Raw genomic sequence first — 72089 nt, forward strand, 5'->3', positions numbered from 1 at the left:
TTAAGTGGCTTGACTCGTCAGCATTCCCTCCCGCCTCAAGAATTGCCTATTTTGACCAACAAGTGCAAAGGGCATCTACCTGCGGTTTCAATGCAACAAACGCAACTCCGTGGGAATTATAAGAGCGACTCGGCTCGCTAAGCAGCCTTTAATTTATATATAAAAAAAAAGGCTTTAACCGTGTCGATCACAGCCACTGGAAGCTTGGATGCTCAAGCATGGTGAAAATCTTTCTACTCATTTGTTCAAAAAGTGTGGCCGGCGGCCACCTCTCTCTCTCTCTCTCCCCCTGTTGCCAGAGATGCAGGGCCACACTGTCGGATAAAGCAAATTGCGACACGTGGCACTGGAAAACGAGTCTCCTTAATATCGATCACAGCCATCGGAAGCTTGGATGCTCAAGCATGGTGAAAATCTTTCTACTCATTTGTTCAAAAAGTGTGGCCGGCGGCTACCTCTCTCTCTCTCTCTCTCTCTCTCCCGCTATTGCCGGAGATGCAGGGCCACACTGCCAGATAAAGCAAATTGCGACACGTGGCACTGGAAGAAAACGAGTCTCCTTAATATATAGCATAGATATAGATATAGATAGTATAGATAGGTGCTTATGGTTTAGGGTTTCCGTTGCAGAACAATCCCAGAAGCATTCTTTGTCCGAAGGTTCCTGCATGAATGCTGTGTTGTACATTATGTTGCGACATTAAGCAGTGCTGAGTACGCGTGGAGGAATTCCGAGCTTGGCCCAGTATAACAATATTAGTGCATTGAGAAGGTGGTGCAACATGAAATTGAGCGCAGCTTGTGAATTGCTGGGTGGTGAGCTTAAGCGTTACTGTACCCATGATGGTTACAGGTGTGTTTGCACAGTGATGCAAGGTGCTGGGTTGCTGGTTCCACCGTGATCACTACGGAGCTTGCAGACATGGCTTTGACCTACGCTGTAGATGTATTTACCTGTTGGGTTTCACACATGTTAAGCGATTGTGGGTATTGTGTCAATTGATTATGGACGTTTGGATGATGAAGTATCGATCGTCCATGGCAGAAAATTTAAAGATTCCAAGCCTTACCCAGGTGTACTTGTTCTTCTCAAATCTACGACAAACTGAACCTATCCAGAGCTAGCTGCTGTAAATGAATGGGGTTCACACAGGTGGGGAAGCGAGAGAAGGTCTATATTTTTGCGGGACAGAAGTGTTGGTATGCCTTTCAAACTAGTGCGAGTCGATGAATGACACCAGCCGGCGCGCTCATGGCTTGGGGGGACGTTCTTCTATAATGCAGGCCTGGAGCCACTTGCCCCACATGGGCCCTTGGAAAGTTACAGGTCCACAAATTGCGCTTTGGGCAATCATGGGCTTGGGCAGATCTGACTTCACAGATGCATTCCCCCAGATGTCCTTGACACGGTGGCTTCACTCATGCCCAATGGAAAGTCGTCCCCCTTCTGCAGATCTGCAAAAGCATCTATCAGATTTTCAACAAATCCAGACGTTTGCCAAAATGTTGCAAAATGCAAAATGCTTCGCAACAGGAAGCGTTGTGCACCACATGATCCTTCATGCTGGCTACACAGGTGAGAGATTCTTGTGCAATCTTCTCATTAGTGTGTATGGCAAGTACAATGCCCTTCAAGATGCTTTGTATGTCTTTCATAATTTTCAAAGAAAGAATGTGTTCACTTGGAATATTCTTTTCTCCTCTCTTGTCCAGCTTGAACAAGCCGTTCTAGCTCATCAGCTCTTCAATCAGATGCTTGCAGAGGGTCTCCTGCCTGATAAGTTTACCTACAGCACGATGGTTGATGCATGCGCCCTGCTAATTACTCTTTATACAGGTATGTTAATTCATTGCATGCTTGCTTATGATGGGTTTCAATGTAATGTTGTCGTTGCAACTGCACTTATCAATATGTACAGCAATCATGGCCAACTTCCACGTGCAATGCTTGTTTTTGATCATGTGACGGAACACGACACTGTCTCATTGAGCGCCATGATAGAGGCTTATGCTAAACATGGGTACGAGAAAATGTCCGTCCACCTTTTTCAACAAATGCAGGCAAAGTCAGTCAAACCTGATCCTGTCGCTCTCAGTGCTGTTCTTGGTGCTTGTGCCACCTTCTTGACATTAGCATGGGGAAAAATATGTCACTCTTCAACCATCGAGAGTGCCCTTGAAACTGATCTATTGGTAGAGAATGCGCTAGTTAATATGTATGTGAAGTGCGGGAAATTAGATGATGGTTTGTGTGTGTTTAAGAATATGCAAACTCGTGATGTAATATCATGGACGACAATAATTTCTGCGTACAATCAAGCCGGACTTGCGCGCCAAGCGTTGCAGCTCTTTGCAGAGATGCAGGCGGATGGGTTAAAGCCAAATGCCATTACGTATGTCAACATTTTGTCTGCATGCAGCCAGGAGGGCTTGATGGAAGAAGGCATACTTTACTTCTTTTTGTTATGCAATGATTCGTGTGTTTTACCGACCTTTCAGCATTACAGCTGCCTGATTGCCCTTTTAGGAAAGGCGGGGCAGTTGGCGGAAGGAGAGCTTTTGATAAACAATACAGAAGTTCGCGAAAGTGCCGGGGTGTGGCAGGCATTGCTCGGTGCATGCAAAGCTCATAATGATGTGGACCGTGGTAGAAGAGTTGCTGAGCGTATCATACAATTGGATCCTCTGGTATGTGCAGCTTATGTGGCTTTGTCAGATTTCCTTTAATGACAGCAACACAGCGCGTGGACTGCCAGTGCATGCTTGCCTCACTGTGCGTGTTTGTGTTTGCGTTTGTACATGGGGCTTGATGCAAGGATTGTAATGAATTGAAATATTAAATTACACACGACAACAAAAGTTGTTTGAATGGATAATCGGAAGGCGAATACGGCATGAATTGCCATTTGTTGTTACAGATACTCACGTCTAATCTAAAACATGAAATGTGGATTCAGAATGGGAAACAGGAACGGGAACAGGGAACGGAATCTTGAAAATGGCCATTCCCTGTAAATATGACGCAAGCTTCGTTAGCATGCCACCTCACGAAGAACAAATGCATTGACCTTGCCACCTTGCTTGCCACCTGGGGACATGTGGAGGCATGCCCCCCTCCACCTCATCCAAAAGAAAATTGCCACGCATGACATAAGTTGACATGGGATGTATAGATTATCCACCATAGCTCTCTGTTGTGCTTAAAGTGCATAGTGAAGGTTTCTTTTATGCCTCCCTAGGGGCTGCCTGATTAAGATGCCCCCGTCTCCAAAATCATCGCATGCACTTGCGTCAAAAAGATCATGGTAGCAATAATGTTACCCATTAGGAACCATGAAAACCTTCATTCAGGTAGAGAGAATACATTTTCTAAGGGCGAGAAGCTGTTGCAACGATCATGGACATGGTGGGGAAGAGAAGCATTGTGTGCAAGTCACCAAGGCTCAAGGAAGTTATATGGTGGGACATATATTTACCAACTTACTTTATCATGTGAGGATCTTTGAGCAAATATTGATCGGTAACATTTGTGATTGTCAAGTTGCATGTGTGGTGTCATTTATTGGGAACCCCATTTGGCTTGGCATTGGTAAAGTCTTGGTTTAGCAACAGAGAACTCTTTCTTCTCTTTTTTGAGGTAAAAAGCCAACAAATAGAAATTTTGAAACCTTAAACGAAGCAAAATGTTTATTCAATGCTTATTATGCTAAGAGATCTATTGTAAGTACAAAGGTTCTCTATGAATTGATAACAATATTGGGAAATCTACCAGTCTTATGAGATGATAGATCATAGGTTGCCATATTTTTGTAGTATTCTTTTTTATTCCAACTTTCTAGAATAGCAATTAAGGTTTGAAAAGTTTCAATAATATATAGTTGAAGCTTAAAAGGCCCTAATGTAGTTTCAATAATATGTGGTTGAAGCTTAAAAGCCCCTTATGAGAACCAAGAATCTCTCTCTCTCTCTCTCTTTTTAAGGTCTCTTGGGATAGTTTCCTATGACGTTAAAACTCTCTTCTTCTTCTTCTTCTTCTCTCTCTCTCTCTGGATGGACTAGAGAGGATGTGTTTGCAGGTGCAATTTCAGGAACCGCGAACAAAGCTCTGCCTTTTTGACACTCTGGTGACTCCAGCTATGCTCTATGGAGTTCAGGTGTGGGGACACTCAGTAGACCACCATGGGAGATCTAGCAACACAGATGGATGGAGATGTATGGAGAGGCCTCTGGTCTCTATGATCGCTCGGATTGTCACAATGTGGTGATGTGGCTGCCCTTGGTACACACAGATTTGGCTGGCTGGCTGGCTGCTGCAGACTGCCGGGAATGCTGACGTGGCTGGTTGTACGGCAGCCTGCGAATTGCGGCGCGAGTTGCGGGAAAAGCTGACACGTGGCTTGCTGTATGGATTTCCGTGTTTTTGTGGCAGCAGGAAAAAGCAGCGCTGATTTTGCTTTTGCTTTATTTTAGGGCTCAAGAGAGCTTGAGAGAGAGAAACTCCTGCTTTATTTATACAAGCAAGAGAGAGAAAGAGCCTTTGCTTTATTTCTAAAGGCTTTTGATTTTCAGCTTTTGGGCTCTGCTTTCAGTATCCCTTTGTAACTTTTAAATACGCGGGTTGGCCTCTCACAACTTAGAGCATTTGGATGCAGAGTCTGAGTGTGAGCGCCTGCCCGCACTCTTGTACTTTGAACACAGATTAATACAAAAAGAAATACCGAAAGGGGCGCCAGTCTTTGGGGCCAATATCTCTAGGCACGAAACTCCGCCGTGCCAGTGTCGAATCAATTGTAAACTGTGAACTGTTTGAAGTGATTATTTGTGCTGTCGTGGTAGATTCTCGACTTGGAGTGTCCAAGTCTGTTACATTGGTATCAGAGCACGGCCGATTTCTCTTCTACGGGAAATCCGATCCCCTTTTTTTCCGCAGCACTTATGGCTTCAAGCAAAGAACAGTCGACTCCCTCTGCATCCGGAGATGTGGGAAGGGATCACAACGAAGATTCACGCGAGGAGTATGGCCCGCCTCGGCCTACTTAGGCGGAGCGTCGATAGTTGATCGGCGATGCAACAAAGATGATGCTCAATTTTGCCAAGGACCCGAAATTGGCAAAATATATGAGCAAGACTTTTTTCGAGAGGTGCACACGCAATGGCAGAAGACCACAAAACCACCCCGAAAACCCGCTCTCAAGAAACCTCCTACTCCCAAGAAGTATACAGAAAAGAATTAGAAGAGGTGGTGATGCACGAATTGCTCAGCTTTTTGACTCGCAAAACAAAGCTAAAAAGCACGACAAAAAGAAGAAGAAAGGCACAGACTTCCCGGGTTATTTGGGTCGTAAGTCTACATTTGAAAAGGCAAAGAAACAGAAGAAGCGTGCTCGATTTGAAGGAGTACCCAGTTCTTCTTCTTCTTCTTCGCATAGTTCTTCTAGCTCATTTGACTCGAGCGAAGAAGATAGAAAAGGCAAAAAGCGAAGCAAAAAGCAACGCTTCGGAAAGGGCAAGAAAAAGGCAAAGAAGTCTATATCTCACTCCGTGGTTGACAGTTCTACTGAGGACTCATCTACAGATAGTTCGGACTTTGATGATAGCAGCTTTTAGAAGAATTTTTATAAAGCCAACTAGTATGACTTTCTGGAAGACAAAAGGAAGAAAGTCCGAGAGTTTAAGGAAGGTGGACAGTCAATTAAATTTGACACGTTTTTTCGTTATAGAGATGCTTTGAAGGTTTTGTCTTTTGTACAACAGTTTGACATCGCTTTCGCGGGAGGGCGTTACTGAGAGCACTCTAAGATTCGGAGAGCTGCCTCTTACTTTAAGGGGAATGCTCGAACTTGGTGGTCCACGCTTCTATTAAACAAGACTCCGCCAGTTAAATGTCTGAAATTTAAGAGGCTTTTTATTTCTTCTTGGTTGACTCGAGAGTATGAACGCGATATATTCGGATGACCAAGAAGGATACAGTGGACACTTATTGTGAGAGATTTTGGAGCTCTTTTCCACCCGCCTCTTCATTTAAGAAGATCTCGTTCAAGGAAGAAATTGAGCGGTTTACCTTGGGTCTTCCTACAGAGATCCGAGATCACTGCTTAGAACAAAAGTCAGCTTCCATTCAGGAGCTGATGAGTCATGCGAAACGGGGTTTTGCCATTCACTCAGGCAGTTTGACCTACCCCACAGATGAGATCATGACGTAGAGAACTGAACAGACTTCGGGAAATAAAAGTAGAAAGAAGAAGAGCACCCAGAAACGACAGAAAAGGATGCACGACCTCAGCTCACTCGTCGAGAGAGGATCAGCTATATCAAAGAGGGGAAGTGTTTTGAATGCGGGGAAATTGGGCATATCTCCGCGAAGTGCCCTCACAAGGCACCGAATGAACAGGACGACGAAAGGCCTGAGAGTTCGAGAGCAGCTGAGGAATGTGGAAGAACAGGCAAGATGAAAACAGAACTGGTACCACATTGTGTGGGGCCTGAACCGAATCAAAGGAATGAAAGTACAACCTTTGCCGCTTTTAGGGCAAAGTGAAGGATCAAGAAGCCCTCTTTTTCTTTGATGAAGGAGCCAAGGCCAACTTCTTCTCACTTGGAATTGGTGGCTCGATTTGGAATTACGCTCGACAGGCTGAGGCCACAGGCGGAGGTAGTTTGAGTGGCACCCGGACGAGATGTTGCCATTACACCGATCATTGGCAAACTTCGTTTGCAATGACAGGGGTGTTTAGGCATGAGGATTTCTACGTAATTTCCTTGGGAGATTGTGACATCCTACTCGAAATCCCTTGGTACCACAAGAACAACGCCGTGGTTGACTACCGGGCCAAGAAAACGACTTTCACAAAAGAAGGGCTCAGAGATTGTACTTGATGAACTTCAGTTTTTTTTTTCACTTTTTGGGAAGAGAACTGAACGATGAATGAAGGTCGAATATGTTTTGACCTGAACAAAGAACGCCAAGATTTTTCTGCACACTCCTGCTGATTGCTTGTCCGAGGGCCTGCCAGGCGAGTTGCCACCAGCTTGTCTTAAGGATCATACCATTGATTTGATACTTGGAACCGAACCAGCCACCTTATCGTGTGAGCCGAGCCCAGAACGAAGAGATTATGAACCAAGTGAAAGACCTCTTGAAAAAGGGTCTTTTCCAGCCTAGTACTTCACCGTATTGCTCTCCAATGTTGTTGGTTTTGAAGAAAGACGGATCTTGGAGAATGTGCATCGATTATAGAGCTCTCAACAAAATCACCATCAAGAACAGATTTTCGATTCCTAGAATCGATGATATACTTGATCGACTTCAGGGATCCCCGTGCTTTAGCAGGATCGACTTGAAAAGTGGATATCATCAGATCCGAATTGCGCCGGGAGATGTCTACAAGACAGCCTTTCGGACGACTTTTGGGTTATTTGAGTTTTGGTGATGCCTTTTGGCTTAACCAATGCTCCTGCGACATTTAACCGGATGATGGACAGAATTTTTCGAGAGTATCGACTTTTTGTTGGCACTTTCTTGGACGATATTATTGTTTTCTCCAAGGATGAGGCAGAACATAGAGAACATCTGCTTCAAGTCTTTCAGGCATTACGAGATCACAAGTTAGTGATTAATGCAAAGAAAAGCGAATTTTTCCTACTTTAGATACACTTTTTGGGACACATTGTCTCAGCAGAGGAAGTGCAGATGGATCCGGCCAAGATAGAGACTATCCGTGATTGGCCCGATTTGCAGAGGTTGCTTCCCCTTTGCACATCTTGACACAGAAAGGAGTCCCTTTCTCGTGGGGACCCACAGAGGTGACTGTCTTTCAGACTTTGAAAGAGAAATTGACTACGGGACCAGTTTTGACTTTGCCGGACTTGGAGAAGTCATTTGAAGTATATTGTGATGCTCGTGGTCGTAGTCTGGGTGCGGTCTTAATGCAAGGACATGTCATTGCTTACGAGAGCCTTTGTTCTCAAGGCCAGAATTGACAGCACAAATTTATGAGAAAGAGCTTTTGGCGGTTATCCATGCTCTTACTCAATGGCGGCACTACCTACTCGGAGCGGACTTTACTGTCTTTACAGACCATCAGAGTTTACGCTACTTGTCACAGAAGCAGCTATCGGAAAAGCAGATGCGGTGGGCGAACATCTTGTCACAGTTTCACTTCCAAATTGTCCATGTGCAGGGATATAAGAATTTGGTGGCAGATGCTTTGTCTCGGAAGCCGTTGGTTCTGGCTATTTCCGTGATACATCATAGGAGCTTTGAGGGTATGGTCGACCAGTATGTTACGGATACGGATTTTGCAAACATTTTCACACGGATATGGGATCGGGAGACAATAGCGGGATATTCCATTCGGGATGGCTACTTGGATGAGGAAAACCATGTTGTGCGTTACACAGCCGTTGAGGGAAAAGATTATGACTGAATGCCACTGTCCACCGTTTACGTTTACGGGTCACCGTGGCATTGCAACCACCTTGAAAGGGGTAGAGAAATACTTTTTCTGGCCAAGACTCAGAAAGGATGTGGATGAGTTTGTGTGCAGTTGCTTCGTATGCCAGAAGGTCAAGTTTGACAGGCATAAAGCACAGGGATTGTTACAGCCTTTGCCCATACCCACCCGCCTCTAGGAAAGTATTGCAATGGATTTCATTTTTGATCTCCCTACAACACAGAGTAGTCACGGTATCTGGACTGTTATTGACAGATTTAGCAAGCAGGCTCATTTCATTCTAGTGAAGAAAATAGTCAAGCCGGATCATTTAGCGAGACTGTTTGTGGCCAGATTTTTAGATTACATGGCATACCTGAGACGATTGTCTCTGACAGGGACCCCAAATTTGCGAGTTTGTTTTGGAAGGCAATTTGGGAGAACATTGGCACGTGGTTACAGTTCTCGTCATCTTTCCAGCGGTAGACTAACGGGCAATCTGAGATTGCCAATTCAGTGGTTTTAGATTTATTGAAGTCTTATATCTTGGATCAGAAGACTCAATGGGAAAAGTATTTACCTGTGGTGGAATTTGCCTACAACAACACGATACACTCTTCGACGGGGAAGGCACCATTTGAGATTATTGGAGGTGCTGCGAAGGTTCCACCCTTCCTAAGCTCGAAAGGTAAGATTTTTGAAGCTGATGAGTATACGCGATTTGAAATTGAAGGAGGATGATTGGGTGCTCTTACATTTTGAGAAGGCACGCCTGAGAAAGAAGGGAAAGGAGAGGCTTTCTCCAAAGTTTAGTATGTGATACTACGGACCTTTCGAGATCTCCGAAAAGATCAGTGATGTCGCCTTGCGACTGAAACTACCTGACACTTGGAGGATTCACAATGCATTTCATGTGAGTCTCTTGAAACCCTTTAAAGGTGATGTACTCGAAGACGGGGAGCCTGATGAGCAACCCGAAGTGGAAGAAAACGAGGAGATCCTTGTTCCTCAACAGATTGTGACACATAAGGATAGTAAGAATAAGGGTAAAGTAAGAAGGTGGTTCTTGGTTAAATTCAAGAACTATCATGCATTGGATGCGAAGTGTATGGAGGAGGAGGACCTAGCAGATACTCCTCAGATTTGGAACTGAAGCTTTTGGTTTAGCATAGTCTACTCCAAATGGAACCCCGAATTCAGCTTGGCCGGAGATTTGGTGCAGTGGGTTTGCACAAGAGAGGAGTTACTCCTCTCCTTTGTCAACAGATGCCTCGATTTTTTGCTTTCAAGAGGGGGGTATGTCACAATTTGGTGACGTGGCTGTCCGTGGTACACACACATTTGGCTGGTTGGCTGCTGCAGACTGTCGGGAATGCTGACATGGCTGGCTGTACGGCAGCCCACGAATTGCGGCACCAATTGCGGGAAAAGCTAACACGTGGCCTACTGTACGGATTTCCGCGTTTGCGGCAGCAGGAAAAAGCAGCGTTGATTTTGCTTTTGCTTTATTTTAGGGCTCAAAAGAGCTTGAGAGAGAGAAAATCCTTCTGCTTTATTTTTACAAACAAGAGAGAGAAAGAGCCTTTGCTTTATTTCTAAAGGCTTTTGATTTTTAGCTTTTGGGCTTTGCTTTTAGCTTTTAGCATCCCTTTGTAACTTTTAAATACGCGGGTTGGCCTCTCACAATTCAAAGCATCTGGACATAGAGTCTGAGTGTGAGTGCCTGCCCGCACTCTTGTACTTTGAACACAGATTAATACAAAAAGAAATACCGAAAGGGGTGCCAGTCTTTGGGGCCAATATCTCTAGACACGGAACTCCGCCGGGCAAGTGTCGAATTAATTGTGAACTGTGAACTGTTTGAAGTGATTATGTAAGGTGCAGTGGAATGAATGTTTGAACTTTGCTCAAGATGAGTGCTCCATCATAGTTGACACGTACGGTCACGTACGATGGTTACACGTACGAAGACGTGCGGTACTAATCGAACTAAAAAAAATTAGACGTACGTTGACGTAACGTACGATGCAAAAAAATAAATCATATATTTTTCAGAGCTTTTACTCTATTATGAGTAACTACTTAGTATTAAGTACATACAACTCAAAGGAGATGTCTTACAAGTAAGAACATTAAAGATTTGGCCATGGACATTGGAAACGGCAATGTTCGAAAAAAGATGATCATGATTGCATTTGATTTCATAATTCATTACATAAGTAGAGAGTCGAGGCTCGAGAGATACAAGTGACAAAAAGTAGTACAAAAAAGTAGTGACACAACTCATAGTCTCATGGCCCATGGGTACAAACTTTAAAGCATAAAGAGAGAGTTCTAAGTGCTCATATCGCTCTCATCACCGGAGTTGTGGTCCGAGCTTGAGCTAGAGCTTGAGCTAGAGGTAGCTGCATCATCCTCATCACTACTTGCATCAGATGCACTAGATGCAAGACCATAATCTCCCTCACTAAGGATGTTGCCCTCATCATCAAACTCTGGCTCTCTAGGATCCGCAGGTCTAGAAATGGACACATTCTCCAAAGTGGTGTCCGCCATAGTAGATCCGCTACCTGAGCCTCGCCGCACATAGGTCCTGGGTGTCCGTGCCGACGCTCTTCCACTCCCACGAGGAACCGAAGTGGAAGCTCCTCCACCTGTAGTTGCCAAAGCTCGCACAACCACCTTCTTGCGGGACCGTGTGTGAGAGACACGGCGATCAATCTCCTCCAACTCCAAGTAGAGGTCTCGAAATATTTGCTCCTCCTCTGGATCGCGAGCTTTGTTGAGACTCTTAAGAGTCTCAATGGAGAGCTTGCATTCATCTACATTCACCTATTTGTCATTTACAACATGCAAGAAGATTAATGGAGTTAGCAATTTGGTATGCCAAAAATATGAGCACATGATACATCATACATATTACATCATACATGTGAAAGCATAAATAAAGAGTATGATGTAGCCAACTCAATTACCTGCCTAGCCATTGGCATCTCGTGCATGGACCTCAACATGCGTAAATTGGAGCGACAATAGATAAGCCACTCCAATTGCTTCGTAGAAAGCTTGTTGCGGATCTTGGTGTGTATAAGAGAATACGCCGACCAATTCCGCTCACATGCACCCGATGAGCAATCCTAGAGCACATAGATGATAGAAGAGAGGCATGAGATTTGAATTGTGGGAATTTTCAATTGAGAGGTGACTTATGTGACATGTCACATGAATGATGAATGTCAAATGATGACATGATTGAGATTATAAATTTATAATTTATGGTATGGTATTATGTATAATCATTAATATATATGATATACCTGTCCAAGAACCCTCAATGCCACCCTTTGAAGGTGAGGCAATTGATAGCCAAAACATTCCCACCAAAAAAGAGGCTTCACTAACGAATCCCTCTTCCAACACACCGAGGAAGCGAATGCCGTGCCTCTTTGGTCTCCATAGTTGATGAGCTCTTGGAGAAACTCTCCATGGTGTTCTTCATTGAGTATCTTTGGAAGGTACTTGTCGCGCTCCTCTTGAAGTGCTTGATCCGCAAAGATTGATGGCTTTTTGAAAGCCGGATGCAAGAGGGCGGCAAAGCCATGGATTGGTCGCCTCATCCAATCCCACCGCTTTTTAACAAGGAAGAGAATGTCATCTCTCTTTGGAGAGTCCTCCAACACATCACTACAAAGAGAGAGAGAAAGATAGTCAAGCATGGAAGGGTAGAACCGTAGATAGAAAAAAACAACTTACAATGTACATAAATCATAAGGTGATATGTTTACCGTGAACCATCGGGTGCTCCATCAAGAATGGTGGATCTCTCAATCTCCTTGTAAGCCTCCTCCATGAAGTGGTAAAGGAGACCTATGGTAGACCCTTCCATGTCGGTCATCCGAAGCACCTTATACAATGGCAATACCACCATGACAAGACCCTTGACCTCTTGCCAAAACTCCTCCTTCAAGCAAAGCCGTTGGATGGCCTTTGCATCTTGTTGGGATGATTGGGTCTCTTCTTCAATCCATGCTTTGAACTCATCCGAGACCATTGTCTTTTGCAAGTTGGTTTGCACATCATAGAGGCGCTCAAGGAGGAGCCACATAGCGGCAAAGCGTGTTGCGGAAGGCTTCTTCAACACCAAGCCGGAGTAAGTGCGATATATCGCAAGTACTCTCACCTTTTTGTTGATGAAGTTGACGATGGAGAGGGCTTGGGATAGAATGTCCTTTACCCAAGGTAGGTCGCCAATGTCCTCCAAGAGGAGGTCAATGCAATGTGATGCACATGGAGTCCATACTATGTGTGGATACTCCGCCTCTAGCTTTTTGGCCATGGAAGCACAATTGGAGGCATTGTCAGTGATTACTTGAATGACGTTGCTTGGACCGATCTACATATGGAGAAAGAAGGGAAAGTGAGAAGAGCCAAGGCAAAAGACAAAATTGAAAACAGTAGATACTTGAGAGTGGAATAAATTTTTTTACCTCTTTTATGGCTTGACGAATGTGGCGGTAAATGAAGGCACCCGTGACCTTTTTCCCCCTTGCTCCCGCATCAACTGCTCGCAAGAAGTAGGTGCCAAGAGGGCATGAGACAAGGATATTAATGATTCCTCTCTTCTTGCGGTCACTCCATCCATCAGTGAGAATAGAGCAACCATACTTTACCCATCCGGCACGCACGGGGTCAAGAGACTTGTCGATTCGTGCCCTCTCTTCATCAAGCTTTTTGGTGCGCATGTCATGGTATGACACTCCCGTCCACCCTTCACATGGACCAACCGCGGCAATAGCCTTCACCATGCGTTTCCAACGATCCGTGCGAAGAATATGAAAAGAGAGATTGCACTCAATGATGGTGCGTGCAATCTCTATCTCCGCTTGTCGTTGCCTCTCTTCGAGGAAAGACAATGGACCGGAAGTTCCACCCACCGTTTGTGCAAGAGTAGCTTGCTTTGGAGGCCACCCACCATGACTTCTTTTGCTCTTCTTTGAGACGCTACCACCCTTGGTGGAGGCCATGGTAGCGCCGCCGGATGCAACGGACATTGATGGAGAAGCATCCTCTCTACAACGAGGTTAGCTTCGCTAGAAAAAGCATCCACTAACTCATCATCCTTGTGAACAATCACATCATCTTCATGCAATTCATCATGCTTGTGAGAAATCACATCTTGATCATGCAAATCATCATGCTTGTCATTGTCATCCAAATCATCATTGTCATCATGCAAATCATTGTCATTCAAATCATCATGCAAATCCTGTGTATCATGCTTTGAGAAGAAGAGACTGAGAGAGTCTCCTTTCCCCAAATCTCTTGCATCTGTGCCTGAACTTGAGAAAAGAGTCGCCAGAACTCTTTGTTGTGTCGGTCACTCTGTTCTTGGAATGCTTTGGCTTCCTTTCTTTTTGCTTCTCTTTCGGCTCTTCTTTCTGCGTGTCTGCGTTTCATTTCTGCCATTCTTTCTGCATGTCTGCGATCCATTTCTGCTTTCTTTCTGCATTTCTTGCTTTGCGTTCTAAATTTATTTCCATAAACATCTGATCCAAAGCCTCCATAGAAGTTAATGCACTCCTTGACGTAGATGGGGAAGGGTCAGAAAAACCTCCTGGTGGGGAAAATTCTTCTTCGCCTCTCTCATGCTCATCACCTCCAAGCGAAGTATCCATTCCGCTTCGAGTGACGACCATTCTGAAGTCGTGGGTTCTTGTGGGTTCTTAAGTTCACGAGAAACTTGGGTTCATGCGGGTCTTGGGTTCTTGGGTTCTTGAGGGTCTTGAGGTTCTTGAGGTTTTCTTTTGCTTGCAAACCGCGTCTGAGAAGGATCTTCTTTTCACCCGAGTTCTACTCCTTTCCGCGGACGCACCCCTTGGTGGCCTTGCGCTCACACCAAGGTTGCTTTTTCCCACCTCACGTCGATTGGCCGGCCGCTAAGTGCACGGTCCGCTCTCAATGAGTGAAAAGAGACACAAGGGGAGGCTGGACAAGCCCTTCTTTCTTGGGTTTCCTGTCACTCTTCAAAAACATGATTAAGAATCGACACGCCCAAGCGAATTTGGATTCGTGCGACCGCGACAAGCAAAACAAATTCTTGTGGTTCTTTCCTTGAGTGATACAGAACACTGCCAAAGCTCTGATACCAATGTTAGGAGCAGCGGAATGAATGTTTGCGCTTTGCTCAAGATGAGTGCTCCGAACTGTGCTCAAGGTTCCTTTTGTTCTTATGGAAGGGAGAGCCTTTTGTTCTTAATGAGAGAATGCTATGATCACAACAAAGTGAATGGACACTGTGCGTGCAAGTGTATGAGACTGAGAGATAGAGAGAGAAGAGAGATACGACACCATAGACGTTGTAAAACCCTCCTCCGAAGGCCCCACTCTCATCGGCGAGAGTGGTCTACTTATGATTGCACAATCTGGTATAATGGGAATGCATGTGGTTGATGCAAGTCTAAGCTATGTCGACGGCGACGACGGAGATGACGACACGGACCTAAGAGCTGAAATCTGCAATCTTTTATTTGCTGTCCAAAAATGCTATGGGCTGAAATCTGTGAATCTTTATCTGCTGAATTCTGACTCTATCTCGATGATGATGTCGATGGCGACGATGCGACGATGATGCGCTGAAAACGCAGATGCTGAAATCTGCGTTTTCCGGGCTGAAACTGTAAACGTTGCGGAAACTGACCATGCGGCGAGGATCTGCTGCGGGAAGGTGAGATCTACGAGGTTCGGGACTTGATCTGCGGTGTCTAAGGGCTGAAAACTGAAAACACTGATGCTTCTTGGTGTTCCGTCGCGGTGAATCTGCAAAACGCTGGGGCTGATCTGCAAATAAAAAACGCTAGGGCTGAAAATGGTTCTGTTGTCGTCGGATGTTCTGCAAATGCAAAACGCTAGGCTGATCTGCTGTGTCGTGATGACGCCGGGCTGATCTGCCGTGCAACAATCGCCAGGGATGACCTACTGATGCAAAAACGCTAGAGTAGCTGGTGTGAGGCAAAAACGCTATGGATCTTGCGGGTTCTGTTGAGAAGTTGCCTGTTGAGCGAGTGCTCCTGCTGCCTCTTCTGTCATTTAGTGCTAGTCTAGGTTTGCTTATATACAAACTTACTCAATTTTCCCTACCTACTTTCCAACAAAAGTCACTTAAAAATAATAAGTGAAAAATGTCAAAAATAGGTAAATTAGGCTAAATGCACTGGAAATTCCCCTGATGGAATTTGATGGGAATGCTTATGATCATGCTGTGTGCAACCAGAGGATATGCATCTACACTAAGTGACTGGGCATGCACGGTCTAGGAATAGACTCACAAAAGTGCCAGATCACTTCTAATCTAGAGCGACTGGACTGACTGAACCCTTGTCATGCTGTAGCTTGTCCACGGACACATAGGGTTGGATGTGTCACGTGACAATATGCATCTACACTAAGTGTCTGGACATGCACAGTCTGCGAACAGACTCACAAAAGTGCGAGAACACTTCTAATCTAGACTGACTGGACTGAACTGAACCCTGATCATGCTGTAGCTTGTCCACGGACACATAGGGTTGGATGTCACGTAACATCCTCTTCTTTTCAAAGTGAGGTACTAGTACCGAACTGTATGGCGTCGAGGGAGATCGCCAATAGCATCCGGAATCCTGGAAGGGACTCTTCGTCGGCCCACTCTGATGTGTGGGTCGTGCGGTACTTGAACTTCATAAAGGTCTGCAACGCTTGCTTCTTTGGGCCATGCCGAAAGCGACACAAAGTCTTCTGTGGCTCCTTCGATGCCTCAACTTCGTCTAGAGTCATGCTTCTTTCTTCTTCAAGAATCTCCATGGTTGAAAATTCCTGAAACCATTTTCAACACAAAACCATGAACATATCTATTCCATGTAAAGTGATTGGAAAAAATCTTGTTGTCAATAGACTATGCGTGCAATGTAGATGAACACGGAGTGCCAAACCGTTCACCACACACATGCAAACAATGAGATCGAATCTTTCGATTCTGATTTAAAGCAATCAACTATGGCAATTCACAACGGAAATGCCCATGCTTGGTGCTCATACTGTCATGTGCTGTTTCGGGTACTGTGTCATGCCAAGGAAGAGACATGGAATGTGACTTCCTTGAATGCATACTTTTCAGCTTTTTATGAAAAATCCGCATACATTTGTGCTCATTCATGAGTGAAACGTGCTCAAGGTACAATATGTCATGCCTAGGAAAAGGGATCACATAAAGACGTTGACTAAAATATAGGAAACGATCACGAATGAAACACTCGAACAATGCGTGCGTATGAATCATGCCAACACATAATACTTCCTGTGAGGGTTCTTTGGACCGAGGCTCGAGAGCCAAGATCGGTTCTTCGTGTTTGATCGAATCTGCAATGAGGTTAGCTTCACTAGAGAAAGTATCAACTATACCATCATCCTTGTGAACAATCACGTCTTGATCATACAAATCATCATGCTTGTGAGAAATCACATCTGGATCATGCAAATCATCATGCTTGTCCTTGTCATCCAAATCATCAGGCTCATCATTATCATCCAAATCATCATGCGAATCATCATGCAAATCATGTGTGTCATGCTTTGGAGAAGAAGAGACTGAGAGAGTCTCCTTCTCCTGAATCTCTTGCATCTGTGCTTGCACTTGAGAAAAGAGTCGCAAGAACTCTTTCACGTGTTGGTCGCTCTTCGCTTGTCTTGCTTTGTTCTCGTGGTCATATTCTGCTCGTCTTTCGTTGTTCTCGCGATCAAATTGTGCTTCTCTTTCCGTGTATTGACGCTCTATGGCTGCCATCTTTTCTTCGTGTTCACGCTCTATGGCTGCCATTTCTTCTTTGTAGGCCTTTCTGTCTGCTTCTCTTTCTGCAGACACCTAGACACCTTTGTAAAACCTAGAACAGAGCACCTTGGCTGGAAAAAAAAAGCCATAATGCATACACATTTGCAGATCTTTAGATCTGCTTTATCACCCTGGCATGCACCTGTAGACACCCTTAGCCCTGCTTGGCCCTCTTCATAGCAGTGACCCCTTTAGTTGAGCCAACAAGTTATGAAGCTCTTTGCATACAATCAAAGGATGACACCAATTGTGGGTTCTACGAGCATGAAGGCTCTTAGCCCCTTCAACTATCAGATGACAAAAGCGTTGAAGGTGTGGTTGGAGTGTAGAGGACTCCTTGAGTATACACTCCTTGATTGGGTATATGTATAGCCCCATCCCCACATTCTCTTGAGTTTGCAAAAGCTAGCAACAAAAGACAGCCAGGGTATTGTGCATGTCCATGGCAAACCCAAGCAATTGTCGGCACAATTAGTACAAGAAAAATGTCGCCTACCCTATACATGTGTGACTGCCTTGCAAAGAAGACAACCATGCAAGATATGGTAACGGCTTATGGAAACCCAAAAACTAATGATTTTTTATTGCACGGGTGTCCACATGTTGAAGTATGGGAGTGTCTTTGATGGGTGTTGAAAGGCGTATGGTTGATGACCAAAGTGTATAATATATCCTGCTACTCATGCCATGATTTATGCGACTAAAATGCAAGGTGGTGTCAACTGGGCTGAGGTACTCATCCAACAGTTTTTTACCTAAGCCAGAGGAGTAGTTGGCATGATGGATAGAGGGCAGGCAATGAATACTAAAGTAGGGCAAATCTTGCAGCTTCTTTTCTCGGGGCAAGGCTTCAAGGGCCCCACCTTTCGGGTTTATAACCCTACTATGACATATGTGCCCTTACTGCTCTTTGATGTGCTGGTGACCTCAATGATAATCACTTTTGGACAGGGTTAGTCTAGCTAACTAAGAGCAACTGGCATCACTTCTAGTTCTGGTTCTGTTGATGCTACCAATACTGCTTTTTCTGTGCCACTCAACAACCGTCGATGAAAAAATGAAAACAAGAAATGTTGGAGAGGAGGTTGCAAGCTTTATCAGCAACTCAATGTACTATTACAGGACCGATCAAACCATTGATATAGGTCAAACGATTTTTGTACTAGTTTCTTTGGCAGTATCTACTCCTTCAATGACTATACCTCTGCTATTGTGGTATCTACTCATCAACACCTAGAAAAACGGCAAGACGACAAGGAGGCACACAAGCCACTAGAGCGGCTACATTTTCTTTTAGAATTAAAAGAGTTTCCCTCAGGTTCTAGTAGCAGTTTAAAGTATACTTGGATGCACACCCAGGATACCAACTACAAGAACAACATGTTACTGACTATTTGCAATTTATGTATCAAGAAAATCGGCAGTGGCATGAGCAACGACAGTAGTTACAAGTTATTCTAGTCCAACAGCAAGCAAATTTCTGAGCTAACAACTTAGAATCAATCTTTAACGGAGAGACGTGCTGAACTAGAAGGGTGGTTGCATTGGGTGAAAATACGTGCATTTTCCACAAATTAGCGGGAAGAACAAGCTCAATGCCAAGTCTAAAAAGCAACAGCGGCAGCTATTACAACTAAAGAGTGGCAGGCGGAGTTTGATAAAAGTGTCTCCAAGGAGTTGGAACTTGGATCCACATCGGGCAGACTACTCACTAAAGACGGAATATCAAAAAGCAAGTTCTGATCTGCTGCCACTGATGGAGGATGATCTGGATGGAGTTATTTTTGAAAGAAGATATATACAAGCTCACTAGGAAGGGGAGATTCAAAAATGGCAAGCTACACTCAAGCCCTTGTCGGTGGTTTGATGTTACCTGCACTAGAGGGTCATTCGGGTGGGACATCCAGCTCGGCTGATTGGGGTATGAGAAAGGCTGATGAATATATCCCATTGTCCCATCCAACTATTTTTTCAAGCCTGTGATTGATGGTCTTGTGAACCCTAATAACTGGTTTTTATTGAATGTGGAGATGGCCCTCCGAGCGATGGACACAGAGCTAGATAGTCTCAAAACTCAATGGAGCAAGGAGGAGGAGGAGCAATTGCAGGAGGAAGTGGCCACACAGGAGCATAGCGCTACCAAGTATAAGAGCCTCTTCCAATGCACTGCCTTTTTCTTGAATCAGTGTGTGAACTCTCTTAACCTCTTCAATCCTTTGGCTCCTCCTTGGTGGATGGAGGTATCAACACTGCTTAAACGAAACTACCTAAGTTATCAACCATTTGCCCAGTTGCGGCCAGATGTAAATCCCAACCCACCTCCCCCTTTCATTCCTTCTACGGAGCCTTTTGAAAGCAACTGAATTTGTAGTAGTGTGGGATCAAGTCCTCCATGCATGCCAAATCTTAGGCCGGAGCAACCTTAGTTGAGTACCAAAAGGGTGTATGTGTCTGATCAACCCTAAGGCTAGTCTTTAAAAAAAAAAATCCTTCCAATCCCATCTAAAAAGCCCTAAGTTATGTTAGATGTACTTCCTACATGCTCTCTACTTTCCTTATGTGAAAGATTTTGCTTATTTGTGTACTTGCATAGGTAATACTGCACATAAGAAATTTGGTGACTTAGTTGCCTTTTGTAGTAGTAAACATGCTCCTCCTTTGGAAGATGGTGTTGAGGTAGAAATTGAAGCATTCAACTCATAATTGACATCTTTGCCTAGGCCAGTTGCCTTTACCATCTGTGAGTTCTCGAATGCAATAAGATTTCACTTTCTATTTGAGGGAAAATTCTTGTGCAAGTACAAAATGTACAAGAATAGAGAAGGTCCATTTTCAATATTTCTCAAGGATGACTTACTAGATAAAGAGTCCAAGCAAACCATCACCTTTGTTGTGTGATAGAACCTTACATCAACCAATTTGTTGAGTCTTTTGAATTTAATGACTTGTGCGCATTTAATGTGCATTAGTGTTGAGGAGGAGAAGAGTTCACACCGACAAATCCACAAATGTGTGGGCTTTGTATGATAATGCTACTACCTTAGTTGTCAAAGCGGAGCCCTTTGAGTGTTCTTTTGTTCTTTACCTAGAGCATAATATTAAGGACTTGATTGTTGGATCTTTAAGTGTGGAATTTGTGCCAAACATTGCCTTCTCATGATGAAGATTGATGACTCTAGAAAGAGTCATGGAGGGATTAGTCATTTGATTGACCATTGTTGATGGGACAGTCTCAAGCGATAGAGCAAGTGTAAGTGCTATTTTTTTCCCATTGAGTGCTTTTCTCTTTCATTTTTCTCTTGGAGAAAATAATATTTTATGGACTAAATTCATACCTTTCTTTGTCTTTTTAGCTCTTGTTTGTTCCCTCTAGGAGAGTGGATTATCATCTTATGGTCAATGAATTCAAGCAAATGGATCGTGCTCACATAATATTAAGCAACACTTTCTCAATTGTTGATGTCAAAATCCTTTTGTGACCTGCACAAGATATTGCATCCAACTTTTTGTGATTGTCTTGCAACAACTGAATTCTTGGTTTTGGAAAAAAAATAAGTTTGAAGTTTTGTTGTTTTTTTTCATGTAATGATTTTTTTTTTTGGTGTGATTATCTCACTTCTTGTGTTTCATGTAGGTCTTTGGCACACTAGAGGTGGTAAATGTTAATAGTCTTGAGGTCGAGTTTGTATTTGGTGATAGTTGTAGGGAGTTTGAGTGAGTCAACAAGCATCCAATCCTTTTTGCTACTCTTGTGACAAAGTCTCATCTATTGTCAGGGTGTCATCTTTGTAGGTGAGGGTGGCCATAAAACATGGAACCATCAACAATGTATCTTTGCATGGAAAGGTAGTTGATCATGGAAAGGTAGTTGATCAAGTGCTTTGTCTCTTTCTCCCTTTTCTTGAACTTTATGAAGACATCCTTGTTGGCTTGAAATCCTCTCTCATTAATCTCAAGAAAGTCACTTCCACAGTTGACAAAGAAGTCCATGTAACTAAGTGTAAGTATGGTTTCTCAAAGTAGTCCTTGTGGAATCTATGATTCCATCTACTATTGCTCTTGCATCTAGCTTCATAGCTCTAACCTTCACTTATATCTTCTTCTACTCTCTTCAATTGAGGCTTTTATCTATCAGTGAACATACATCGTATTTTATTTCTTGGACACACTCTTGTAGTCATGATTGAAAAATTGTTTAGCTTTCATGCAATGGCATGCATCTTGGAATATATGTATGTTTTTGGTCTAAATATCCAATGAATCAAGAAGGTTTGAGTTCTTTCTTGTCCACATTTGATAGTGTTATTTCATTGAACATGCTACTTGAAGAGATTTTTGATCTAGTTGTTCTTGACATTACTGCAAATAATGTTGAAACCATTAATGTGTGCTTGAAGGCATGGATTGTTCAAACTCAGCATGAATCCAATGGCTCTCTTGAAGTGAAGTTTTGTGCAAGCACTCTTGAAAACTCCACACACTTATAAGCTCTTGAGGGTGCATTTAAGTTTGGGTGTTTGTTGCATTTTAGGTCTCATTGCACAACATATTTTTCTTTGAGAATCTATGTTACAAAAAGACCGTTTCTTTTGGACATTTGGATGCACCTTCTATGTCCTAATTCTTTTTCTGGCAGCAACTCGTCTGGAAATTCTGGTGATAAGGGCAAAAAGAAGATGCGTTGCCATTATTGTAAAGCTAATGATCACTTGATCAAGAAGTGTCCTAAGTTGAAGACCAAAGAGGCTAAGAAGAAAGAGGGTGGTTCCATTGCAAATGCTGGTTCCATTACCAATGCAGCCATTGTTGAGTCTTCTGTGAAAGGAGATTGTGATGCTGATGTTGATGCAGAATGGGCTTTTAGTGCAGAGTGCACTTACAATCCTACTATCCATGATGCATGCATGTCGGTTGCTGCAGATTCACATGTGTGGTATTTTGACAGTGGTGCTACAAAGCACATTACCTCACATAGTGAATTGTTCACCTCTCTCGAGTATGTCCCTCATGGGAATTCATTCACTTGTGCCAACACTGCCTCTTATCATGTTCAAAGAGTTGGAAAGATTGTGCTTACTACTGCAAATGACAGCTCTTTCACACTTGTTGATGCACTTTATGTACCTGGGATCAAGAAGAATCTTTTGTCTGTATCTACACTTGCTAGACTTGAACTTGTAGTCAAATTTGTGGATGACAGATGTACAGTTCATGATCTCAGTTTTGGTGATGAAATTGTTGTATCTAGGCTTTTGTGCTGTGGGCTGTATAAGCTCACTTTGTATGACAAGTGTGGATAAAATTTTACAAATGCAGTTGCAGATTCAAGGGCTATTTCAGATGCAAAACTTTGGCATGCACGTTTTGATCATCTAAAGTTTGTCAGTTTGCTGCGTTTGCAGAAATCTGATATGGTTGCTTCTTTGCCGCCTCTTGAAGCACCTGTCAAACATGCTTGTGAAGGCTGTATTCTGGATAAAATGTAGCGTTCTATGTTTCCAAAGGATGGTTCAGTTAGGGACACATGCAGGTTGCACTGGCTTGTGTATAATATGTTTGTGGGCCCATACAAACTCCATCATTTCAGGCTAGTCATGGGATAAAACACCAATATACAGTGCCTTATACACCTCAGCAAAATGGTATTGCTGAGAGGAAACACAGGTCACTTACGGAAATGGCATGATGTATGGTCAAAAGCCAAGCTTTGCCGCATTCTTTTTGGCTTGAGGCCATCATGTGTGCCACTTATGTACTAAACAGGTGTTGTACGAAAGCTTTGTAGTCTATTACTCCATATGAAGCATGGCATGATAGAAAGCCTTCTATTGAGCACATACATGTTTTTGGCTGTTTGGCATACGCTTTGGTGCCACAAACACAGCGCAAAAAATTGGATGATAAGGCTGTCAAATGTATTTTTGTTGGTTATAGTGCTGAAAGTAAAGGTTACATGTTGTATCATCCGCAAACAAAGCGTACTTTGGTTTCACGAGATTAGTGTTTGTGGAAGATTCTATTCAGCCCTTGCTGTCATTTACTAGAGACAGTAATGTAAGCTTAGAGGACATTTATGACACTTTGTTGCCTCTTTTCAGTGGTGGAAGTTTGAATGTAAATTCCAATGAGGCAAATGTACAGCCTATGGGGGTTTCCAAAAATGTTACAGATCAGCCTACTACTGATGCAGATGTACATGATGTACTTGATGAGGAAAGGACTGAAAATGAACAGGCTAGAGGTTTGCCAAAATGGTTGGTGCATGCATTGCATGACAGTAAATTGGATGCACCTTTGTCTAGTTGTGCTCGTTCAGGCTCTCGCCATGCATCTTATGCATCAGATTGTTATGCTTTGGTTGTGTCTAGCTTACATGATGTTGAAGAACCTCCGTCTTTTGATGAAGCACATAATTCAAAAAACTGGATGGCTGCCATGCAATCAGAATATGATGCACTTATAGAAAATGATACATAGACTTGATGTGATTTGCCTCCTGGCAAAAAGGCCATTGGTACCAAGTGGGTTTACAAGTTAAAATGCAAACCGGATGGTGAGATCGATTGCCATAAGGGTAGACTTGTTGCAAAGGGTTATGCACAACAAAAAGACATAGATTATGAAGACACTTTTTCTCCCACTTGGTACTGTGCGTTTTCTACGTGCATTCGAAGCTCATTTTGGTTGGGATGTACGTCAATCAGACATTGTTACTGCTTTCTTGAATGGTGACATATTTGAGGAAGTTTATGTAACGCAGTCTCGCGGTTTTGTCAAGAAAGGACAAGAGGACAAAGTGTACAGATGTAAGAAGGCTTTGTATGGGTTGAAGCAATCTCCTCATGCTTGGTATGAGAAAGCTGACACTCATTTGGTCAAACAAGGCTTTCATAACAGTCCAACGGAAAGCACATTGTATGTAAAGTGTGAGGGTGATCTACTTCTCATTCTGGTTCTTTATGTCGATGATTTGCTGATCATTGGACCAAATGAGAGACATATTGCTGAATTTACGGCTGATTTGAATGCTACTTTCAAGATGAAAGATTTGGGGTTGTTGCATCATTACTTGGGTATACAGTTTAAGCAGTGTGATGGTGGTATTGCCTTGTGTCAAAAAAGTTACGTAGAGACATTGCTATGTAAGTTTGGACATGAGGATTGCAAACCTACTGCCATTCCCATGGAAACAGGTTTGAAGTTGAGTCTACATGATGCTGGTGATCCTGCTGATGTCACTCTTTACCAAACTGATGTTGGATGCCTCATTTATGTATGCAACACGAGGCCGGATATTCAGTTTGCAATCTCACAGGTCAACAGATTTATGCATAGCCCATGGTCTAAGCATTGGCAGGCTGTCAAGAGGATTTTTTGCTACCTTAGTGGCACTTTACATCTTGGCTTGTTTTATCCCAAGGGGATCATTGCCGCTAGAGTTACATGCTTTTTTAGACTCAGATTGGGTTGGTTGTTTTGACACGCGAGTGTCTACAAGTGGTTTTTCTTCATGCTTGGCAGTTCATGTATATCATGGTTGAGCAAGAATCAACCTACTGTGCCCACTTCGAGTTGTGAGGCTGAGTACATGGCAGTCTTCACAGCTACGGTTGAGTGTGTATGGCTCAGACGCCTTATGGCTGATTTGGGTGTTGGACAGGACATTGCCAACACTATTATACTGACAGTCAGAGTGCATTGGTAGTTGCGAGGAACCCAATTTTTCATGCTCGCACAAAGCACATTGAGGTGCATTACCACTATGTCAGGGAGAGGCTCTCAGCAGAAGAGATCAGCTTGGCTTATGTGCCAACACAGGACAATCTTGTGTATCCATCTCCCCAAAGTGAAAGAAGAGAGGTCTTTATATAGGCTCTCAAGGCCAAAAGCACTAGCTAAGAATAGAGTGAGGAAGGAGAGACAAATTCGCGCTTGTTTGTAGCTTTAGATTTTTTATTTCTTTTTTATTCTTTTTTTGAGGACACGGATTTTGATGCGTGATTTAAAGACTCCAAGAAGAAGTTTGGCCTCCAAGAAAAGAGTTCTAAACTAAGCTTCTCTTCTCTTTTCTTAAAAAGACTCTTTCTTTCCTAAAAACAAGCCTTCGCTTTTTGGCGGTCAACTCTCCCACTTACAATTCAATTTTTACATTAAATTTGACCATCCAAACAATATTTAACCAACTAATAAAAACCGTAGCTAAACTACGCCACACCGTAACATTCTGACATAATTATGACTTTCCAATACTGTCAATCAAAATTCAACGAAATAGATATTGGAAGTTATTTTTCTTATTTTTAGAAGAGACCCAAAAATTGGGAATCTGACATCCTCCCACACTTAAAAAATTCGAGGTGTCCTCACCTCGACATGAAGTCTAGATAATTTAGTCTCATTACATCGTCACGTTCCCAAGTGGCATCTTCCTGAGGATACGTTGGCCATTTAACAAGGTGTTCAATAATGGTCCGATAACATAGAGGCTTGATTCTGCTCTGAAGTATTTCTTTGGGATATACTTCAAAAGTTCCATCAGTGGATGTAGATAATAGAAATTCCTGTGATAAAATCCATAGATATGTATTCCCACTTCATTTGTGGAGCATCAATAGGTTGAAGCTTACTGGGATATCCAATTCGTTCAACTTTAATATGTTGACATGTTAAACATCTCGTAACATAGTTTAACACATCGCGCTTTAGTCCTAGCCAAAAGAAACTCTTTCTTACAGTAGAGTAAGTCTTAATGTATCGTGGATGTCCTGCTATAGGTATATCATGAGCTTCTTGTAATATTTGAAGTTTGATTCCAGCTTGATTTGGTATACAAAGACGATTACCAAAGTAAAGGTCATCACCTTCAACATGAAAGCCTTTGATTTTCCTTTCCTGCTTCTCTGTACGATTGTTTTGGTTCATCAAGTATTGGATTCTTAAGTAATACGGGTCATTAGTCATACCTTCTCGAATAAGGTCAATTAGAGAAGTAGTAGAGGTTGTGACAACCACTACCGTACTCTTCCTTCTTAAGGCATCAGCCACCAGATTTTCCTTCCCAGGTTTATACTCGATTCCAAAATCATATTCGTAGAACAACTCCATCCATCTTCTCTGTTGCATACTAAGGTCATGTTGGGTGAAGATCCACTTCAGGCTTCTATGGTCGCTATGTAGTTCAAATCTCCTTCCAAGAAGATAATGTCGCCATACTTTAAGAGCATGCACAACGGCCAATAATTCCAAGTCATGTAGGATAATTCAACTCATGTATACGTAACTTACGAGATTCATAAGCTACTGGTTTTCCTTCTTGAGACAAAACGCCACCAATTGCTTGTCCACTTGCATTAGTGAGCACAGTGAATGCCTTTGAGAAGTCTGGAGGTTGTAGTATTGGAGCATTCACCAAAGCTTCTTTAAGTTTCTCAAAACTAGCTTGAGCACGTTCATTCCAAGTAAACATTTTTGCTTTCTTAAGCGTATTAGTCAATGGAGATGCAATCTTAGCGTAACCTTCAATAAATGTGCAATACCATCCTGTCAAACCAAGAAAGCCATGTACTTCTCGCAATGATTTCGATGTAGGCCAAGCTTTGACAGCTTTGATCTTACTTGGATCAGTAGAAACACCATCTTTGAATACAATAAATCCCAAATATTCCACCTTATCAGTGAAGAAGGTGCATTTGCTACGTTTGGCATGAAGTTGATTTTGATGGAGAAGTTAAAGTACTTGCCGCACATGTTGTTCGTGTTCTTCTCTGTTTCTTGAGTAAACCAAGGATATCATCAAAGAAGACAATAACAAAATCATCAAGATGTTCTCAAAACACGTCGGTCATAAGACGATTAAAAGTTGTAAGAGCGTTAGTAAGTCCAAAAGGCATAACTGTAAATTCACAATGTCCAAAATGAGTATTAAATCCGGTCTTTGGTATGTCCTCCTCCTTGATTTGGATTTGGTTATACCCTGACCTAAGATCAATCTTTGTGAAGATAGAAGATCCATGTAACCGATTAAGCAATTCATGAATCCTTGGTATTGCATACTTATTCTTGACTGTTACCTGGTTCAATCCATGATAATCAATACAGAGGCATAAAGTACCATCCTTCTTCCTATTAAAGAGAACAGGAGTGCTCCATGGAGAAACACTAGGTCGAATGAAGCCTTGTTCAAGAAGCTGTGTTAATTGCTCCTTGAGTTCCGCAGATTTGGGTACTGACATCTTGTAAGGTCTACGAGCAACTGGTTGAGCTCCTAGAGTAAGCTCTATTGTATGATCAACATCGCGCTTGGATGGTAGATGAGAAAGTTCTTCTGGAAATACATGATCAAACTCTTTGTTATCCATTCCGGTTCAGGTGAATCTATCTTCTTCTCTTGAGGATTAAGCTTTACTGCATAAATCCTCTCATTCTTCCTATGACTCTTCATAAGTTTGGTAAAGTTCACTAGTTTGAGCTTAGGCTTTCCCTGTTTCCCAGTAACTGTAACTCTAGCATTTTGATCATTTTGAAAAGTCAATGAAGCATCTTTACAATGTATGTGAGCATCGTTGGCTTTAAGACAATTCATTCTTAGGATTCCATCGTAAATTCTGATGGGTAACACTCTGAAGTTTGCAGAAGTATTATGACCATCCAAAGCAAAATTCAAATTATCCACTAAAGTAGAAGATCTAACCTTCTTACCTGTAGCTAATTCTATTGTAAGGTCTGTATCAGGGTGTTCAGTTAGAATGAGGTTTCTGATGCGGCTAGGAGATATGAAGGAATGTGTACTTCCTGAATCAATCAATAGGGTAAAATGGTTACCTTGATACTCCACTGGGGTTTGAATAACTAAAAATTGTTCATTCACTCTCTGATGTTCAATTGCAGCATGAACATACGCGTTTGCTTGATTTCCTTGAACTCTAGCCCCTTGAGCTCTGTTAGCTTGAGGTCTTCCCTGAGGTCTTTAATTTCCCCCTCCTCTTGGACGAAGTTGACGATTAACATTCCCATTGTTGTTATTGTTGACAGGCGGTCCGTTCCGAACAAAAGGCGGATTGCCTGGTCTAAAATTCCCCTGGGTTTGAGGCTGTCTCTGGTTTTGGATAAAGTTCTGCTGATTGAAGTTCCTATGAACTGCTGATGGTCTGGATCTAAATTTTTCATAATTCCGATTCAGATTGAAGTTTCTATGTTCATAATTATCCACCAATCCTGTGAAGCTTGAGTTGTTGAAGGGACAATCCTTGGATTGATGACCAAGATCAAAAGAAGTGTAGCATAAATGATCTTGTCTAGATTTCATATGTAATAAGTTCTCTCTTCTTTGCTGTGGAACTCCAGATCTTTGTTCCTCCTCTGGACGAGGTCTTTTGATTTCATGAACAGAAACAGGTTCTGGTTTCCTCTTTTCGGTAGTAGATAACTCTATTTCCATGGGTTTTCCTGCATCAAGGACATCTGCAAAATTGGTAAGACAAAGACTTTGAAGTCTAGTCTTCAGAGAATTATGTAGTCCTAACACGAACCGAGCTACCTTAACCTCTTGAGTCATCCCTGTTGGAGCATACTTGACAAGGGTTAAGAAATGTTGGTAGTATGATTCCAGATCTCTGGTCCCTTGAGTACAATCAAGAAACTCATTCATACGGTCTGAATGATAAACTTTGTTTTGATAGTTCTTCTTAAGCTGGGTCTTAAGATAATCCCAAGTTATAGCATTAGGATCAACATTGTTCTCTGTGCACTGGTGTCTCCACCAACGCTTGGCTATTTTCTCTAGTTTGAACTTAGCAATGATAGCTTTGTTCACTCTGCTGATGAGTGAGCCAAATCAAAGTAGTCATCCATGCGCTCAACCCAATCTTCAAGAATCTTGCCTACATGTTTTCCTTCCCCGCTAAAATTTCCAGGTTGAGACTTGCGAAGCATAGCATCGATGTCTCTATCGATGATGGTGTGCTAACACAAAATAACAATGCCGAAACATCTCGTAGCCATTACTAAGGGTAATATGTTTCTAGCTATCCAGGTTTCCTTTGTTGGTCTTAATGTAAGCTCGTACGTGTTTATATACAATATTTGGTTTGTGACAACAATTTCCTTTCCCAGCTTAGAATGTATTGACTCGCTACACCCAACAGGCGAAGGTTTAGGTGGTCTAAACTCCGGATTCCCTGCAGCATAGTGATACCAAGCTCTAAAGGTATTTGGTACAATGAAATCCGTAGACATCAACCTTTTCCTCTCTTCCCTGTTATGCGTGGTGGTGACAAGTATTTGTACTTCCACTCCAGTTTGGAAATGATCTTCCACCATAAGGCGAGAGAGTATATCTGTCCATATCCGTGGAGGTAAGATGTCAATCATCTACACATACACCCCATCACTCATGTTAGTTAGAAGGATAAATACCAAGATTCAAACTCAAGTATTATATTCTCAAAATAATGTGTTATATAAAAACCAAATTTTTATAATCGTAGAAGATAAAAAAGATACATAGTGTTTCTTGGGAGATACATAAATACAAAAGGGTCCAATGAACCAATTCTTGTCTCTACAACTGAGGTTCTACCCCTATATTTGTTCACATCTCGGGTGTCAAAGTTTAGCACTTCAACTTGTGCACTAAAAATTGTGTCTTTTCCTTCGTACCATTCTTCCCCCCGTGACACATCCTTGGGTGGTAATCCATTGAAACAATTTACATGGGCATGTCATTCATTTACATCATTTCAGTAGAAATATCTACTTGAGTTCACTACTATTGGTTGTGCTCGGGCAAAGTCACTAATGCACCTTGGTTTCTCGTAGTCATCAAAGGTAATGGTAGCATTGTGAGGGTTGCATTTGAGAATGGGTCCATAGACTCTATTGAACCAATCCTCGTGTACATAATAGAATTGGTTGCCACCATTTGACTTCTTCCATACTCTGATTATGACCTTCTCACAAAAGCCGTATCTTTGGTTTAGCATAAGGACCTATTTACTAAGTATGAGTTCACGACTCGGTATGTCCAAAAGAGAGCATAAGTTAAGGTAAAGAACATATCCTTGTACTTTAACATTGCCTTCTTGGATCTTTTCCTTCACCCAAAGCTATGGGTTGGTCACGAATCTATCAGGTACTTGTGTTCGATGTTCGGGCTGAGCTTCAACATATAACTCCCATGCTACATAAGTGTTGGGTATAAGGAAATTCCTAGTCCCCTTTGAAACTCGAGTCACTTCAATTCCCCAATGGAAACTGAATCCAACTGCGTAATTGAAAAAGATTCTTTGTGCAAAATCACTCGGAAGTTCATCAAGACAATTAAGAAGATCCATCTATAACAAGAGAAAGAGAGAAAACTTAGTACACATGTGAATCAAAATAAGTTTATGCTTCTTCTATTCATCAAAATTTGATATTTATGATTTCATTACAATATTATGGGTGTCTTGGAGCTAATGCTCTAAATATTCTTTTAACTCTCATAAAAGGGTATTCTCTCAGACCTCCCACTCGACAACGTGGTCTGTAGTTATCCTCTAACTTTTCTTTGCCTATGACAGCTACAAGAGCTTCAAACTTCTTGGCAACTTCGGCAATCCTTAACATTTGGGAACGCATCGCCAAGTAGTAGAACATGTCTTCTAGGCCTAACCATACTCTAAGTTGAAGGAGTCTGAGGTTCGCGAACCAATCTTTTGGATTGTTATCAATGTAGATAAAGAATTGACGGAAAGGTTCCTGGTGACGGGTAAGGTAACTACGGTCAACACTCTTCCAACAAGTTGTACTTCCTAGTATGCCAAAGACTTTGGTCCCAATTTCTAAGTAAAAGAGTTCTCGTTCATCCCTGGACAATTGTGTTGCCATGTTGTTGAACACTATGGCCAAAACTTCATTCCCTTGGCTAAAGCATTCAAATGTCACTCTGGGAGCCATTGGTTACTACAAAACAAACATTCAAATAAAATTACATCGACGTTGCTGAACACTTCAATCATTTTATCATAACTCAAACCAAACACTTCCACTCAAGAAGACAAGTCAAACAAGTGCCACCAACCAATGTCACTTATAGATGCATCATGAATAGAGTATCTTTTCTCAAACAGCATGCATGAATGCCTGCATGATGCATAACTAACCCGATTAGTATCAGGCTTTAGGCTATCCCTATAACCTTAAGCATTGGCTCTGATACCAGGTGAGAGATACCCCTCCCCATGATTCTATGCACAAATTTTACACTTTTATACAACAATATATATCAGAGTTGCGGAAGCATTTGCATAGGGGAGGAGTTCTTAGCGTCCGACCAAGCATGGAGTTTAGGCAATGAGCCGAATTGCATCGAGAGGTACCTAGCGACTAGTGCTATCCCTGAATGGGTGTTATATAACATTGTGTAGGGTGAATATGTGTGTACAGTGCGTTGCAGGAAGAGAGAGAGAGAGAGAGAGAGAGAGAGAGAGAGAGAGAGAGAGAGAATATAGTGGAGGGTGAAATAGAGTGAACAGAGACATGAGAAATTGACAACATAGAATCTTTAAATTCCCATCTAAATGGAACAGGCAACCATGTATTGATGCAATGACAAAATCTGGGTATACCATAACATCAAATAGTTTATGACAAAACAACTAGCAGAGCACTAGACCCTGTGTAGGGATCAAGCGTTCCACCCATCCACTTCCGCTCTACTATGAAGAGAGAGAATTTCACTTCTTCGGGAGTGAGCCAGAACACCTCCAGCCTACCTGAGCCAGACATAGGTGAGGCCGCTTCGCCTCCCTCCATGAACCCGAGTGGTATCAATATCAACCATACCAGTTTAGGTGCCCCGCCTCTTCGATGCCTAGCACTGGGTGTTTAGGCAAAGCCAAGGCAAGATCCCAGATGCATTAGCCTTGTAGGTCATTCAACGCCCGACGCACTAATCGTGTAGATGAGCCTAACAAAAAGAAGAAGACCTAGGCAACACCCCCGATCCAATAAAGCCCCAGGTCAGTGACCCTTTAGTCTAATGCTAAGCGATGTAGGTGATTTGTAGCAACGCTACCATGAGAAACATAACACATGAGTCCAATCACAATAGCACTTCCCAGATGCACAAACAATCCTTTTTCAAATAGTTAGATTGTACAGGGTCTCTACCCTTACACGTCTATCATATCCATCTTGATCACTTCATAATCCAATCCAAAACCATAAACCATAAATCATAATCCAATCACATCACACGAGTGAGCTCTCCACACTACTTGGGTGAGGCACGACCAATCCTGCATAACCACTTTAGAACATAACATGGCTGCAAAAATTTCGGCAGCATAACCCAACCCAAAAAAAAAACCATAAGCCACACCGACTTCCACCATAAGATTTTGTTAACCACTGGCGCCCACTTCTAGTAGTCATGGGTCGGGCTTGTCGGTCCAATAGGAAAAGGGTAAGAGTGATCGCCGAGGAGAGGCGCACTCTAACAGGAACATTCAAGGGTTAGTTGGCTAAGTATGGGCACCCAAGTGTGAATGGGGCGAGCTCATATAAAAGTCACCTAAACCTACAAATCATTCATTCTTTCATTTGTGCAATTGAAGAGTGCTCTTGCTCCATCTCCATCTTCTTCTTCATCATATCCTTGTGTGTGTGTGTGTGTGTGTGTGTGCATGAGAGAGATAGAGAGAGTGTGTGTATGTGATCGAGCATTGCGACGACGGCACGGCGGCGGTGAAGTGGTTGAGCGCGGCACAACGACGTTAGCTCCTTCTTCTTCGCGACGAGGAATCCTCCACGAAGGCGAGCATAGGGCGGTGAGTGACACACCCTTGCTCTCTTGAGCTTGCTAGATTAGTCTAGTTGTGTGCTTAGAGCCATTTGTGGCTTGCACACAGTGTATCAGTAAGTCCCTTGCATTGACACGTGCGACAAACGCACACATTTTTCTCACCGTTATCGGGGAATCGCCTTGCACTAAGCTCAAGAGGCACTCTGTGCTTCTTCTATGAGTCTTTGAGTTAGGAAGGAAGAGGAAGAAGAAGAAGTTATTTTCTGCAAGTTTTTATTTCCTGCATAATCTCTGTTTTCTGTCAATGCCTGCTTGTATAGTTAGTAGTTAGTGTGTTAGTAGTGAATGAGTGTTTTCTGTCAATGTCTGCTTGCACAGTTTTTTACAGAGTTAGTAGATAGCTTGTTTTCAGCCAATGTCTGTTTACACAATTTTTTATTTGTCTGCATAGTTGATGTGTTAGCTACTGAATGAGTAAACGGTAGCAGAGTAGGTAGATTCATTGTTCACTGTCAGTTAGTAATTAGCAGAGTAGTTAGCTGTAGAAGTGACAAGGTTAGGTTAGTCAAGAGAGTAGGCAAAAAGTTGTGTATGTGGGCCAAAAAGGCCACCGAAACCGCGCGCGGCGACCCAAAAAAAAAAATTAACTTAAAAAAAAAAAACCAAAAATATTAAGCGTGAGGCGTGAGTGTGTTCTACGAAAATTTTGGATCGGGATCATTTCCCTAAGCCCAAGCCTCAGTCCTCAGTCTTATGATATATACTAAACTCACTCTTATATATATACCCTACCTCCACAAGGGAATGAGGGCATGTGGGATAAGTTCCTCAAGTCCTCCACCATCCCTTTCACACTCACCCTTTGGACTTTCTAATTCTAGCCCTCTCCTCACCTAGGAAAAGACTAGTTTTAGGATTCTGAGGGTTGTACGTAACCGAACCGGGGGCTGTAAAGCACGGCACGTCCCTCTAGCCAAGATGCTTGTTTTGAGCTATATCATGCCATATTATGTGGCTTGGTTAGAAAAGGAACAAAAAAAAAGGGTTATAAACACCCAAAAAAAACTAGGTGAGCGGCCTCCAGAGGCACTCACCAACACCTCTAGAGTGTCAAGGTCACATGCACCTACGCTCTGGGAGTGTGCTAGAGGAGGAGCACATCGAGAGTGTTTCCGTTTACGCGGGCACTCATTATTCCTCTACCTTAGGCTCTAGGCCCTCAGTGGGAACCCAAGGTAGTACCACTCAGGACCCGCATATAGAATCTAGTGACTCTTCCTCTGACTACAACGTCATGGAGGGTTACCCAATGCCTAATCCTGATAGCTCAAGCCAAAACATGCATACCACGGGTCCGTGGTCCGGGCTGAGCGTGCTTACCCACTTGAAGGAAACCTTTAGTAGAGCCACTCGCTTTGAACATGGAACAAACAATGTAAATGAGGGAGGTGGGGAAGTAAATTCGCCATTCATGACCAACGTAGACCCTATGCCCTTAGAGAGTGTGCACATGAATACTCCATTCACTGCACCCCCTGACTCTTCACAACTATTCCCCTATGAGGTGTTACGTGATGGTAGAAGCCTTGCCAAAGTGCAAGAGGTTGAGCGATATATCATTGCGGCTAGGGAAAAGGAAGTCGAGAGCTTTCGCAAGGCGGAGCGACAAAGAGAGTTAAAAGTGAAAGCTCCTATATCAATATCTTTGCTAAGAGAGAAATCAAGTGCTCCTGAATTAGCGACCACTAAGGGTCAACCCATAGAGAGGCACATTGCATCTAGTTCAAAGGACACCCCTAGCACCTCAAGCTTAGATGAAGCGTTCCAAAATGAGAATTGGGAGTACGAACTACAAACGGAAACTCTAACTGACCTCTACACAGGTCACACCTATCACATGGGTTGGTTAGATGTCCTACAATCCACAACGGGTGGTACTAGTGTAGAGGATCAACAACAAAGAGTTTGTGAGGTCATCCATAGGGTTATTGAGCTAGAGAGACAGAACAAGGGGATCCACATGCCTTCAGCGGGTCTCATGAGATTCTTGGATACAGGGAAGTCTAAACAACCGACCTTATCGCAAATGGAGACTCGCTCGATGTCCGATGGATCCTCCATATGTTGTTTCGACAGGGGTCTCAGTGCAATCTGAGTCCACAAGTGATAGCTTTACTTTTCCAAGTCTAGCTCATCTTGATCTTGATGACACCGCAGCTACCATGCCTACTCCAATGATGGGCATGCCAAGAAACACGCCATGGACCTCATTGTTAGTAAAGCACCACTATATGGTAGCTCAATGTCGACAACAGCCCCTACAAGTGTGTATCAATCGTATGCACCTATGGGTCCTCGCACTCATGTAGCCCCTACCCCTCCTATTGTTTCAACAACCTATGCTCCAAAACCACAACACCCAAGCTCTTATTTTCATGGGTCCATACCGGCTAGCATTAGCATATCACATCCGACGTCTGCTATGCCTAGGGCCACACATATGAACTTTGGGCCGCCATATGGCACCACACCATATCAAACATGGAACCCAAGGGCTTCGTATGCGCCAAGACCAATGCCAATACCTACTCCACATGTAGTCTCTGGGGTGCTTCACCCACGGTGCCTGCTCACTTAGGTGACTTGGCAACATCTGCTCAAGCTATCGGTCGATCTATTGGTGAGAATATGCGTAGCACGCCTGATAGAGAGCCTAGAAGTAAGGCAGTACAAATAGCCAAGCTCACACAAAAATTTAGTGGAGACAGGGATGTGAGAAAGCATTTGAACAAATATGTGATTCTCTAGGAGAGTGCTTTAAGCCTAACCCTAAGTAGGAAGGCTGGGGATTGGTATAGAACCCTAAGGGTAGAAGAAAAAACGATTTACCCTACTCTTAGGAGACTGTTCTTAAAAGAATGGTGTAGCCTCTCAACTCCAGAAAACCCAACGAGAGGAAGGAGAGTCGGTGAGAGACTTTATTAGTCGCTTGAAGAATTTGAATTCTTGTTGTAATCCAAATGAACGCTTCAATAATAATCAATTGCTTGATAGATTCATTAGGGGATTATGACATGAGGATATCTACAATGGCCTAGTCATTAGAGGTATCACCACTTGGGACGCGGTCACCACCAATGCAATCCAATTGGAGGATAATTTAATGATTCAAGGAGAAAGAGTGTCTGCTGAGCCTAAATCTATTAGCTCGCAAGCATCGGGGCATCAGCCAATGACCCTAAAGCCTATTGCTAAGGAGCCAAAGGTATCGAGATGACTTTAGCAGATCTCACGAAGGCCATTCAAAAGAGTCTTAAAGTGATGGACCGCATAGTACCAGTGAATGCCCTACTTTTAGGGTAAAACTCAATGGGAACTGCAATGCCTGTGGGAGGTATGGTCATCAAGCTAAGGATTGCATAGTATTTAAGCGCGCGATGGCCAATAGACCAACCTTAGCATGGAGAGACACACCTCGAGTGCTTGCATTGATGCCGGTCCCACCTCTTGAACAAACGTCACAACACATGTCCCTAGGGCCAAAATGTTGTTCAAACAACACCCTTACCACCTCCAGTACTAGGATCGCAACCACCACATCCGAGAATCACTTATGTGAATCAAGTGGGTTGTGAGTCATCTATTGCTTATTTGGAAGGCTGTGAGGAAGATATAGACCCTAATATTGCTTATGGGATGGATGCGCTTGAAGAAAGTCCACAATACTACATGGAGGACTATTGGGGAAAAGTCAAACCTCTCTATCAAGTAGCTTCTCTTGCTGCAAGAGGCCAAAATATCAATTACACTACTAAGAGACCACCTTTTCAATGCTATGAGTGTGGAGGTCCACATTGTGTGGCCGAGTGTCCTATTAGGCTACAAAAGAACGCCACACTAATGCAAACCAATCAAGCGAGCACGTCTACAATGCCGATACTCATGTGTAATCGATGTGGCATAGATCATTTGATTGCCTAATGTCCAAATAATCCAAATGCACCGAAGATCATGCCATTAAACTTGATTGAGGTTATCGAGGAGCCATCACAAAGTACACATGTGGTACCAGTAAATGTACTCACATGATCGATGCTTCAAAAACAAAATTATATTCTTGAGGAAAGAGACATGGCATCAATTGCCCAATCTCCCATTGCCGTCATATGTGAAACTAAGCAACCAAGATAGCCCACAGTCTGAGGTGGAAAAGGTTGAAATGGATACGGTGTTCTATGCGTCTGCATGTGGGAGTTTGATGTATGCAATGATTGCTACACGTTCGGATATTGCATTTGCAGTGGGAGTGGTTAGCAGATATATGTCAAATCCTGGCAAGAAACATTGGGAGACAGTGAAAGGTATCATGAGATACTTAAAACATACAAAGAGTATGCGCATATGCTATGGTAGTTAGGATTTGAGTGTCAGAGGATACACTGACTCAGATTATGCAGGAGACTTGGATAAGAGGAGATCTACATCAGGCTATGTCTTTACATTGGCTGGAGGTGCCATATCATGACGATCTCGATTACAAGATTGTATTACATAGTCTACTACAGAAGCTGAGTATGTTGCAGCAAATGAGGCATGCAAAGAAGCTACTTGGCTTGGTAGATTGGTAGCAGACTTGGGAATCAAATATATATGCCAGAGTTATATTGTGATAGTCAAAGTGCTATACAATTGGCAAAGAATACAGTGTTCCATTCGAAGACTAAGCATATTGATGCGAAATATCACTTCATTAGGGAAGTACCTGAAGACAAGCAGATACAACTGATGAAGATCCACACCAAGGACAATCCTGTTGATCTACTCACAAAGGGACTTCCAGGAGAGGGCTTTGTGCATTGTTGTGAGTTATTGGGCATTGGATAGATGACAACCATGTAAATCTTTGTACATTAATGTTCATAGATTTAAAGCTACTTAAAGTGCCACATTGGACTTTAAGTGGGAGGTTGTTGGGATTAAAGCCCAAGTGGCCTCTTATATGGATATGGCTGCCCGTCCGCCTAACTCGCTTATCACTAACTCTTTGTATATACTCACTTATACTTGTGTGAATAATAAGATTTGGGTGATAACCCTTCAACGAATTCTCTGCGTACTGTGTAAGTTCTCTTTGTGTGTGTGTGTGTGTGTCGATCTAAGCTCCACTCCGCAACTTCATATCTGAGAGTCAAGGATGTCACCAAGAAAAAAACTGTGGTTTTTGGAATCTGGCACACTTTTATCAGTTATGACAATGGGGTTGTAGCTCAAGACTTTTTGGTCATGCCTATTGGAACTATGGAGGGTAATATAAACCTAGGACGCACGTGGATGATAGCCACCAAATGCACTATTGATTGGGAGACAGGGGGTTTCACAACACAGAAACCAACTCTTAGCCCTGCCACTCAAGCCATAGTCCCTGAGATATTGCCTCTTAAGGAAATAAAACCCAAAACATTGCATGTCCAAGAGATTGAACCATATGTCCCCATAGCCCAACTCTCTAGAGCTTCAACTGATGTAGTTGAAATAAAGCTTGAGACACACAAGACCCATCCCAATATAAAAAAGAAAACATACAATTGGGTCCCTAAAGCTTCTTTAGCGACCATAGCTAGTGCTAAAATATGGGAGCTTGGTAAGAGACATCCACTCGCTCCAAGAAATGTAAAGAAACGTTGCGTTGGATTCCTAAAAAACTATTGGAAGCCCAAGGCTACTATGAAGAAAATGATCAAATCTGGGTGCCAAAACGTAAATTGTGCTCTTACTTGTCACCTAGCCCATGTGAGCCCAATCCTGTGTCTCCAAAAGGAATTGAAAATCGCGAAAAGAAAAAAATCACGGAATGCTACACACCCGCTCCAGAGCTAGTTCGGATACCGAAGAAAGAACGATTTGTTCCACCTAGCTCAAGAACAGGGAAGTCAAATGAAGCTTCTTGCTCTTTATGTAGTTCCTATATGGAAATAGAAGCTTTGACACAACCTCCATCCACCATACAAACAAGGAAGAGTTTGCACCTCACGTTGTAAGTTCACCACCTACAACAACGTTGCAAATAAAATTGGTTTCAAAAGGTGACGACATCTTTCCAAAAAGTATGGTCTACCCAAGGAAGGGGGGAGTGTTTGCTGACATCCATCATTCACTTGCTTCCCTCTCAACCTTCCTCCCTAACCTCTCAATCTCCAATCCTAGGGAATGTATATATAAAGCCTTATACTCACAGAAAAAAGATAAAAAAGTAAAAGAGCAAGAGTCACTAAACAATAATGTGGAAATTTACAAGTTCTATACATAACACAAAATCATAAAAACACATTATGCATAAGAACACGACCCTTGTAATATTTGCACTCTAACCATCATCTATCTGTGTGTACAGATATGGCTAGTACGCTAGAGTCATCCATTCCTACCTTGGTTGAGAGGTACCCTTGTTACTTTTCACAAGTCTTTCACATGGTCTTTTCGGTGCTTGCCTGTGAATGGGATTTGGTTGCAGGTACGCTAGCATGTGAGAGGAATTTTGAGGATTTAGAATGGCTGATACGTTTCTTGACCACGACTGATCCATACTTATTAGAGAGCATTTCTCCCATTGTACAAGCCTACCCTTTTGACCAAGATGACTATAGGCGTCTAGTGACCTTCTTAGTAAACATTGATGCCTCTGATGAAGAAGAATATATACATGATTACACGGATGGCACATATGGTCTCACGGATGATGACTTTGTTTTTGTCGACGACGAGGATAGGGGTTTAGCCTTAGGTTTCCCCCCCAATCTCTACAATATCCTATTCCCTTGACTCTCTAGGGGGAGTGCAAATCATTATGTTAGGGTTCCTTATGTTTTTTAATTGTTTTCAATAAGTGTTGGTACCTTTTCCCATTGATGTGCTTCTGAAGGGTGGATGTTTGGTGGTGACTCTTGTGCAGTTTGTGACTACATAAGGATACCTTTGAAAGACAACAACAATGGATGTTTACATGTTACAACGGATGTTCTCCATTATATCAGGTGTACTACTTTCTTTTATCTATGCTTCCACTTACATGTTTGCATCTTGTCATTTGAATTCTAAAATGCATAAAATTTATGAAGTTGTGACATTGCCAATTTAGATACTATAATTTTTTCAAACTTCTAGTACCTTATTCTTCTCTTTGAGTTTGGTCTATTAGTTGGATTTAAGTAGGTATCAAGACCTTAGGCTAAACTAAGCCACTTAATTGTTGACTTTAATTCCTAAATAGTCTATTAATTGTAGTAACTTTAGTAATGTTTAGGCTATGAGGATATAGTTCTCTCTAGTTTATTTCACCTAAGTGTGACTTGTGTTATGGAAGCCCATGTGTTAAGTTGGTATTTGAGACCTCGAGTCTCCTTGCTAGTTTATGCCAAGATGGTATTTGAGACCTTGAGTCTCCTAGCTGCTGGTATTTGAGACCTTGAGTCCCTCAGCTACTTGTAGCAACTATGACAACAACAAAAAAGAAAACAAAGAAAAAGAAAAAAAAAGAAAAAAAAAAGAGAAAGCAAATAGCACAAAGTTCCTTGTATTTTATGTGGATCACACTTAAGTGGTATAAGTGACAAGACCACTAGTCCTTAGACCCCGACGAGCATTCCTAAGGTTAACTACTCTTTCGTCGATATTTTTTAATTAACGTTGGTCAATCTAGTACTTACTTTAGCCCTAGCTCTTGTGTACTTCTCTTAGAGTCGAACTAATAGACTCTAACTCAATTGCATTTTATTCAGGTACTACGCTTGTTCTAGTTGGCAATGTTACAATTCATGAATTTGTTTTTGCATCTCCTAAAATATCATATATGCATCTCACTTATTGCACACCTGTACATGCTGCCTTTGAGCTTTCACAATGTTGTTTTTCTTCTGACACAGGTACTTCTATCGTGGATCCTGATGCTGCACTGTTATATTCCAAGGACGGAATCTACTTCAAGAAGGGGGGCATGTTAACCACTGGCATCCACTTCTAGTAGTCATGGACCGGGCTTGTCGGTCCAATAGAAAAAGGATAAGAGTGATCGCCGATGAGAAGCGCACTCTAACAGGAACATTCAAGGGTTAGTTGGCTCAGTATGGGCGCCCAAGTGTGAATAGGGCGAGCTCATATAAAAGTCACATAAACCTACAAATCATTCATTCTTTCATTTGTGCAATTGAAGAGTGCTCTTGCTCCATCTCCATCTTCTTCTTCTTCATCTCCTTGTGTGTGTGTGTGTATGCGTTAGAGAGAGAGAGAGAGAGAGAGAGAGAGAGTGTATGTGTGTGTGTGTGTGATCGAGCATTGCGATGATGGTATGGCGGTGGTGAAGCGGTTGAGCGCAACGTAGTGGTGGTAGCTCCTTCTTCTTCATGGCGAGGAATCCTCCACGAAGGCAAGCATAGGGCGGTGAGTGACACAACCTTGCTCTCCTGAGCTTGCTAGATTAGTCTAGTTGTGTACTTGGAGCCATTTGTGAATCGCACATAGTGTATCGGCAAGTCTCTTGCATTGACACGTGCAACAAACGCGCAAAGATTTCAACCATAATCCATGAGGGAATCTCAATCCTTAACCATAAATCATAATTACAGTGAAACCAACTCCCACACTTGGAGTTTGCAAATCCGCTGTAATCAATCAGATTCTACACACATGTGACTCTTAAGATGTGATTCTTTCATGCATAAAAAGAGTCCCGACCAGGGACTAATCATGATATAAAAATCCAATTTTGACAGCATCCAACCATGCAAAGTTGATGCATCACATCTGCACTTCACCACTCTAGCACATAGAGCTAGTTTTGACCTAGAAAGGTGAAAAGCAATCATAACCATGAATATGAGGCATCCACATCAATCCATGAGTTCCCATATATCATATGATAACATTCCAACACCATAAGCATGATGCAAAACAACTTCGACCTTTAGGTCAACCATAAACCATAACTTCACACATGTGCAAAAACCAGTTTCTGACATTTTCGAGAGCATGCAAAACATGCAAATGAAAGTGTTTGACCTCAACCCAATGCATCAAGTTCAGCTCTATAATATAGACTATCACTCCATCATGTCACTTTGACCAAATGGTACTTGCACAAGAAACGGTAACCCCAAAAGAAAGTCACTTTATTCATAGCTGCCTATGCGGTTCGAAATGTTTAACCATATACTCCCATGTCAGTTAAGGGCCATCTAATAATTGAAATGAACTTACCAAAACAAACCATAAAACATATCAAAACGGCTCGGTTAACTCATGACGTCATATGGTATCCCCCTTTGATAACACTCCTACGCGTGTATGTAAAACTGATAATAGAGTGATTAATAACTCGCATTCCCGAAGTGATAACGGAGACCTAAATTCATTTATCATCAAGTTTCATCAAGATTTTCAATTGGTTAAGTGGGTTTGCCCATCCAGTGAATCTATATAGTAGTTCTCCAAGGAGCCTGGAGTCAAAAATCTTGGTTGTAAATGATGTGTTTTATCTATAGTATAAAGGATTCGGGCTGATTCAAAACGGTTTGTGATTTATGACCAAAACAGTATTTCTACCGCTTCTATGACGTGAAACGAAAAGCGCTTTTGTATGCACGGGCGTGACCATAACGTATCATGTGCATAAATTAACGTGTAAAACATGATGAAACAATCATGAGGCAACCTCGTATGTACTTGGTTAATCCATTCATGCACTCGTATGCGAAAAAACGATATATAGAGAGAGAGATGATGACTATGGAGTTTATGGTTTCTCACCGTGGTTTAGAATCAATTAGGGGTTGTCAAAGGCTTCTTGGTTTGCCGCAAGAGAGCGGTGATGAGAGCTACATAGAGGTATCTGCCACGAAAACTTCCGGAGAGCGTGTACACCGTGAAATGAGAGAGAAGATAATAAGCAAATACAGAGAGAGTATCCTTCTTCTTCTACTTCACGAGAGAGAAGAACTTATGGAGATCGTGATGAAGAGCTTGCACCACTCCGTAGAATAGATAATAATTCTGCGTCAAGGCAAGAGATCTTCTGCGTCTGAGAGTCTATCCATCTCCCCAAAGTGAAAGAAGAGAGGTCTTTATATAGGCTCTCAAGGACAAAAGCACTAGCTAAGAATAGAGTGAGCAAGGAGAGACAAATTCACGCACGTTCGCAGTTTTATTTTATTTTATAAAGAACACGGATTTCGATGCGCGATTTAGAGACTCCAAGAAGAAGTTTGGCCTCCAAGAAAAGAGTCCTAAACTAGCTCCTCCTCTCTTTTCTAAAAAAGACTCTTTCTTTCCTAAAAACAAGCCTTTGCTTTTTGGTGGTCAACTCTCCCACTTACCATTCAATTTCTACATTAAATTTCACCATCCAAACAGTATCTAACCAACTAATGAAAACCGTAGGTAACCTACACCACACCGTAACATCCCGACATAATTATGACTTTTAGATATTGGAAGTTATTTTTCTTATTTTTAGAAGAGACCCAAAATTTGGGGATCTTACAGCTTCGCGTACTCAAATGAAAAGTTTCTCTCAGGAATCAACAGATACCGATTTCCATCAACACTCTGGAAATAGATCACACGTCGGCATTCCACACCATACTATCCACAATGTAATGAGAGGTAAATGGAATGATTTGCAAAATCATCACAAAACAGGTGAACAACCACACAGGGAACTGGGATAAAAATCTCATGGCAGCTCTTTGGGCCTACAGAAAAACGTTCCGAACATCACTAGGTTTCACTCCTTTCCATCTAGTTTATGGGAAGGAGGCAATTCTACCCATTGAGGTACAAATAGCCAGCTTACGAGTTTTGGCTAGCTAGACACATCGTCCAATTGTAAACCTCCGAAACCACATCTTGGATCTGGAGAGACTCCAACTGGATAGGGAAGAAGCAATCAATCACTATGCAGCACAAGTAGAACGACGCCGGCTCACTTTCAATCAAGGGCTTAAAGAAAAGGGACTGGAAAGAGGCATGTTAGTACTGCGATACGACAACATATTTGACACTAGGAAGGATAAGAAATTCCAACCCAGATGGGAACAACCATTCATCTCATCAAGAAACGCTATGACTACGGCAGCTATAAGTTGATGGAAGCAGATGGGAAAATTCACAAGACTAGGGTCAATGGATGGAGACTGAAAAGGTATTTTCTTAGGTTTGACCCAGAATTCGTGCTAGACATTCCAGAGGAGGGAGAACCCTCTAACTCTACAGCTGGGTGGATACATGAATAGGTGGCCCGGTTTTAACCGGTTGAAAGTTTCTTTTGGAAACTTAAAATTTAGGGGGTATGAAACTGGTGTTATGGGCAAGAATTGTTTGAATTAAATATTCGTGTGGAGGATACAAAATCTTAAAAATCATGTGGAGGATTCAAAAACACGTGTGGAGCCCACGTCAGAACGAATGTTCAGTCGAATGTTTTCATGACTGTGACTTCTCTGTATCTTTGTGCCTTTCTCCTTCTGCGCCTTTCTCAGCTCGCTCTACAGCCCCCTGTGCACGCTGCTTATCCTTCGCTATGGATAGCAACCTAAGAAAGAGCCCAAGGAATGCAGCCCGACAGGTCTCCCCCACAAAGACCCGACATTCTCCCACGAAGGTATGTCACCTCTCTCTGTCTCCCTCTGTGTTGTGTACAACGGACCTGTGTGTAGTAGAGTACTGAGGTGTGGATACATTGAGTAATGAGTATGGATTTATTCCTTTCAAAGACAGAAGTTACAGCCTCCTCCCAAAATCAACCGCTTTGTTCACCCCAAGGATGTGGAGGTGCCATTAAAGGCATTCTGCACGACAAAGGAGGATTTTCATAGGGAATATGGGTTAAGTCTTGAGGGGAAAGATGTTAGGAAGTTGACAGATGCAGATGTGCCCATATCCAACTGGATGAAAGTTTTCACGTGTCTTCCAGTGAAGGAGAAAAAAGTGCCGATAAAAACAGCAAGGCCAGATCACTACAAGGCACTCTACCAGCTCTACAAGCAGGTGTACCAATCCAAACCACCAAACTATCTGCTGGGAGTCAAGCTTGCACACGGATATGTTTATTTCGTATGCACAGGTCCGATAAAGTGGGCTGAGTTTGCATCTGAGGTGGTGAAGAATGTGACCAATGAAGGGCACTTAGATAGGAAAAGAGAACAATGGAAGTTAGAGACTTTCCAAGTATCCACAGGTACCGCAAGTGGTTCTGCCATCTTCTTAGTAAATACCCCATCCGGAAGTACACCAGTCGGAAGTGGACTTTTTGTGACCACTCAGTCTGCCTTTAGTGTTGAAGTATCCACTTCCTTGCAAGAATTGAAGGGGATCGGGGAGCACCACAGACGGAGAGTGAGAGAGAGAGAGAAGGAGACACACACGATGTGGGTGGGGAGACTCCAAGAGTGAGTAGCCCCCTATACACTTACGCTATGTATAAGGTATACAAGTCAGTGGGCGCCCAGACTCTGGGCGGCCAGGCAAGACAGAGGCGCCTATACCCCAACAACCTCCCACTTAAAGGCGAATGTGCCTTTAAGCAAGGGAACCTAGTTTAAAGACTACAAAAGGTTAGAGAAAACCGCTCTCAACCGATGCCCACTGGCTGGCTGTGATCGTGTGCATCCGGTTGTCCTGCTCCCGTGTAAGTTCATACACCACCAGACGTACCGCACACGTACTGCAAGTATGTACGCAATACCTGCATATCTCCCTCGTGCACTATGCCATCATCAGTCAACAAACGACTCACAACCCCAACTGCAAATGCTCCCACTGCAGCTGCGATATCCGGTCTCAAGATCAACATCTCATACATGAGACCACCGAATGCTGATGCAATGCTAGTGGGCCCTGCTAGCTCTACGGAGCATGCATCAACATATATATCCCTGGCAATAGGCATCTCTGACTGACAAGGCGTGTCTGCCACATGCATCTCCTGACTGTCCGCAAAAGACGCATCAACCTGTCGTGCAACCTCAGAGCAAACCAGCTGCTCTAGGTGTCTGCTGGAAGACATATCCTGCACAACTATATCCCCATGCTCACTGTCGAGCATAGAAAGGAATGACTGCATAATCGCTGACATCTCAGCCTCCTCTACAATCATCCACTGTAAACATGACCACTCAATCTGCTGTGACTCACTAGAGCTCTCATGCTCTAACTCCGTATGCATAGACTCTTGCACAACGTCCTCCTATCGTGACTCACTAGAGCAAGATCGCTCTACCTGTCTATCCTGCATAGAAGTATCTCGTACAACTGACTCTCTGCTTTGCTCAGTCACTAGCAAAGCATGCATGTCTGACTCTGTCACCTCTCTGTGTGACTTCTCAAGTCGTGCCCCAACTGTGTGCACAACGAGCTCACTACTCTGCACTCCATGCAAAGTACCCTGCAACCCACAAGCAAAAGAGACTCGCCTGCTCTCTCGCTGTCTACCTGGCTGCGTGATCACAGAGACAACACCGTCTCTCCCGTGATCCACATGCAATGGGTAACTTGTACCACTCCTGGCACCTCTCGCAATCACTAGCGAACCCAAATGCATCACAAAATCTCGCTCTTGTAGCGAAATCTGACATGCACAATCTCTAAGCTGACCAATCGAGGTCAAACTCACTGTCAAATCTGGTACATAGCGCACATGTCGTAACAAGTAAGATGCACCACTCGGTAATGACAGTCTCACATCTCCTGCACCTGCTATTGCATGCACCGATTCATCGGTCAAACGTACATTGCCAAGCATCCCGCTAGAATAGCTACAAAACCATGCATGATGCGGCATGACATGAAACATAGCATCTGCGTCTAGCAACCACTGCGAAGGGAGTGCACTATCCACATGTATAGCATCTCGTGCATAGCTCGAGGTAAAAGTGACATCCCCGTCACTAGTATACTCCGACACTACATGTGCCTCAACTGTCAAAGCAACTGAGTCCATGGCATCACTACATACATCTCTGAGACTGCCATGTCTCCTACGATGTCGCATACGATGAAAACAACGCCGTCTAACGTGTCCAAAATGACCACAATCCCAACATGTCACCTGTCGGCGTGCTCGTGAATGTACATGTCTCACACGAGTCCGTGATGACTCAGATCTATCATACATATCATGTAATCTGCGCCAAAGTGCTCTCGAAGTAGTCTCATACATAACAAGAGCATATACAGATTCCGCAAGGTGCAAAGAGAGTGTAGATAGTGCCATCTCCTCTAGCTCCTACCACTGATCGTCAGACATGTTTGAAGGTCTACCTACATCACCACTCAATGGTCGATGAAACCCTCGCTGTGTCAATGCATCAAGCATACACTCTCTCCATGCCGCAAAGTCCGACCCATCAAACATGCACATCTGTGAGAGGTCACAATCTGATCGATCACCTGTCTCTGCCATGAGCACAATGTAGCAAACTAGAAAGAAAAACCACCTCACCAACAACACCTGAAAATTGTCTACCAATATGGCCAGAAACACAATGTAAAACCACTCCAAAATAGAGCTCCCACAATGTCAACCAAATCAGCCATAAACTGGCTCGAATCTCATCAACAAAAGTCTGCAAATATGGATCAAAACCTGATGCAAAGTTGCACCAATAACCATGCAAAACCTTGCACAAAATCACAAGTCAATATGACTTAATCGCGCATAAATATCTGACAAAATTTTTGGCAGAGTCTCCTTTGTAACTGGAGCAATATCTCAACAGTAAACCTCAAAGAGACAATAATATATGCCACGATGTCCAATCCGGGAATAAACTCGACTGGAATCACCTCACAAAGTCATACATATGAGCATACCCGCTCTTGCCGGAGTACCACTCAAATAATCTCAGCCATAAACAAATACACAAATCCATATATGGCATACATAAACCGCCAAGACCATGGCAACATAGCTCACTCTCGCATGAGTGGCTCTTTGGAAAAATGCATATCCAAAAATCTGTGTTCACCTATGAATTTGCTGGTTGTTGCAGAAAATACTCCGTGTGTGTGAGATATACCAAAAACAATGTTTTTGGGACCCGAAAGTGCACAAATAAACTTGCTGCTGTACCTGCTGTAATTCAAAGCATAATTTCAGCAAATAGACATCACCATCGCGTCCGGAGCGTGCCAAAACCCTGACCTAGACTCCTGGATCATGTAGATCCGACTCTGTATGACGGAGCTACGCAAAAAACTGCGTTTTAGAGCCCGAAAATGGCAAAAACGAGCTGCACACAGTCTTGAACCTGCTCCTGCTCCACTCTGCATGATGCAATGTCCTCTCAATGCAAGCTCCAATGCAAGAGATCTGCCACAACAGCATCCAAGCACTAGAATGTCAAGCTCTCCTCCACCGAGCACTTCTCTAATGAGCTCCATTGAGCTCAAAAGCTCCTCTCACCAAGGAAGCCGCAACCGCCTCCTCGACCAAGCTTGACCACACCAAGCTCCTAAGCTCCAAAGACAATGCTCCTCAAGCTAAAATCGCTCTCCGTGAAACTCCGCGATCGAACTCCACCGTCGAGAGCGAGCGAGCTATCGCCTCGAAGCTCTCAAAGCCGTCGTGCTCTCCGCGGTCACCATAGCTCTGATACCAATTGAAGGGGATCGGGGAGCACCACAGACGGAGAGTGAGAGAGAGAGAGAAGGAGACACACACGATGTGGGTGGGGAGACTCCAAGAGTGAGTAGCCCCCTATACACTTATGCTATGTATAAGGTATACAAGTCAGTGGGCGCCCAGACTCTGGGCGGCCAAGGAAGGCACAGGCGCCTATACCCCAACAAGAACTTCTTGTTGAGGTTAGAAAATCTCATGACAATGTATCAGCCGATGTTAGAAGGCTAAGGATTCAGTGGTCAAATCTGTTGCTGATGTGCACCGTTGCGAGGGTGCCCTTGACACCATCCGAATGCACTTCCCTGATGATGCCAATGTACCAACAGGCTTGCTTGACAGCCTCCAAGAAAAATTTGACCAAGCAAAAGCCACCCTACAGCAGACACAAGTATGCTTTTAACTCCATCTGATTGTAGTATAATACATGCAAAGTACCATACGGTATGATTTTTCATACCGGTAGGATTATATCATATTCGGTAAGGGTAGATGACAATACCGGTAGGATTATACCCTACCAGTATGATTACATCCTACCGGTATGATTATATCCTACTGGTAGGATGTTATCTTACCGGTAGGATTTAGGAGATAATCCTACCAGTATGATAACATCCTACTGGTATGGTTACATCCGACCGGTATGGTTAGATCCAGCCGGTATGATAAAATCCAACCGGTTTGATGTTATGCTTCCGGTATACTGTTATCCTACTGGTATGATGTTACCGGATGTTATCCTACCGGTATGATGTTATCGGATGTTACCCTACCGGTATGATGTTATACTATTCAGTATAATAACATTATACCGGTGGGATAACATCATACCAGCAGGATGTAATCATACCGGTATGATAACATCATTATACCGATTTTCAAGCATTCATACCGATTTTATACCTGTTTGACATTGTCTGATAACAGAGGTCTCTTGCCTACAGGAAGAATTATCCAAATGCTTGGACTGTGAGGAAACCTTTGGTCTCTATGTCACGCTTGTGACATGCATGATTAGTCAACCAATGCTACCTGAAACCATAGTCTTGCCTGCACGAGTAACAACTCCTGGACATAGTGTTGTTCTCATTGATGTGTGCAATGCTTGTGGTGTAAGAATTCATGATCACAATCGCTCAAGCCATGTTGTTCTATTGACTTGTTCACATGCATACCATGCATTCTGCTATGCTCACTTGGCTGAGAAAGAAAAGTGCATGCTTAAGGATTGCCTCGGAGTTATTTCTACAGAAGACCAATCCCTTCTAAAGAAGGAGTCAGTTGAACCATGCCCAAAAACAGGTGAGAAAATTGTTTCAATGGGTAATCAGGTGGTTGATTTTTGTCTTCTCTGATGTTTTTTCAGAGTCAAGCTGCTTCAGAACTACTGCCGGTAAAGACACAGGGAACGATGCAGTGACGCCTGCATACAAGACACCTGCATACAAGACACCTGTGGAGGTATTGCTTGATGAAAATGTCCCTGGTAATGTTGAGAAACCTGTTTCGGAAACAACAGAAGAAGAACAAAACTTTGAGGTAAAGGAGTAGAGTACGACTGGTGCTGAAGAGAAAACCCAGAATGAGGAAGACAATGTGTTGCTAGACAACGTGCGGGTGACAAGATCAAAGACCCCGAGAAAACGAGGCCAACGGGCAAGAGTAAGTTTTTTCATTGATTATGGCTCTAATAAGTGATCTCTTGCTGCACAACTTTCTAAAGCTGATGGTCGTGTAGATGTTAGGCTGGAGGGAAGTCCCGAGGAGACCCTTGCTCAGCACATAAGAAAGGCAAAAAGAAAAAAAATCGAGAAGACTGGAGATGAGAAGCCTGAAATGGAGCAAAAAATCAAGGAAGAGGAAGAGACCCAGGGGCAGCCAGAAGAGGAGATGGACATAGAAGACACTAAGGAGATGCAGAATACCGGCACAAGTTCTGACCCTAAACCCAGAGCCTGCAAAAGATTATAGTTTGCCCCCCCATGTTTCTTTTTATGTAGCCACTTCTGAAATTAATATAACTTTCTTTCCCATTCGACGTCTCTTTCATCTCGTGCCTAATTTTTGAACATTGTGTGTTTTTATTGTATGATTTCAATCTATAGATATGTCCTAATTGCATATTTAAATTTGAGTCTTGTGTAATTTTGCATCTGCAGATATGTTTTCAGTTGAAGAATGGCGCCTTGTAGATAGGTTCAGGGCTGACAAGCAGAATGGCAGGGCTGACATTCGTGCAATATGGAATTGCGTGTTGTCTCCTGGAGTGCTCGTGTTTCCTCTATGGTATAGACTAATTAAAAGAATCCCACTGATATGGCCAAGGCCACCACCTCTGTTGAGCGTCCAGCGTAGGGTTCTCATTTTGGACCTTAATGGATTACTGCTCCACTGGCCAGAAATGCGGTATGTTGTTGAAGGGGATACATAGTTTTGGGTAAGGCCCGATGCAGAAGTGTTTCTGAATTTTTGTTTCAGATGGTTCGAAGTGTGGATATAAAGTTGCTACGAGTTTGAGAAGCTCAAACGCACGCCAGCGACAATGTTCCCTGACCACCACAAAAGATTCAATAGAGTGGTAAGTCAGGCGAAGTGCACAAGGGCCCCTTTTAAATTGGGCGCGACAGATAAATCGGTGTTCCACAAGAATCTCAAAAATTTTCCTGACCTACCACCTAACACACTTATCTTTGATGATTCTGGATATAAGCTAATGTTTAATCCATTGGGGTCATTTCTTGTTTTTCCCAAGCTAGAAAAGCAGTCTAAAGAAGTGCGCACCTGTTTTCTGTCAACCACTGTCATAAACTGGCTGGCACACTGGTTGTACTCTAAGGACAGAATTGAGTATACAAAGAGGACTGTAATTTGTGCAGACAGACAACCTGACGACACCTATGTGCGTCATTTTTATTGGAAATGGCGGATTGACTTTTTCAAGAAGAAAGGAACAAATTTTTTATATAAAAAGAAAGCTTCATAAAGTCTGTGAAGTGGGCGACTTTTGTTAATGTATTTTTTTGTCGATGGATGTAAATGGAGAATTACTCAGCCAAAAGGCTCAATCAATGTAACGAAATTCATGTATAATACATTTACAAGCAAGTTGCACGGAAATGCGTTGTATTCAATATTTGAAGTATATTGCAAATAAAAGGAGAGAGTGAGAGAGAGTGTCTGATAACGGTATTATACCATGACTGGTATGATACTGAGAAGTGAGTGAGTGAGTGAGAGAGAGAGAGAGTCGGATACAAAGAAGTGACATGTATGATTCTTTCAAGTGACTCGTATGATACAGGTATGATACTGAGAAGTGACCGGTATGATATTGAGAAGTGACACAAGAGAGAGAGAGAGAGAGAGAGAGAGAGAGAGAGAGAGAGTCTTATACTGAGAAGTGACTGGTATGATACCGGTATGATACTGTGAAGTGACTAATATGATACCGGTATGATACTGAGGAGTGATCGGTATGATACTTAGCAGTGATAGAGAGAGGGAGAGGGACTGGTATGATACCGGTATGATACTGTGGAGTGACCAGTATGATACTGAGACATTACACACACACACACACACACACACACACACACACACACACACACACACACACACACACACAGAGAGAGAGAGAGAGAGAGAGAGAGAGAGAGAGAGAGAGAGAGAGAGAGAGAGAGAGAGAGGGACTGGTATGATACTGAGGAGTTACTGGTATGATACCGGTATGATACTGAGAAGTGACTGGTATGATACTGAGAAATGACAAAGAGAGAGAGAGAGAGAGAGAGAGAGAGAGAGAGAGAGAGAGAGAGAGAGAGAGAGAGAGAGAGAGAGAGAGAGAAAGATAGAGGAACTTGTATAATACCGGTATCATACCAGTCACTCCTCAGTATCATACCGGTATGATACTAAGAAATGACTGGTATGATGTTTAGAAATGACACAGAGAGAGAGAGAGAGAGAGAGAGAGAGAGAGAGAGAGAGAGAGAGAGAGAGAGAGAGAGAGAGAGAGAGAGAGAGAGAATGTATGATATGGGTATGATACTGGGAAATGACTGGTATGATACTGTATCATACCGGTATGATACTGGGAATTGACTAGTATGATACGGTATGATACTGAGAAATGACTGGTATGATACAAAAATGATACTGAGAAGTGACAAAGAGAGAGAGAGAGAGAGAGAGAGAGAGAGAGAGAGAGAGAGAGAGAGAGAGAGAGAGAGAGAGAGAGAGAGAGAGAGGGAGACAGTTCAGTTTACAGTAATAGGCAGATATACACAAAATTATGCATTATGCATTTCTTAAGATGGTTACAGCTCAAAAGGCATACTATTGTAGATAGACTCACTGACATCAAGTGATATTGTATATAGTTTTGAGTTGTTGGGATGGGGTATCATGGGGATTTTGATTGCCCGAACAAGATGTGAATATATGAACACCTCTGGCTTTTTGTCCAAAAGCTCGTAGGTCTGCTCATTCATCATACGATAGTAAAACCCTTTGATAGCATAGGATCCTCGCCCAATGATATTGCCCCAGTCATCTTCAGCGTCTGAATGAAACTCTTGAATAGCTGCAGTGCATTTCACTATATAGAAATCCACTTTTTCTTCATTGTCATTTGGTGCGGGAACAACAAAATTATCACCAACAATAAGAGCTTGACTGAGGATGTCATAGTGTCCTTCATATGCTGCATCCTCATTTATTTCGTCGTCATCGTCTTCCCCTTCTTCTGTAGGCTCCAAAATAAGGTATGTCCAGAAAGGAACGTGTGACTTGCTCACACATCTCCTCCACTTTTCCTGTTTACATGCACTACAGAAACAAGACAGTGAACGTGTACTCAAAGCAGTTGTATCATGCTCTGAATATGCGGAAACAGAGTGCATTGAGCGGGTATTTTTTACAGCCTTCACATCCCAATTTTTTCCCATTTCGACATCTCCCAATTCAATCACCCAAAAAATACTGCTTACATAACAGGCCTGGGATGCATAGGTGGCTGTAGCACCATTTGACAAGGTTCGTCTCAATAATGCCACAACATCTGTAGCACAGTCTATCTTTGGGAATTTTGGCTGCAGTTGGTATTGAGTTAAAGACCTTTTTATCACTGCTCCCGCACCGTCGTGTTCTCCCTTACCATGTCCAGATCCAAAAAAGTTCCAAGACATTTTTCATCCCGTAAAAACACTATATCTGCAATTTATTCAATGGATAGAAGAAGATTAATATACTCTTGGCACGATAAAATTACAAAAAAAAACAGGTATTATAATATTACTGATGTTAGACAAGCATTTTATTACAACTTTAATGCCACTATGATAGGTCTCTATATTAAAACCACCTTCAGATAATGTTTGTTAGAACATGGTATACCTGGCAAGGAAATAGAATGGTCTTCTTGCTTTGAATTGTGAAGCTGCTCCATCTGACCATACCCAATGACGTTTTATATTTAGACCAAATTGCTTTAGCCATTTCGCATGTTTCAGAAAACAGTGTTGGACAAAATGTGTGTCATGTTGCTTGTCATCTGAAATGAAGAAATGAATTGTCTTGTGGATGTCACCTGCATAATATAAAAATCAAAAATTATTGAAGGCTTAATACAAAAGAAATAATACTGATCTAGGGTGATGTCGTTACCTGCAATTCGGAAATATGTTTATGTGCACAAAAATAGTTACTTGATTTGAATACCAGTGCATGGACTGAATCTCATTTTGTTCTTTGAAACTATAATTTTCAGCAAAGTCAACAACTGACACAACAACATCTTCTGGAAAGCTTTGTATACATTCCTTATATTGTTCTGCTTGCCATCTATACACAAAATTATGCATTATGTATTTCTTAAGATGGTCTTTGAACATGACTGAGAGATCCTGGCATGATATTTTCTTATGCGACAAGACTTTCCTTTTCTTCTTCAGACCGTCACGCACAGTTCCTACTTCTAGGTCCTCAAAAATCTTCACCACAATCTTTTTAGCAATAAATGCAGCCTCTGTAGCACAAAAGTCTAACTTATCCGGGCCACACCTTTTACATTGACCACTCAAGCAGGCAAGGGCATGGAAGGTGGACGTATCTGATTTAGGACACAGTATAGAGTCCAATAAGGCTGTTACACTCTTGATAGGGTTTTTTGGTGCCTTGCATCCACCATTGTCTTTGCATATGTTGCATTGACAATGGCAAGCTTTTCCATGCAGACCGAATACAGAACTTCGCATGTGATTTATGGCATCCTTTAGGAAGGACATTTGAACATGTGAAATGCAGCAGCAAGTATATCGGTCTCTCAATTTCCGCACAAAATATGGCTTCATGTACTCAAACGCCCGCTGCCTTATTACAATTTCAGGGTATTGTTCTTTGAAGTTGAGAAAGAGCTCCACCTACAATGAAAGACATATATGGTTAAAGAACATTGAAGAAAACTGCAGGTTTTGAGGAAAACTGTTACATTACTATAAACCAGTATTTTTATTTCAAACCACTATGTTTTTTCACTTAATTGGTTAGGTAAACCAGTATATATGAACACATGTCCTTGGTACATACCAGTGGTATATAAGTGTCAACCACGATGTATACCAGTGATAAATAAGTGTTAAAAAGAATGAACACATGCCCTTGGTACGTACCAGTGGTATATAAGTGTCAACCAGTTCAAATGTTCTTACTGCTGATGTAAACCAGTTTTTTCATTTAAAACCGGTATGTTATTTACCTAACTAGTACATGTGAGCACTTACCCATGATGTGTACCAGTGAAAAATAAGGGTTAAAAAAATGAACACATGTCCTTGGTACGTACCAGTGGTATATAAGTGTCAACCAGTTCAAATGTTTTGACTGCTTATGTAAACGAGTCTTTTAATTTAAAACCGGTATGTTATTTACCTAACCAGTACATGTGAGCACTTAACCACGATGTATACCACTGAGAAATAAGTGTTAAAGAAAATGAACACATGTCATTGGTACGTACCAGTGGTATATAAGTGTCAACCCGTGCAAATGTTCTTACTGCTGATGTAACCCAGTCTTTTCATTTAAAACCGGTATGTTATTTACCTTACCAGTACATGTGAGCACTTACCCATGATGTGTACCAGTGAAAAATAAGGGTTAAAAAAATGAACACATGTCCTTGGTACGTTCCAGTGGTATATAAGTGTCAACCAGTGCAAATGTTCTTACTGCTAATGTAAACCAATCTTTTCATTTAAAACCGGTATGTTATTTACCTAATCAGTACAAGTGAGCACTTAACCACGATGTATACCAGTGAGAAATTAGTGTTAAAAGAAATTAACATATGTCCTTGGTACATACTAGTGGTATATAAGTATCAACTTGTTCAAATATTCTTACTGCTGATGTAAACCAGTCTTTTCATTTAAAACCGCTATGTTATTTACTAACCAGTACATGTAAGCACTTAAGCACGATGTATACCAGTGAGAAAAATGTGTTAAAAAAAATGAACACATGTCCTTGGTACGTTCCAGTGGTATATAAGTGTCAACCAGTTCAAATGTTCTGACTGCTAATGTAAACCAGTCTTTTCATTTAAAACCGGTATGTTATTTACCTAACCAGTACATGTGAGGACTTAATCACGATGTATACCAGTGAGAAATAAGTGTACAAAAAAATTTACTGGATATGTAAACCACTATTTTCCTTTCAAACAGATATGTTTTTTACCTATTTGACATGACAAACAGTACATGTGAACACTTGACGAGTACATGTGAACACTTAACCACTATGTATACCAGTGAGAAACAGGTGTTAAAAGATTTTACTGGTTATGTAAACTAGTTTTTTACCTAACCAGTTTATACATATCATACGCGTGTGAAAGTATGCATCTGCAAACGTATGTTTCAACAAACATACGCGTATGATAAAAACTATGTTTCCATTTATATTCTCCTTCACATCCAATATTTATCTACTCTTAGTCTAGGACCAAATACAGATTCCCCTTATTTCCATTTATAACTTCCTTCATATCCGATTTCATATCTACTCTTATCATCCCATTTATAGAGAATATAGGTCATGAATGCAATAATAGAAAACAAAAATGGATATAGTGAAGCAAGTTATTACCTGAGATTGTTCAAGAAGATGCACATGATGTTTGACATATGAATTTCTTCCAATACGCTTTCTGCACACATCCTTCTTATTGGGTGAAACACGAGTGTTAGACATCCAAAAAGAGAAGATCAACTCTTTCTCATCAGATGTTATGAAGCCACGATCCATGGGCTGTCGAGCACACAAAGAGATTGGCAAATTGCCATCACCTGCTGCCCTCAACCGATTCTTTGCAGCTATGAAGTTCCTCTTGTGCAAATTTAGTGACTTAGATGCAGCTGAAACATTCACTTTTGAGGTAGATGTACACTCAACATTCATAAGCATTGTGGTGATGAACCTTTTAAGAAAGAGCTCCTGTTCGCTCTTGGGTAATTTGATTGCATCTATTGTGTTGCGTATGGCTTCAACGAAGGTTGTTTGTGCCCTGGGCATTTCAAGGTCTCCAAGAGAAGGATGATTGACAAACTTGCACAAAATATCTGAGCGTGATGCAACATCGAGGGCCTTTGTACGCCGATTGAAGAGCATAACAAGGTCATTGCAAAGTCTTTGACGCTTTGCATCATCAGCACCATTTTGATCATTATCTTCCTCACGTGCTACCTGCTCAAGCTTGTTCTTAGCACGCTGCTCCCTGTTTCTCCTAGCATGATATTCCTTGACCGCATCAACAGCATACCTAGCACACAGTTCACAGTGAGGCTGAGAGCAGTCACATACAGTGTGAGATTCTTGCTCCATGCTAGAGAGGGAGAGATTGAGCGAGGTGATAGGCCTATAGAGAGCAAGAGCAGTATATGACAGCAATAGATGTGTGATAGGCCTACAAAGTAAAACAGCAATCTGTGCTCCTACACAGAGAGTTAGAGAGAGACAAGGAAACGAGAGAGCGGGAAGACAAAGAGCTGGCCGACATGCATAGTTAAGAGCTACAGAGCCGTCTTCTATATTTGAAAAAGAGACGTGGAAATAGTAATGGTGTAAAGAGCTGGTTGACGTGCATAGTTAAGAGGTATAGATCCGTCTTCTATATTTAACAAAAAGCTGTGAAAATTCTATATTTAATTAAAAATCTGTTCAAAATAATATATCGAATTGAACTAATAGAGATGGTTTTATGTACCGGTTATAAAACCTCTATCCGGGACAAGGTTTTTGGTCCACTTATTCATGCATCCACCCAGCTGAGGAAGCAGAAGAAGGGCTAGAAGCATGAATGCCTCTATCCAAAGGGAGAGGGCTAATGATAGCCGACTTTCAAAAATCAAAGAACAAAGGAAAAAAAAAACTTATTCCCCCCCCCACCCACCCTCATTACCCCCCCCCCCCCCCCCCCCCCCCGGCTAGGCGCAAGATTTGAGCACTCACCCCCGACCCCTCTCTCGTGCTCCCTCTGTGTGAGCCGCATGGAACCCCCCCCACACTCTCATTACCCCTACCTTGGCCCGCTAATATTCTCCCTCACTCCCACCCATTGACTTGCTCCCCTCCTCTCGTCCTTAAGCTACCATGCAAGACAGTAGATACCATTCCCTCTCTCTCTCACCCACACATCTCCCCTACCCCACTCCATTGCCAACCCCCCCCCCCCCCCCCTTCCTTCACTCTCTTGTCCGGCGGCCCACAAGGCGCGGACCTCACCCTCTCTCTCCCTCACACTCTCTCTCTCTCTCTCTCTCTCTCTCTCTCTCTCTCTCTCTCTCTCTCTCTCTCTCTTATCCACACACCCTATCCCTCCCTCTCCCTCACAATCTCTCCCTCTCGGGCGCTCAGGCCGCGCAGACCAATCTCTCTCCTTGTCACAGACAGTAGGAGTAGAACCTCCCCCTCTCTCTCTCTCTTCACACACACACACACACACACACCATCACACACAAGCCCTCCCCCCCTGGCGCTGTGCACGAACCCACAACAGTAAGCTCTCTCTCTCTCTCTCTCTCTCCCTCATGGGCGCTCAGGCCGTAGTAGAATCCCTCTCTCTCTCTCCCTCTCTCAATCCACACACACCATACACACACACACAATACACACACCCGCACCCACACACACACAACACACACCCACGCTCTCTCTCTGACTCCATCTCCCCCCCCCATCCGCCTCGCGTAGTTTCGCAGGCAGCCGGCCGTGACCCATAAAACGAAACAAAAAAAATAAAAATAATATATATATATATATATATATTGTATATATTAAAGCCCCCTTCCCAAGCACGTTTATGCGTACACACATACATATACATACACACACATCCGCCTCATGCACCAATACATACACACACACGCATATACGCACCGCACCACAAAAGAAAGAGAAAAAAACCAAAGGTTTACGACTACGACATCGACGAATAAGAAGAAGGATCAAAAGCATGCGCCGCCAACAACAAAAAGAGAAAATGCACCGAAGGCATGCCCCGGCCGACTCCAAAAAGAAGTACGCTAGACATCAATGCACCGGCAACACGCAACCACAACGCCATTCCAGTAATTTATAGGTTATTTTCATCATTATCTTCAGTTTTCACCCGAGCCATTGTAAATTCCCATTTTTTTTGTAAATATCCTCTCTCTAGGTGATGGTCACAAAGGCCCACCTAGAGATTCCCATCTTTTAATAACCTCCCAAAACAAAGCAAGGGTCAACCACACCGGGCCCACCACTTGCTTTGTCTCCCCGATTAAGCTTACCCTAACCACACTAGGATTACCATAATCCAAGCAGCCCAAGTGTTTTGGTCTGGGGCAGGTGGTAGGTTGACGGCTATGCCAATGGCATGGTATGCAATCCTTGTCAACACCTCTTGTGCACCCAGGTATGTAATCTTTCCTTCTTTCTTTATTCCTTTCAAAGTGGTCAAGACATATTGAGCATGGTCCACCGGTTTCCTAGTTGTTGACTTGAGGACTTGTGTGAAGGTGGTGGCAACCGCATGATTGGGTGTGGTATACCTTGGTGGCCTCTTAGCCAGGAAGTGGAAGTGTTGGTGGTATAACCTGGTTGGCTCTTCGACCTGCTTGTGAATAAGGTCCACAAAGGTGGCCGCGGCGGTTTCTTTTGTGAAAGTTCCGACTGTCTTCCTATCCCTTGCCCTCATTGTCATTCCTTCTATGGGCAATCTGAGTCCTTTACCACTATTTTCTTGGTGATCACCACTTCAACTTTGTTCCCTTGTGGGTCAAGAATCTGCACAGTTCCATCTTCCTTGATCATGGACAAAAGCTCGTAAGCTTTTTGGAACTCCACTCTACACGGCTCTTGTTTGTAGAAATCTTTGAGTCCTAGCCGTCAGTTGGCATCTTTGGTTTCGGGCTTTGCGCCGACATCATACACTTCTTTTGGTAGGAGTTGCAACTCTACCTGATGTCCCTCCTCGCTCTTGAATCTGCCAGTGAACACTGTGGTGTGATGCTCCTCAAGCTGTTCCTTTGAGAGATAGGTTGCCTTGGCGGTTTTGACTGAATCGGTGTCCAGTTGGTATGCTGGTAGTTCTTACATTTTTTCTTTCTGGTTGAGCTTCTTCTTGGCTCTCTCTGCTGCTTGCACGGATCTTGTTCAATGAATAGAGTGTCAAAGTTAGTAGAGCTGTCAGATTTTTCTTTGAAATATCCTTTAGTTTGCAATGCTGCCTTTAGGTCTCTGAAATAGTAGATATAAAGGAAATTTGAGATTTTGACCTCCAAATTGGTTCAAATTTGGCCAGTGGGCTTAACACATCATGTACTTTGGATGTATGCTGGCAAAATATCAAAATTCCCCCATTTTGGCTAGAAAGTAAATAATCACGATTATTAACTTTTCTACCAAAATCAACATTTTCTGGTACAAATTGGTTCTAGTCATTGTATAGACTCTGTGTATGTGATATGAGGTGATTTGGATTAAAAAAAGTGGTCCATAACTCAAAATTTGGCTTGCAAAGACTTCTTTGCGTTTTTTGGCAATTTTCCAAGTTATAGGTGCTCATTTTGGCTCATACTTGATTTTTGGCATGTATTAGGTGTGTACACATGATAGGTGAGGTGATGATACAATTTCCAAGCAAAAATAGTGCAAAAGTAAATAATCGCGATTATTTACAGCAGTCACAAGTTTCTTGCAAAACTTAAAATTTTTGACCTAAACACATTCTATACACCTAAAACAAATCCTAAATTGAATTTGGTCAAGTTTGGTCTTGTTGACATCACTTTATGCTTTGTCGACTCTGAAATCACCGATTTTTGTCACTACACTTCCTGTTGAGTTGGTTTGTCACTTGTGAGGCTTTGGACTTGTCAGCAACATAGTCGTGAAGCAACTCATCCAATTCCAGCTCATTTGGAGTCAGTTTGACCTCGTATGTCAAAATTGACGCTGACGGACGCAAGGCGGACCCCGAACCCCTGACGGCCTCTAAAACGCGGGGGACCGAATGGCGCGCTTCGAGCCTGCCACGATAAAGTGAACAGGGGGCACCACCTAGCTTTGAGCGGCTAGGACGCAAACCATGATGATATGAACACCGCAAACTTAGAGAGAGAGAGAGAGAGAGAGAGAGAGAGAGAGAGAGAGAGAGAGAGAGAGAGAGAGATATTTAGATTTGCAAATGATGAAAACCCTCCGGGGTGTGAGGGTGAATTACTTTAGAAATATTTACAAAAAATGGCATGCCGTGGTGGTAGAGAGGTAGGGAGAGGAGGTGGTGCAACCTACTTGGTGCGTTCTCTAAGACGACTCAATGATTGTGAATACTTACTACCAAGAGCGTGTATACATGTGTGCATCGACCATTGGAGTCGAGAGATGGATGTGGTTCCCTTCGCATGGTGCAATACCCAAGGCAAACCCAACACACAAGCCCCCTCCCTCCCCGTGATGGTGATAGTGTCAATCCTTCCCACTACACTCTACTAAATGCTTGGCTCCTCATGAATTGTCCCCCCCCCCCCGATAGTGACCTCTCAGTGCCAATTTATAGGTGTTGGCTGCTTGGATTATGGTAATCCCAGTGTGGTTAGGGTAAGCTTAATCGGGGAGACAAAGCAAAGAATCTCTAGGTGGGCCTTTGTGACCATCACCTAGAGAGAGGATATTTACAAAAAAATGGGAATTTACAATGGCTCGGGTGAAAACTGAAGATAATGATGAAAATAACCTATAAATTATTGGAATGGTGTCGTGGTTGCATGTTGCCGACGAATGGTGTGCTGCCGGTGCGTTGATGTCGAGCGTACTTCTTTTCGGAGTCGGCCCGGGCATGCCTTCAGCGCATTTTCTCTTTTTGTTGTTGGCGGCACGTGCTTTTGATCCTTCTTCTTATTCGTCAATGTCGTAGTCGTAAACCTTTGGTTTTTTTCTCTTTCTTTTGTGGTGCGGTGCGTATATGCGTGTGTGTGTGTGTATGTATTGGTGCATGAGGCGGATGTGTGTGTATGTATATGTATGTGTGTGCGCGTAAACGTACGTGGGAAGGGGGTTTTAATATATACTATATATATTATTATTATTATTATTTTTTTCGTTTTATGGGTGACGGCCGGCTGCCTGCTAAACTACGCGAGGCGGATGGGGGGGGGGAGATGGGGTCAGAGAGAGAGAGAGTGGGTGTGTGCAGTGTGTGTGTGTGTGTGTGGGTGCGGGTGTGTGTATTGTGTGTGTGTGTGTATGGTGTGTGTGGATTGAGAGAGAGAGAGGGATTCTACTACGGCCTGAGCGCTCGTGAGAGAGAGAGAGAGAGAGAGAGAGAGAGAGAGAGAGAGAGAGAGAGAGAGAGAGAGAGAGAGAGAGAGAGAGAGAGAGAGAGAGCTTACTGCTGCGGGTTCGTGCACAGCACCAAAGGGGGGGGGGGGGGAGGGCTTATGTGTGATGGTGTGTGTATGTGTGTGGAGAGAGAGAGAGGGGGAGGTTCTACTCCTGCTGTCCGTGAGAAGGAGAGAAAGAGAGAGAGATTGGTCTGCGCGGCCTGAGCGCCCGAGAGGGAGAGATTGTGAGGGAGAGGGAGGGATAGGGTGTGTGGATATGAGAGAGAGAGAGAGAGAGAGAGAGAGAGAGAGAGAGAGAGAGAGAGTATTTCCTGCGCTCCACAGGCTCGTGAGAGAGAGAGAGTGTGTGTGTGTGAGGGAGAGAGAGGGTGAGGTCCGCGCCTTGTGGGCCGCCGGACAAGAGAGTGAAGAAAGGGGGGGGGGTTGGCAATGGAGTGGGGTAGGGTAGATGTGTGGGTGAGAGAGAGAGGGAATAGTATCTACTGTCTTGCATGGTAGCTTAAGGATGAGAGGAGGGGAGAAAGTCAATGGGTGGAAGTGAGGGAGAATATAAGCAGGCCAAGGGGAAGGGAATGAGGCCAAGGGGAGGGTGAGGCGAGCGGGTGGGGAAGAGGGGGGAGGGGTTGGGGAAAGAATATTAGCGGGCCAAGGCAGGGGTAATGAGAGTGGGAGGGGGGAAGTGTGTGTGTGTGGGAGGGGGGGGGGGGGGGGGGGGGGGGGGGGGGGGGGGGGGGTTTCCATGCGGCTCACACAGAGGAAGCACGAGAGAGGGGTCGGGGGTGAGTGCTCAAAGATTGCGCCTGGCCCGGGGGGGGGGGGGGGGGGGGGGGGGTAATGAGGATGCGGGGGGGAAAAATAAGTTTTTTTCTTTGATTTTCAAAAGTCGGCTATCATTAGTCCTCTCCCTTTGGCTAGAGGCATTCATGCTTCTAGCCCTTCTTCTGCTTCCTCAGCTGCTGCTGTAGAGTTAGAGGGTTCTCCCTCCTCTGGAATGTCTAGCACGAATTCTGGGTCAAACCTAAGAAAATACCTTTTCAGTCTCCATCCATTGACCCTAGTCTTGTGAATTCTCCCATCTGCTTCCATCAACTTATAGCTGCCGTAGTCATAGCGTTTCTTGATGAGATGAATGGCTCTTCCCATCTGGGTTGGAATTTCTTATCCTTCCTAGTGTCAAATATGTTGTCGTATTGCAGTACTAACATGCCTCTTTCCAGTCCCTTTTCTTTAAGCCCTTGATTGAAAGTGAGCCGGTGTCGTTCTACTTGTGCTGCATAGTGATTGATTGCTTCTTCCCTATCCAGTTGGAGTCTCTCCAGATCCAAGATGTGGTTTCGGAGGTTTACAATTGGACGATGTGTCTAGCTAGCCAAAACTCGTAAGCTGGCTATTTGTACCTCAATGGGTAGAATTGCCTCCTTCCCATAAACTAGATGGAAAGGAGTGAAACCTAGTGATGTTCGAAACGTTGTTCTGTAGGCCCAAAGAGCTGCCATGAGATGTTTATCCCTATCCCCTGTGTGGTTGTTCACCTATTTTTTGATGATTTTGCAAATCATTCCATTTACCTTCTCTACCAGACCATTGCATTGTGGATAGTATGGTGTGGAATGCCGACGTGTGATGCCTAACTTCTTCATCAGTTCTCCCACCAAATCCCCTCTGAATCGTGGTCCTCTATCTGATATTATCTCAAGAGGAGTGCCAAAACGGCAAACGATATGCTCAAAAAGGAACTTTGCCACTTCTTGGGCTGTAATGCGGGTGGTGGCCGTTGCTTCTGCCCATCGAGTCATGTAGTCTACACCCACTATGATGTAAAGTTTACCGGATTGGGCCCTTGGTAAAGGACCGATTGCATCTATTCCCCATTTCTCAAAAGGCCATATGAAATGATAGGGGTTTGTGGCTCGTAGGTTAACGTGCAATCACTGGCCACTTAACAAGCTTTGCATGTGATAGTGATGTACACCATTGGTGTACATCCTTGTTCAAACTAGGCCAAAAGTATCCTACCTATAGAATCTTCCTACTAGTGATATCTAGAGCAAAATGACCGCCGCAGACGCCGTCATGGCAACTTGAAATTACCTCTGTGATTTCATTGGAGGTTGGCACCCGCCTGAGAATTTGATCTTTGCCCTTACAATACAAGTGGTCGTCTATAAGGCGGTACCTAGTAGCCTTCCTTACCAGCCACTATTTTTGGCCTTTGGTGTGTCCTGCTAGACATTCTCCTGTATCTAAAAAACTGATGACATCAGGCATAGCATCACTACCTTGGAAGAGGGGTAGTTTTAATTTGATCGCCCCTACGGGAATGTCTTGTATTCTTTCTTTAGCTAGCGCATCTGCCTCTTGATTTTCTGCTCTGGGGACATGGAATAGTTTCACTGCTTCAAACTTCTTTAGAAGGTCCTTAACTTGGCGAATTTGACCAAGTAAAACCTGATTTTTACAATCCCAGGTGCCATTTATTTGCCTTATCAAAAGCAAAGCGTCGCCAAACACATTCAGGCGCCGAATTCTTTGTGAAATACATTGTTCCAACCCAAGAATTAGGGCTGCATATTCTGCTTCATTGTTGGAGTGGGAGTGTAATAACTGCCCCATGGAGAATACTCTTTCTTGCCGTTCATTGAAAATGACCATGCCTGCTGCAGACTGATCCATTGTTCTCTTGTATGCTCCGTCAAAGAAAAGAGAGTGAGCTCTCTCTAGCTTAGGACTTTCCATCGTTGGTGTTTATTCCTTTGCTTCCGTGTTGACCTTCAGCTTCTTCTCATAATGGCGATGAGTGAAAATTCCCGCTAAACTAGCCCTGGTGGAGTTTTCTACTTGCATGATGTAGTCAAACTCTTGTAGTCTAATTAACCACTTTGAGATCCTAGATGAGACATCCATGTGTCGCATTACATATGGGAAAACCTCCTACATTGTTAGCATTACAAATGGTCTAGGCAGGAGATAGGAGCGGAACTTTGTGGTAGCAAACACTAGTGCCAGAACCATGTGTTCTACTTCGGTAAATCCTTTTTCTGACGGGGTCATGACATGACTAGAGAAGTAAATAGGGCGCATGAAAGAAGTCTTGGGATCCTTTTGCATTAGCACTGCTTCGAGTGTTCACCTCCCACACTAGGGTTCACATAAAATGGCTTGTCCCATTAGGAGGTGAAATAGTGGGAAGCTTAGCTAGGATTTGCTTCACCTCAGTAAACTGCTGCTCGTTCTCTTCACTCCATGAGAAGACATCCCTCTGGGTGAGTTGTTGTAGGGGAAGGACCAATTGAGATAGCAGGTGAATGAACCTGCTTAAGTATCTTACCTTCTGAAGGAAAGAAACCAACTGCTTGGCGGTGGTGGGTGACGATAAAGATACGAGGGCCTGAATCTTGCTAGGGTCAGCCTCGATTCCTTTTGCTAAAATTACATGACCAAGGAGAGTGACTTTGCTCTCACCAATGTGACACTTCTCCACATTGAGTTGGCCACCCAAGGTTTGCAGCCTGGTTAAGCCATCATAGACTTTGCTTGAATGAAGGGCTCGTGAGCTATAAATGCAAAAATTATCTATGAAAACCCGTATTGATGTTCCAAAGTAGGGTTGGAAAACAAAAGTCACATAGCGTTGAAACATGGCCGGGGCGTTAGTGAGGCCAAACGGCATCACTCTGTAGGCAAAACATCCCCAAGGTGTGATGAAGGTTGTCTTCTTCTGATCCTTGTTGAGCCAGCAGAGGATCACACCCACATTTTTGCTCACACTCATCATTTTGTAGCCATTGATTGTAATAAATGTCTTTCCGACATTAATTTTGATTTGAGCCATTCATTAAGTAACGGGACTCAATTGAGTTTCCAGCTTGTAATCCCGAAGTAATTTCACTTGCTGATGTAAGTAGTTAGAGATGTTCTCACCTCCAAGGCTGAGGTATATAAGCCAAAGTTTTTGTAACCTAAAGGAGATTCAGATTATTAATCAAAGTGAGTTTTTGAGCGCCGTGACTGTGTCTGAGAGAGAGTGAGAGAGAGAGAGTCTTATCTACTTGCTACGCGAGCTACGGAGCCGCCATTGGAGAAGCGACACCGCCATTGTGTTAGCAACGGCGAGAGCTACGCACAGATACGAAAAGTGCGCGCTATCGGCTTCTATGTGTGGTAAGTTCCTACGAGATTCGGTGTGAGTTTTCTTCCAACTCGTGTGTCGGAATGGAGCGTGCAACATATCTATAGAACCACAACAAGTAGAGCTACACATTGGTACCATCGGGGTCAAGTTTCGATCACCTGTATTTTTTGGCCTGTCTTCATACGCGTTTACCGCACGGAGTGGTTATAGGTTGAGTTTGCAGTTCAAGTCTTTAAGGTGTTGTTCTTACTTAGTGAATAGACTTCCCCTTGAGTTTGAGATCGATTCAATGATCCTAGATCCTGTTTCGTATAGTATTCGTTCGTAGTACGGATTTCAGTCACTTACGTATTTTAGAACTTAGATTTGATTTCCTTAGTAGTGATTGTCGTTAGAAGGTCGAGTAGGTGATTTGACACCCACCTAGTTGTTTCCATGCGCCTGCGGGTCAAGCTCCGTCCTCGTCTGACAAATTCTGTTGTTGGTTGAGTTCTCGCTATTTAGCTTCCGCTAGCGGCGTAACCGCCTAAACATTTGGCGCCGCTGCCGGGGACGAGAGCCCTAAGTAGGTGACCTTAGACTAATCCTACGAGGTGAGTCGTATAAACTACTTTGTATACTTTAGTTAGAAAAGATCTAGGAGTGGTGGACTCCGAAGATCTCGAGAGATACTAGGAAGTGGGGTATTCCTGGGTCTTCCGTGTTGACAGTATTTTTAGTTTAGCTTAGATTTATTTGTTCTTTTGTTGATGTTGAGTAGTTGTTGATAGAAGAAGAATTTGCTAGTCCGTGAGTGGCAATGGATCTCTTTAAAATCACAATTACCAAACCCATTTTATGATTAGGAATAGCTTAGGTAGGACTTCATTTGATCTTGATCTGGAGCTAGTAATCATTGGAGTATTTGCTTGATATGGTTGATTGCATGTTAGATCACTAAACCGTCGAGTTAGTAGTGAAACTTGCAATAAACAAAAGTCAGAGAAATTTTCTGTGTATCTGGGAGCTGCTGAGCACTTGAGAAAGCTTTAGGAAGGATTCTGTGCCAAAAAACTGGAAATCTGCAACTTTAGACATCATACGCGTATGATGTCTAAATGACCAAACAGAGACCAAAACAGAAATTTTGACTTTACCAGAGTGTTCAAAAGGGGGGTTATACCCTAATTTCAACTTAAAACAAGAGCATTAACACTCACAGAAACCCAAAAAGACAAGTCGGAGTCCAAGAAACGCAAAGAATAGGAAATTTTGGATTCAGACCTTCTTTTTACATTCAAACCTGACAAAAACACTTGAAACTCAATTATAAACATTGGAGAAGGCTTAAAACCAAGAATAGTCAAAATCTGAGACAAAAGACATCATACGTGTATAATGTCTTTTAGCACATCCACTGCTTATTTTTGATATTTGACCTAACAAGATTATTACAAACACTGTAGAAAGCATAAATATCAAGTCTTGACCCAAATTGATGAAAAAGACATCATACGCGTATGATGTCTTTGACCTAATTTTGGACATATTTTGATACTTTGCCAACACAGATCCATTGTAATAGCTGTCTAGAGGTTCTATTTCAAGTTTCATCCCATTTGGATCACAATTGACCCAAAACAAGTCAAAAGCGGAAAATTGCCAAGAAAAGCCTAAATTAGCCATAACTTGCTCAAACAGAGTTCAAACTGAATTTTGTGAGTGGACAGAGCATAAGGGGGCTACTGAGAGTGAGTATAACCAAAATTGTCCAAATCTGTGAAAAAAAGACATCATACGCGTATAATGTCTTTTTCAGCATAACTGCAACAAAATTCTCACGTGATGAAACAGAAGTTGTCCAATTGACAAGATTAAACAATTGACCAAGTATCAATCAGTTTGGATCAATTCTGACCACAAAAACTTGGGAAAACAAATTGCCGAAACGGAAAAGTCAAAGTCCTTTAAGGGAATTGATGAATTTGAGATCGGGCAGGAATCTCCAGAATAACCAACCAAAACAAGGGGAACAAGCAAGTGTCATATCAACCGAGGGAAGTGTAAACCAAAGTTGGGTGCAACCATTAGAGCCGATCTTTGAAGGAAGTGTTTCTGATACTTCTTCGGAGAGATCTTACGAGATTTTCACCGAACACTTGGAACACTTGAACCTGAACAACAGAGAAAATATGGCAGTAGGATCATCAAACCCTTCCGCCACAATGAAGCTATTGTTCATAAAATACCAGTACGACAATGAGCAAGGTGCCAAGATCTACAAAGATGGAATGGACCGCTATTGTGTAAAGATAGAAGATAGACCTAGTGAGTTCAAGGACTTAGTGCCTGTGAGCTATAGCGGAGATAGATATCTAGATGACGAGGGTACCATGTACTTGGTAGTCCTAAACCCTAACATTGTGGACAAGTGGGGATTGATGGGCACCAAAGCCAAAGTAGATGAAGAACTCGAGGAGAAAGCACCAATAATAAACTTCCCTGATGCAAGGTTAAGAAGAGAGAATGAAACTACAAGGATCAACACTGATAACATCTATGTGGGGCTATACAAATATAATAATGGGGAGCAAGATCTCTATTATAGATGTGAAGAACCCTACACCGGAGAGTTGACAGACCAAAAAAGACTTTATGTCTTTACCTACACAGAGGGATCGGAAGTGAAAATTGCCGCTTACGACAAGTATGGGAGGCAATACTCAACAATGGGCAAGAAAGAATTAGAAGGATATACATACTTTGGGGGACCACTACATCAGTATTATGTTACTTCTAGCTCACAAAGACCAGCACCAACAAATGGAGTGCAAAACCCAATGACGACAGGAGGACAAAGAACTCAGGCTGCTCACTCTTTCAGTCAACCTCAGTACTCGAAGCCCGGACCAATGGGGTCATTACATTCCAGAGAGTCAATGGATACGAATCGAGGTAGTGCAGTTCCAATCCCCACACATACCACTCCAGGCCCAAGGTTCGAAGCGGAACCATCACATTTACCTCCTAGTAGTAGATTCAGGGCAGGGGAACCGACAAGGGTAACCCATGAAGTCCATGATGCTAGAGAAACCTTTAGCCGGGACACAGGAGCAATGAGATTGGTAGCAGAACAGAGACGTATGAGACCATCTCAAGTAGCCAAGTGTATGCCAAAGAAGTATGGTGGTTCAGGAGATCCGTATGCACATGTGTCCCTCTTTAAGCAAGTCTTAAGAGCTGAGCAGATAACCGATTTCCATACACAATACGAGGGATTTGGTCTTACTCTAGAAGGTACGACATTGACATGGTTTCAACCACTGAACATAGGGGGATTCCATGACATTGACCATTTGCTAAGAGAGTTTGCTAAGGAATTCTCAAAACGAGGGATTAAGCACAATACGGTCTCACAAATATATGCTTTTAAACAGAGAGAACACGAAAAAGTGAAGGAAGCTTCACTTCGCTTCAAACAATACATTGAGAGATGTCCAGTACCTGAACGACCACAGGATGACAGACTATCTGTTCTCTTTATTGAAGGATTGAGAAACGACACTCTCAAGAAGGACTTGCACTTGAAAGCTTGTACAAGTTTCGAGCAAGTAACGAGAGAAGCATTGTACTTAGTGGATAACTGTACGGTTTATGGAGAGGTGTCAGCGGATACAGATTTTGCATCCAGTAGCTCTTCCTCCGTAGCGAGCGAGACTACCACTAAAAATAATGTTTAAACAACAACCATGCCGAATGTAGAGCAAATGATAGAAGAGGCTCTAAAAAGGATGGCACCATTCCAAAAACCATTGCCAAAACCACTGAAATGGTGTGCTATTGAACAAAAATGGACAAACCACCCAACAGAGGAGTGCTATTACAACAAAGGGTATGTAAGGGAGCGTCAGTATGCACCTCCTGCTCAATTAGCACCACCTCAGATACATCCAATACCTCGATACCCAACGGGAAATGTACCAGGACCTATGGGGATAGAAAGACCGCAACCGGTATTGGGACAACAACACCTTTACCAGGAGCAAGACCAGTGGGCATTAGATATGCACCAACCTTAGAGAATCAGGAAGAACAAGCCTTAGTGCCTGTTCAAGCCTATTATGAAGAATCTGGTGCACACATGTCTCCAACTGTGTATTACCCACCAAAAGAACCCAAACAACCAGAACCATGGGGCATGATTGGGAATGTTGGAACACCAACAATTACAAGTGCTTCTGATGAAGAGAGATACAATTTGGACGCAAGAACATTGATGTTCATTGCTCATGGAGGGTTAACAGAACAAAGACCATCCTATCCACAAAGGACGAATCAAGTGGGACCAAGACCAGCACTAGGACCCTGTTACAAGTGTGGAGGTGACCATCTGATGAATGTTTGTCCACATACGGAAACCATTAGAATTAATGCTTATTGCACTGAGTGTAGGGTTACTCACTTCATTGAGGATTGTTCAAAGAATCCAAACAAAGTGCAAAAGACGACATTGAATATGCTAGAAACTATTCCTACCAGTAGTGGGTCTGAAAATGAAACTCTGATACCAACGCAAGTTGTTACTAGAGCTCAAGCTAAGAAAACCACTAGAGAACCTAAGAATGGAAAGTTAGCGACTGAAGTGGTTAGTCAAGGACCGCGGAGTCAGAGAAACACATGGAAAGCTAGAAAAGCACGCATGAAGTTGAGAAAAGAACGTGAAGACGCTATTCTAGTTGAGGAACTAAAGCGAACTAAAGATAGATTAGAAGAACTTGAGAGTCAAAACGGGAAACGAGAGATGAGCCCGGAAAGAACGAAACAAAAGAGTATCAAAGAAACAACGAGCTTAAGCTCAGGGGGATCAGTGCTAGTCGACAAAGTACACGAACCATTGGACGCACTGATGAGAGCTTACGAAGCTAGGTTAAAGAACAACCAAACACAAGAACAGAGGTGGATGACATACCCAAACGCGGAATTGGAAAAGCAGAGACTTGAAATGTGCCAGAGAATGATCGAGACTGCACAAGCCTTATTAGAACCACCAAGAGAAACAATGAATTGTGGAACGGAAAACCCAATTCAACAAGAGACTATCATTTCACGGGTAGCTGAAAAGACTCCCAGTGCACAAAAGCCTGAAAATACACACAAGGATGACCGCATAGTATTGAACACAACCGATCAGGAGATAGAGAGTTTTCATCTAGTCATACAGAGGTCTTACGGAAGAGATGAGGATTACAATGAATTTTGGAAACAAGTGAGAGAGGCAAACTTTGCAAACGAGCTAAGTTGCCAAGCTAATCAGACAAATTGGGAAAAGAACATCAGGAATCC

General features: G+C 42.9%; 2 protein-coding genes across 7 annotated transcripts; one reads left to right on the plus strand and one right to left on the minus strand.

Annotated features, from left to right (window-relative positions):
• Nucleotides 1-1423: 1423 nt before the first annotated feature.
• On the plus strand, nucleotides 1424-41294 carry LOC147418949 (pentatricopeptide repeat-containing protein At2g02980, chloroplastic-like). 6 transcript variants are annotated; one of them, XM_086506270.1, is made up of 4 exons: nucleotides 1424-1576; nucleotides 1714-2688; nucleotides 39471-39516; nucleotides 40029-41294. In XM_086506270.1, the coding sequence occupies exons 1-3, from the start codon at nucleotides 1562-1564 to the stop codon at nucleotides 39486-39488; spliced, it is 1008 nt and encodes a 335-aa protein (XP_086362396.1). In that variant the 5' UTR covers nucleotides 1424-1561; the 3' UTR covers nucleotides 39489-39516; nucleotides 40029-41294. The 6 variants fall into 6 exon arrangements, with proteins under 6 accessions (XP_086362396.1, XP_086362397.1, XP_086362395.1 ...); XM_086506271.1 differs by lacking the exon at nucleotides 39471-39516; XM_086506269.1 differs by lacking the exons at nucleotides 39471-39516; nucleotides 40029-41294 and adding an exon at nucleotides 21932-22624.
• LOC147418950 (uncharacterized) lies at nucleotides 4804-13483 on the minus strand. Its single transcript, XM_086506273.1, has 5 exons — nucleotides 12920-13483; nucleotides 12218-12825; nucleotides 11750-12116; nucleotides 11408-11569; nucleotides 4804-11264 (listed from the first exon to the last, which is right to left on the minus strand). Exons 1-5 carry the CDS (start codon nucleotides 13481-13483, stop codon nucleotides 10767-10769), a joined length of 2199 nt encoding a protein of 732 aa, XP_086362399.1. The 3' UTR covers nucleotides 4804-10766.
• Nucleotides 41295-72089: the final 30795 nt, after the last annotated feature.

This window comes from Adiantum capillus-veneris, chromosome 29, assembly GCF_014529385.1.
Source record: "Adiantum capillus-veneris isolate H3 chromosome 29, ASM1452938v2, whole genome shotgun sequence".
NCBI classification, from domain to species: Eukaryota; Viridiplantae; Streptophyta; class Polypodiopsida; order Polypodiales; family Pteridaceae; genus Adiantum; species Adiantum capillus-veneris.

Coding starts and splice junctions, on each gene's coding strand:
- LOC147418949 (XM_086506267.1), top strand. Junction 2,689..21,087: donor TCATACAATTGGATCCTCTG/GTATGTGCAGCT, acceptor TCATCTTTGTAG/GTGAGGGTGGCCATAAAACA.
- LOC147418950 (XM_086506273.1), bottom strand. CDS start 13,483: ATGTCCGTTGCATCCGGCGGCGCTACCATGGCCTCCACCAAGGGTGGT. Junction 12,117..12,217: donor GGAGCACCCGATGGTTCACG/GTAAACATATCA, acceptor CTCTCTTTGTAG/TGATGTGTTGGAGGACTCTC. Junction 11,265..11,407: donor AGATGCCAATGGCTAGGCAG/GTAATTGAGTTG, acceptor AATGACAAATAG/GTGAATGTAGATGAATGCAA.